Source organism: Heptranchias perlo, chromosome 8, assembly GCF_035084215.1.
Source record: "Heptranchias perlo isolate sHepPer1 chromosome 8, sHepPer1.hap1, whole genome shotgun sequence".
Classification (NCBI taxonomy): domain Eukaryota; kingdom Metazoa; phylum Chordata; class Chondrichthyes; order Hexanchiformes; family Hexanchidae; genus Heptranchias; species Heptranchias perlo.
The window spans coordinates 38,993,247-39,065,335 of record NC_090332.1 but is presented as its reverse complement, the minus strand read 5'-3'; positions in this window follow the sequence as shown (position 1 = coordinate 39,065,335).

Sequence of the window (72,089 nt, the reverse complement as noted above, 5' to 3'; positions counted from 1 at the left end):
TGCCACCCGCTCCTGCAAGAAAGCGAGAAGTGTGTCTGGATGATGTACCTGTCATGGTTGAATAGCTGCCAGTGTGTGTGGCCTGTGAGTTGTGGATGTGCGGTTTGCAACAATGGTAATGTGTGAGGGTGAGAGGAAGCATCTGTTTGGAAGAAATGAGTGCTGATTGAAAGAGATTGTTGGTAGGTGGGTGATGGGTTGGGGTGGGGTGTAGTGTGTGGAGCAGTGGATGTGACTAGTGGTGCAGTTGGTAGAAGATGCCACTTGACAGTTGACCTCACCCACCTTGAACCACTAGTGTCAAAGCACTGAACTTCTTCCTGCACTGCATCCATGTTTGTGGTGCTACGCGCCTGGCATTGACTGTGTCTCCTACTGCCTTTTGAGCATATGTCTGGAGGGCCTCTTGCACCCCCCCCCCCCACCCCCGCGGATATAGAATGGCCCTCCTTCTGTCCATCTCTTGCAACAAGGCCTCTAGTGCATCGGCAGAGAACCTTGGTGCATGCACTCTCGAGGACTGATGCCAACTCGGAACTGCAGATTGATGAGGTCTGGCGTGCAGATTGGAGGGTGTGAGATTTAGTGGTGCGCAACCTTTATTCAATGTTTTACCATAACTCAACAGTTTGTAAACATAGGGACAGGATCTGCATCTGTGTTTTACGTGTGTGATGTCTGACCTCGGTTCAGACTCCATGCAGACCCGCATCTTATTTTTAGGTACCAGCTACCTTTAAGAGATGCAGGCTGCCTGTCAGAGATAAAGCCTACCTTTAAGAGATTCGGGCTCCCACTGCTGATGGAAAGTGCGAATGTCATGGAATGCTCACGTGAAGGCCTGGTTTTATCGCATGCACAAAGTACATTCTCCGGTAGCACGTATGCGATGCTCGCGCCCATTTCTGGAGGTATCCAAACTACCCCCAATGTAGTTTGGATTCTGGAGAAAGAGACCACATGGGGAATATCTGGTGTTTACAGGCAGTAGTCCACAAATTGGTAAATGAGTGGGCTGAGAAACACACATCAACACACCCCATCTGACTATGCACACAATGTACATAAGAACAGCAAGTCCTCATTAGACACAAGAGACTCCAATCAACATTGTTTTAACTCAGCTGGCAAAGTGTCCTGAGCATATCATTAGTCAAGATGAACCCTTAGGACATCACTTGCTGTGAACCACAAAACAAAAGACATTAAAATAAGAATAATAATTTTATTTACTTTCTTAATGGTTGAAAGCCAAACCGTATTAGCTTCAACATTTGCAAGCAAACCAAGGAAGTAGAGACAGCATCTACGTTTTATTTTAAAAAGTAGACAATTGGATTTATTGCACATTAGTGAAGACAATAAATTAGACAATTTATTGCATTCACTGGTGTCTAACCTGGTAGAGTTCATCAAGTAGGACTGTCAATATTTGGAGTTCTCCTGAGCCAACAACTTCAACAATGGCAGAAATAGACCATAATTGTGAATAATTCTGGTTACTTATCACAGAAAAGTATTTATTCTTGAACCATTTTGGTCTATAAGCTACAGTTTAAACTAAAAACAATGAAAATTTAACACTGCTTTACACTGCCAAAACCAGCCCAGTGATCATGTAATAACAGACCCCTCCAACCTCACTTTCCAGGCAGTGAGAGAGTTACAGAGAATAACATGCTGATCCATTATAAGGATCTTACTGAACAAACATAAATGGCTGACCAGTAGGAAGCAATGGCCCAGAATTTGCTCAAAAAATAACATTGTATGAACGACGTATGTTGCTATTAACATGTAAATTGCCCAGCAACTTGTGGCAAGGAGGAGATACCATGTGAATTGCGAATCGCCACAAGTTGCTGGCCGATTTGCCGTTAACTTCACGAAAACATCATCTCGCCCTTATCCTCCCTATGATTTTCATGAAGTTGCTGCATTTGCACATTAATTGTCCATTAAACTCGCCACAGAAAGTTAAGTCTAGTAATTAACAGCAAAAGTACCCTTTTAATGATGTGATAATTATTAATAACTGCCTATCAACCTTTTGCCCAGAAAGTGAACAATTAAAAGTGTGGAATCTCATTCTTTCAGGTAGTGAATTGTTTTTGGAGATCTCAAAAAGGTCAAAGTTTAAAATTTAATGTTTTTGTTTCTTACTTTTCCTTTCTGTCTCTTTTTTCTCTCTCTCTTAATCCCAATCTTTCTTTCCCTCTGTATATTTCTCTTTCTGTACCTGATTTGACATTGAATTCCCCCACTCTAATTCACCCTCTTTCTCAGTCCATCCTCTGTTTATTTCTCAATCCTTAAATCTCATTGTTTAAGCAGATGCACTGTTTGTCCCGCTGTTCACCAAGGTCTCAGGTACCCTATTGCCCTTGCTGCGCCGTTATCAGTTCACACTTCCAGCGAACTTGTGGGCAAAAATTTTTTGAGCTGAAGGGTGCAGGAACAAGTCTAACTATCAGGGCACACAGGTGAGATGCCCCGCTCCAGCAAATTCTGGGCCGATATATTTTAACTGGCTTATCACCATTCCCTATCTACAAGAATACAAAGCAAAACTTTTTGCCATATTTTTAAACATTTCTAAACTTCATAATTTGAAAATTATGAAGTTTTTGTATGTCCAAAAACTTCATAATTTGGACATACAAACTCAGCAAAAAACAATAATCGCAATTTGGAATAATCTTAAATCGGCAGGTGGAAACAGGACTAAGAGTTACAGCTAAGAAAGATTGCAGGAATATTCCAGTAACACCGTCATGAACCTTACAATATCGTTATCAAACATCATGCTTAAGAAATCCTCAAGGGAATACTTTTGTACCATTCATCACTTTTCCTATACAGAATGCTCTATGTTGAGTTATCTGGGCAAAAATAAATGATCAATAGATCTGGAAAACATAAATCTAAAGCCATTTGTCTCCTTTTAGTGTGGCCAGTTTCAAGTGCTTCATTTTGAGATCTGAAGATAAATTTTACTTCAATTAGTTATTTTCAATAGATTGCTTTACACTCCTCACATTGGCTACAAAGAGATGGTTTAAAATAAACAATTTGCTTTATCCCGTCAATGATTATATCAATCCAAAGGTTAGACAAGTATCAAGGAGTTTCAAGCACTTGTTAACTGTTTTCTTGCATAATGCATAAAATAGATTCCTTACACCACAAAAAAAAATCCTTTCATCAAATCTTTAAATATTGAACTGGAGTCTAAAGCCATTATATTATAATTTGCTGCTAGTATGAGATCCAGATCCACAGTACACAAGCCAAATATAGAAATTAGATTAAACTGAAATGTGTTCAAGCCACATAAATTAAACAGGTAGGGATTAAGCAAATTTTTTGGAACACTTCAAATGTCTCACTTTAAAAGCATTTTAAAGCACAGAAAAAAACTTTCTCTATCTTTGATTTCAGGCAGTCTGTTGGTGAGGGTAATTCAATTGTGGGAGAATGTAACTCATTGGTGGGAACGTAGTTGACTGGTGGGAGAGTGTAATACACTGGTAGAATAGTGCCTTGATGGTCCAATAGAGAGGGGTGTCATTGACTTTGGGGTATAGATGCGTCCCTTTAATCGCTGTAGTGGAGAATAAAATTTGGTATTGATGATGCATCCAACTGAGCCACGGTATGGAAGTCACAATTATGCAATCTTACTCTTGTTACTTAGCATATACAAAACCACTGTATAACCCTATAGGATAATTCGACTTATGGTGAGCATTATGAATACGAACTGCCATCAATTTGACTTGTGTAATGTTGAATTTTGGAATTTAGTTTAAAAGAAAAGAACTCTGCCCATTCAGTGGTAAACCCAGTGGACTGAACTCCAATTGAGCCAATTATTAGAGGGTGGATCCAATCTACTTACATCACAAAATAAATTTCAAATCACTATGTATCGGACTCTACGAACATTATAAGTAACATTAGGACCACGCTTTAATCTATGGCAGCATACTAAACTCAAGTCATTTTTAATATCTGTCAGAATGTGTCTGTTGAAATGAGAATGCCTAACATTCTGACATATGTAGAAGCAGTAAGGACTAATAAGGTAGGTCACATTGGTGTGCACTTTAACATGTGGATAAGACCTCTTTGCATGATATTATATTAGAGTCATTGTATTATATTATATTAGAGCAGTGTTCAGACTGCGTATTTTGAACATGAATGAAAATGCAACACTTACGTGTACGAATAATTCATTCATTCCAACAGGTAGAAGCGAAGTCACTAAAACAAGAGTTCACAATCATTGCGAAAGTAGATTTGAATAATTTAATTAACGTCCGGATTAATTAACTGTTGAATACAAAAGGGTATTTAAACTGTAAATTTTGGCTTCAGGCTATTTTTTTCTCTTTCTTTCAGCAACCTAAATTCTGAATAAGATGCAATAGCAACAGAAGAACACTTTGTGCTGAACCACCTGCATTTTCCTGACAGACAGCAGCAGACACCTGAAACATCAACTTGTCTGTTCTCTCCACAGATGCTGCCTGACCCATTGGTGATCTCTAGCATTTTCTCTTTTTGTAACAGATATGGTAGTAGACATGCACAAAGAATGAATAGTAGATTTATCAATGGATATTTCTTTTGCAGTGCCTGGCTTGTCTTTCAGGGCAGTATCTGATGATGGAGGAGTTTTTCATTTTGCTTTTGATCGAAAGAAGAAGCGTTGCTGACAGGAATTACATCTGAGTTCATGGGTAAAATAAAGATGAGTAATTAATGGTCATTAAAATGTGGAATTCTTGAATATTTATAAGGAAAGAAGATTTTAGGGAATGCATCCAAAAAATTAAGGTCAAAGTAGGGGCGCCTGTGGCTGAAGTTTTAAGCAGCTCATTAAATATGTGGGTAACATTAGAGGCATTGGAAAGTAGCTAATAACAGAAATATTATTCAAGGAAATGTAAACAATTTTTGCTTAGAATTTCAATTTATATCTATAGTAAGAAAAATATTGAATATTCATAAAAAAAGAAATACAAACTGTTGACCGGAGGTCACCGGTTACAATTATTGGCTTAGTACAAAGAGGAGAAGAGTCAATTCTCTCTTAACTCTCAATTTGTTTTATTCACGTCGTTAGATCATATACATATAACTTATACATCTGGTTAGATATAGACATGCAGTTTACACCAGGTTATACAGTTTTATACCCAAACTAGGATCTAAACGCACACCCACTAGGTTTCTCTGACACTCCCTGAGTGGTCACAGAATATAAACACTAATACCCGAAAAGGAGAGCTGACGCTGGCCAGGCGTTCCGTTCTCTCTTTCTTTCGACGTCGTCTCTACGTCCCTGACGTAGGTTCTTCCACTTCCGCGATGGTTGGTCTCCGGAGTCTTCGATCTGGCTCCACGCCCCAGATTCTTCATTCTTATTCCGAATCTTTTCTCTTCAAGCTATGCTGTCTCTCTCTCCCTTTGGTTTAGGCTTGCTCGCCTAGTCTGTGTCTTCTCCTCATTGGCTCTGTCCCAAGGACTTAGGTAGCATTACCTCATTACTCCTTTTCTAAATAAGGACTTGTGTCTTATCAAATCTCCTTTGTCTTTCACAAAACTTAGCTAATTCAAACCGGTTCCAGCCAGCTCAGGCCAGCAACTGAACTCAGGTTACTTCAGTTCAAAAGTTGCTTTTGCCTGTGTGTCAGCAGTTCGGAATAAACTCAGTAGTTTCTGCAGTCCCTGGCCAACAAAACATATTTAACAAGTGTATGAACAGTAAATCCAAACAACAATGGGTGGAACTTCTGATTGATAAGGTTCATATACGACCTCTTAGTGTATTTGTACTACATTTCTGCATGTGCTATTTTAATTTCAAACATGCTAATTCCTGCATAAAAATAACACACACAGGCCAGGCATTTGCTGGAAAGTTTCAGCGTGACTACGGCATGAGAATGGAGTTGCACTGCTTTCTTTCCGAAGGAATTCGCACATATCTGATTTGTGCCAATTTTACAGCGCAACAATGCTGCGCACGAATTTCCTCGATCATTTGTGGCGCTCCCTCGTTACCGCCACCACAACTCCACTTGGCTCATTAACAAAGCTCTGCTTCCCCATGCAAAAGACCAGTTCTGAACAGGCGTAAATTTATGGCCAAAATATTAGGCACTATTTCTGGTGTTTAATGCGTTCTTTGTTAGCGATTTTTTTTTATCCTTACTGAGACCTGCACTTTATTTTCTATATCTTTGAATGCATTTGTCTAGTATTAGCACCTGGTACATTAAATAAAGGAAATTTTCCATAATTGCATTTTCTTACTCATGCTGTGCTTAATGTTCATAAATTATGTTTTGATGGCTTCAAACTTTAATTTTCATAACATCAATAAGATAAAGAGGGACTTAAAGAAGCTAGATGGCCTATGTTTCACACTTTCCTCAGGCTTTGCTCTTATCCCTACTTTGGTCAACTTTTATTTTTCACAGTGAATTCATTATAGCCACAACACATTATTGCATAATAACTACCGGATTGTCGTAAAAACCCATCTGGTTCACTAATGTCCTTTAGGGAAGGAAGCCTGCCGCCCTTACCCGGTCTGGCCTATATGTGACTCCAGACCCACAGCAATGTGGTTGATTCTTAATTGCCCTCTGAAATGGCCTAGCAAGCCACTCAGTTGTAAAATCTCGCGACGAAAAGTCATAATAAGAATAAAACTGGACGGACCACCCGGCATCGGACCACTAGGCACCGGACACGACAACGGCAAAACACCAAGCCCAGTCGACCCTGCAAGGTCCTCCTTACTAACATCTGGGGACTTGTGCCAAAATTGGGAGAGCTGTCCCACAGACGAGTCAAGCAACAGCCTGACATAGCCATACTCACAGAATCATATCTTTCAGCCAACGTCCCAGACTCTTCCATCACCATCCCTGGGTATGTCCTGTCCCACCGGCAGGACAGACCCACCAGAGGTGGCGGTACAGTGATATACAGTCAGGAGGGAGTAGCCCTGGGAGTCCTCAACATTGACTCTGGACCCCATGAAATCTCATGGCATCAGGTCAAACATGGGCAAGGAAACCTCCTGCTGATTACCACCTACCGTCCTCCCTCAGCTGATGAATCAGTCCTCCTCCATGTTGAACACCACTTGGAGGAAGCACTGAGGGTAGCAAGGGCACAAAATGTACTCTGGGTGGGGGACTTCAATGTCCATCACCAAGAGTGGCTCGGTAGCACCACTACTGACCGAGCTGGCCAAGTCCTGAAGGACATAACTGCTAGACTGGGCCTGCGGCAGGTGGTGAGCGAACCAACACGAGGGAAAAACATACTTGACCTCGTCCTCACCAATCTACCTGTCGCAAATGCATCTGTCCATGACAGTATTGGTAGGAGTGACCACCGCACAGTCCTCGTAGAGATTAAATCCCGTCTTCGCACTGAGGACACCATCCAACGTGTTGTGTGGCACTACCACCGTGCTAAATGGGATAGATTCAGAACAGATCTAGCAGCTCAAAACTGGGCATCCATGAAGCGCTGTGGGCCATCAGCAGCAGCAGAATTGTATTCCAGCACAATCTGTAACCTCATGGCCCGGCATATTCCTCACTCTACCATTACCAACAAGCCATGGGATCAACCCTGGTTCAATGAGGAGTGTAGAAGAGCATGCCAGGAGCAGCACCAGGTGTACCTAAAAATGAGGTGCCAACCTGGTGAAGCTACAACTCAGGACTACATGCATGCTAAACAGCGGAAGCAACATGCTATAGACAGAGCTAAGCGATTCCACAACCAACGGATCAGATCAAAGCTCTGCAGTCCTGCCACATCCAGTCGTGAATGGTGGTGGACAATTAAACAACTAACGGGAGGAGGAGGCTCTGCAAACATCCCCATTCTCAATGATGGCGGAGTCCAGCACGTGAGTGCAAAAGACAAGGCTGAAGCGTTTGCAACCATCTTCAGCCAGAAGTGCCGAGTGGATAATCCATCTCAGCCTCCTTCCGATATCCCCACCATCACGGAAGCCAGTCTTCGGCCAATTCGATTCACTCCACGTGATATCAAGAAACGGCTGAGTGCACTGGATACAGCAAAGGCTATGGGCCCTGACAACATCCCAGCTGTAGTGCTGAAGACTTGTGCTCCAGAACTAGCTGCGCCTCTAGCCAAGCTGTTCCAGTACAGCTACAACACTGGCATCCACCCGACAATGTGGAAAATTGCCCAGGTATGTCCTGTCCACAAAAAGCAGGACAAATCCAATCCGGCCAATTACCGCCCCATCAGTCTACTCTCAATCATCAGCAAAGTGGTGGAAGGTGTCGTCGACAGCGCTATCAAGCGGCACTTACTCACCAATAACCTGCTCACCGATGCTCAGTTTGGGTTCCGCCAGGACCACTCGGCTCCAGACCTCATTACAGCCTTGGTCCAAACATGGACAAAAGAGCTGAATTCCAGAGGTGAGGTGAGAGTGACTGCCCTTGACATCAAGGCAGCATTTGACCGAGTGTGGCACCAAGGAGCCCTAGTAAAATTGAAGTCAATGGGAATCAGGGGGAAAACTCTCCAGTGGCTGGAGTCATACCTAGCACAAAGGAAGATGGTAGTGGTTGTTGGAGGCCAATCATCTCAGCCCCAGGGCATTGCTGCAGGAGTTCCTCAGGGCAGTGTCCTAGGCCCAACCATCTTCAGCTGCTTCATCAATGACCTTCCCTCCATCATAAGGTCAGAAATGGGGATGTTCGCTGATGACTGCACAGTGTTCAGTTCCATTCGCAACCCCTCAGATAATGAAGCAGTCCGAGCCTGCAAGCAGCAAGACCTGGACATTCGCGCCAGATAAGTGCCAGGCAATGACCATCTCCAACAAGAGAGAGTCTAACCACCTCCCCTTGACATTCAACGGCATTACCATCGCCGAATCCCCCACCATCAACATCCTGGGGGTCACCATTGACCAGAAACTTAACTGGACCAGCCATATAAATACTGTGGCTACGAGAGCAGGTCAGAGGCTGGGTATTCTGCGGCGAGTGACTCACCTCCTGACTCCCCAAAGCCTTTCCACCATCTACAAGGCACAAGTCAGGAGTGTGATGGAATACTCTCCACTTGCCTGGATGAGTGCAGCTCCAACAACACTCAAGAAGCTCGACACCATCCAAGATAAAGCAGCCCGCTTGATTGGCACCCCATCCACCACCCTAAACATTCACTCCCTTCACCACCGGCGCACTGTGGCTGCAGTTTGCACCATCCACAGGATGCACTGCAGCAACTCGCCAAGGCTTCTTCAACAGCACCTCCCAAACCCGCGACCTCTACCACCTAAAAGGACAAGGGCAGCAGGCGCATGGGAACAACACCACCTGCACGTTCCCCTCCAAGTCACACACCATCCCGACTTGGAAATATATCGCCGTTCCTTCATTGTCGCTGGGTCAAAATCCTGGAACTCCCTTCCTAACAGCACTGTGGGAGAACCGTCACCACACGGACTGCAGCGGTTCAAGAAGGCGGCTCACCACTACCTTCTCGAGGGCAATTAGGGATGGGCAATAAATGCCGGCCTTGCCAGCGACGCCCACATCCCGTGAACGAATAAAAAAAAACTAATCATAGCCAGAGCTTGGCCAAAGTAAGCCAACATACAATTTCCAGATCAAACACCAAATAAATTACGTGTTCTGCAAGGCACAATTGAAGTAGTTTTAAATACCAATGGTGCACACTTTGCCACATGAATACGTACATAGGAACGTAGGAAGAAATGAACTAGGCTGATCTGCACCTCAACTCCATTTATCCGCCAATGCTCCATATCCCTTGATACACTCACCTAACTAAAATCTATTGATCTTAGTCTTGAAAATTTCATTTGGCCCAGAATCCGCAGCCTCTTGAAGGAGAGAGTTCTAGTTCACCACTACCCTTTGTTTTAAAAAGTGCTTCCTGATTTCATGTTTAGCTGTAATTTTAAGATTATGCCCCTTTATCTGGATTCTCCCACCAGAGGAAATAGTTTCTCTCTATCTTTCCTATCAAATCCCTTTATCATTCTAAAGACCTTGATTAGAGCACCCCTCAACCTTCTAAACTCAGGGAATGTGCAACCTGTCCTCATTATTTAACTCTTTAGGCCCATTCTGGTGAATCTGTGTTGTACCCCTTCCAATACCAAAATATCCTTCCTGAAGTTCAGTGCCAAAAACTGAACGCAATACTGCAGAAGGGGTCTGTACATCTGAAGCATCACTTCCTCACTTTTGTATTGCAATCCCCTCGAAATAAAAAACAACATTGTACCTCTGCTCTAGCTTTTAGCGATTTGTGTACATACCCTTTGTTCCTTCACAGCTGCTAGTCTCTCACTATTAAGAAAATATTCTAATTTCTCTTTCTCAGATACAAGGTGGGAAACCTCACATTTTCCCACATTGAACTCCATCTGCCATAGTTTTGCCCATTCACTTAGTCTATTTTTTGTCACTTTGTAACTTCCTGCTCCCACCTACACAACTTACTGTGCCTCCTAACTTAGTGTCATCCGCAAACTTGGATATACAACTCTCTATTCCTACACCCAAGTCATTAATAAATGGTGAAAAGTTGAGGGCCCAGTATAGATCCCTGGGGAACATCACTTGTCACATCCTGCAAATCAGAGAACATTCCCTTTATCTATAATCTCTGTCTCCTACCTCCCAACCAATTACCAACCCATCAATAGTCCTATTTTCATCAGTTAGGTCCCCTTTGTTATATTATAGGTGATACATTTCAGTAGGAAGAATGAGGAGAGGCAATATAAACTAAAGGGCACAATTCTAAAAGGGGAACAGGAAGAGAGAGATCTGGGACTATATGTATTCTAATCATTGAAGGTGGCAGGGAAGGTTGAGAAAGCAGTTAAAAAAGCAAACGGGATCCTGGGCTTTATAAATAGAGGCATAGAGTACAAAAGTATGGAAGTCATGATGAACCTTTATAAAACACTGATTCGGCCACAATTGGAGTATTGTGTCCAGTTCTGGGCATGGCACTTCAGGAAAGATGTGAAGTCCTTAGAGAGGGTGCAGAAAATATTTACTAGAATAATTCCAGGGATGAGGGACTTTAGTTACATGGATAGACTGGAGAAGCTGGGGTTGTTCTCCTTGGAACAGAGATGGTTGCGAGGAGATTTGATAGAGGTATTCAAAATCATAAAGGGTCTAGACAGAGTAGATAGAGAGAAACTGTTCCCATTGGCGGAAAGGTCAAGAACCAGAGGACGTAGGTTTAAGGTGATTGGCAAAAGAACCAAAGGTGACATGAGGAAAAACTTTTTTGCACAGTGAGTGGTTAGGATCCGGAATGCACTGCCCGAGGGGATGATGGAAGCAGATTCAATCATGGCCTTCAAAAGGGAATTGGATAAATACTTGAAAGGAAAAAATTTGCAGGGCTACGGGGAGTGGGACTAGCTGGATTGCTCTTGCATAGAGCTGGCATGGACTCGAGGGCTGAATGGCCTCCTTCCATGCTGTAACCTTTCTATGATTCTCTGATTCTATGACTGGCCCTCAAATACCATAATATAACAATGGCTCACTGGACTTGATACCATTCTAGAGGAAGAAAGTCAGGACTGCCACAATGGGGGTAACGTTGGTCTTGGATGATAGTGCAAAGTGGGCAATAACAAATCAGCAGCCCGAGTTACACCCCGCCCAATTTTCTTTTCCACTGAAGTGAATGAAAAATAAAATCGTGCGGGGTGTAAAATGGGCGGAGTGTAAAATGGGCGGCTGATTCTCTATTCCCCATTTTGCATTTCCATCCAAGACCAATTTCACCTCCTATGGGTTTGACCATATGCAGAGCCTTGTTGGAAATCTGGATTTTCTGGAATTGCAATTGAGCTATTTCTTACAAAAAATTGTGTACTTCTCAGTTCCATTAATGAACTTTGGAACATCTATGCTAGTTAAGTGGTTCATTTGCTGATTTGGAAATGTTAGTTTGGCTCGGTGGTAGCAGCCTCACCTATGATTCAGAATGTCGTTGGCTAAAGCCCCACTCTGGCACTTGAGCATTTAATCTAGGCTGACACTTCACTGAGAGAATACCATCATTCAGACAGGATGTTCCATCTAGCTGTTTTGCGAGATGTAAAAGATATATTTGAAGGAGAGGAAGGAGTTCTCCCAGTATCCTTGCCAACATTTCTCCCTCAATGAAAATCAGATTATCCGGTCATTCATTCATTCATTTGCTCTTTGTGAGACCTTATGCAAATTGGCTGCTACATTTACCTACATAACAACGGTGACTACACTCCAAAAATAATTCATTGGCTCTGCAGCATTTCGGCATGTCCTGAGGCTGTGAAAGGCGCTATATAATGCAAGTGGTTTCTTTTCCTTAAAAGATCATTATCACACGCATAAACAAAATGCAAAATACTGCAGATGCTGGAAATCTGAAAACAAAAACAGAAAAAAGCTGGTAATACTCCACGGGTTAGGCCGCATCAATGCACAAACAGAAGTCAGTGGACGTTTCAGATCTGAGTATTTCCAGCTTTCTCTGTTTTTAATATCACGGGCATGTTGTGATCAGCTGCTGATTTGTAGTATGTCACAGGTGGTCACATCTTGGGAGGGATTAGTTTAAAAACCACACATTCCCATAATTTCATCATCCACTACAATTCAAAAAAGACATTTCATCCATTTATTTGAGAAAAGAGGAAAATCTAACCTATTGTCTCATGTGAAAAGAGTTTTAATTAAAGTTGCTTTATATTACAGCTGCAGGGGAAGAAAGAACACAGGACACGGAATAGAAAAAACATTATCCCTTCAGAAGAATTAGCTAATCAAGAGAGATAACTATCAGTTATTGACAGAACAACAATGTCTGTATCATTCTTGCCCCAGCTCACTGACATTCGCAATCAGATTCAAACATACCTCGGATCACCCTCTTTGATTGGCAGAATGTTACATTTGGCTGTGAAGGTCATTGAAATCCTCTGGGTTAGAAATTGGTCCTCATTGTCCGTTTTACAGGTATAAAATGGGCGCAAAAAGGATCAATTTTGGGGCTCAATCTCCTGCGCTCCAAGAATGCCTGTAAAACGTCCAACTCGAAATTGGGGTGGGCTGTTTTTCGGGTGACTGAGGCGGTCACCTAAAACAGCCGTTAGGACCTTAGCATATGCTAATTAAGGGCCTAACACCTGTTTAAGGACCTTTCCCAGGGATTGGGCTGCCTCGCTCAGGTTTTCTGGATGTGGATGCAGCTAAGCCAGTGGCCAGCGGAAAGGGAAGTGAAAAATGTTTCTTTTAATTGCTGTGAAGCCAGGAGAAGTGGCTTCAAAGTGCTCCCAGCCGCTGCTGTCCTCCCTCCCCCTACCCCGGGACTTACCTCAGGGCTGCTGCCAGCGAGGCGGGTGGTCCAAAATTGCATTCTTCCGTCGGGCAAGCTGCCTGTGGAGGCTTGGCAGGTGCCGGCAGCTCACCCTGAATATTTAGATTAGGCCTGAGGACCAATTTCTTGTGATCCTCGGGCCTCCTTCTCACGATCCCCGCGCCCAGTTAGCATTTTAAAAATGGCCTAAAAAAATGTTCTAGGCCTCTGTTTCTATGCTACTTGCTCTTTCCAGGATCCAGGGTCTGACTATGTGGAGATCTCTCTGTGCATGATGTCCAGTTGCATCCAAGAGATCATAGGTTTTTAGGTAATGAGAGCCTCACAGTATTTTTATTTCCCTAAGGTGAAGGGCAGTTGCAAAGCAAGCAACAGTCATTTTACTCTGTACCCAGCTTTACAAAATTTCTGGTTTAGTGCGCCGTACATATGTAGAGGTGTGTGAACTAATAATTGAATAATTTTCCAAAACGAATTGAGTATTCTCCTACATTTTTTCAATAGACATTTTGCCATTAGTCATTAGCTTTATGACTTTCAGGGGGTGAAATTGTAGTGCCCGTTTTGTAGGCACCATGCGGACTCCTAAGCCCCGAAAATGGCGTCCGAGATGCGCACGCACACTTCCGGTGTGAAGTGCGCAGGACGCCACCTTGGTAAAGGTAGTTGCGCACGTGCATCTAACGAACGCCGGCAGCATGTAGAGTAGGGAGATTATGATGTTTATCAGTGTGCAACGCTGATTTGAAGCAGCTGGTGGCATTTTGGAACCCCAAGCTCCAGCCAACGCACTGCCCTAACATTGCACAGCTGATCAGGAGTTAAAGGGCATGAATGAGCCCACCACTGCTATTTAAAGGGATCATGCAGCAGTTACAGGTTAGTTGCTGGGTTAGTTATTTTGGCTGCTGGTGCAATTGTGTGTGTTTGCAGAAGTTTTCTATGCTTGGAGAAAGTTGCAATATTCAATAGAGAATGGTCTGGATGGTCGTGCATTACTGTTAGTGGCATTTAAAATAGTGTGCTGAACAAAGTTGCTTCCAGATATGGGTGGCCTGCTAAGACTTCCTCTGGGAATTGAACATGACTGGAAGCATGCAGAGAGGCCATGCAGAGCAGGACAAGCTGCCAGAAGAGGGAGGAGGAGGAGGAGGAATTGGAGCAAGAGGCAGGGAGGCAACAAGGTAGACAGGCCCTGTCTGCTAGGGCTCTGCGTGAACAAATGATTAATGAGCGATATCAGTAACCTCAACAACACCTCCCCATTCACCAACAGTCCCACACTCTTTACCTTTCCTCTCCCACATGACCATCAAATCATCCTCCTTATGATTACATGTTGCTTCCCTCCTTAGCTTATCGCAGAAATTAAAAGCAACACCAAATACAAATTCATAACCATCTTTATAGATTGACACATCAAATGATTTAAACAAACTAATACTATTCACCCTTGTGCATTCTCTTAGTGCCTGTCATCGTGTGCCTTTACCTTTCCTAGTGCTCCTACGCGGTGCATCTCTGGTGGCTGGAACATGGGTGGTGGGAGGCTGCTGACCTTCAATGGAGGAGACTGCAGATGGCCTTAGGGGACAACCTCGGGCAGCTCCAAGCCGGCAGGGCCCGGCTTCAGACTGCACCATCTCGGCCTGGGCTGCAGTAGTCTGGGCTGGCTGGCTGACAGGCAACAGTAAGGGCAATGGTGGAGTAGCAGGGGTGGGAGCAGGAATGCTGTCACCTTGAGAGAGGATAACAGGTTCGTTTTCCATGGCGCCGCTGCCATTTTCCTGAGGCGGCGCCTCAGCAATCCTGGTGATTTGCTGGAGAACAGATTGCTGGACTTCCGTGTTGCCCTGGGAGCCCCATCCCACAGTGGTACCCACAAGAGCCACAATAGCAGCAGTCTGAGCTTCCAAAGCAGCAGTCAGGCGTTGGATGGCAGATATTTGTGCTGTGACATCGATCATCAGACGCTGCATCATGATGGGTTCCACAGGTGTGTTGACGGAGGTGACCACTCCTTCCATGTGGAAAGGATGGGCTCCAAGCTCTGCGCAAAGCCCTGTGCCAAGTTGAAGCTGGACTCCTCCATGCCCCTTGACATTGTGCACAGGCTTTCTGGCAGGCTTTCCAGTGCACCAAACATTTGGCTGTGTATGTCCATCAGCTGTCTTCTGTATCCTGGCCCATCAAAGTCATCATCTGACTCCCCTGCAACAGAACTAGTGTGAGACCTCACCCTCTGGCGATCTGGCACCTGCGGAATCCTGTCTCCCCACCCCGGCTCCTGCATACCTATGCCCGGCGTCTCACCACATGCAGATCCCTCCTCTATCCTAGCCTCTAAAGTACACACAGTTTTAATATCTGAGCTGGTGGCTACTAGTGTAAGATTGAGTGACCGTGTGTCTTCATCATCACTGTCTGTCGTCTGCCTCTGCCTCCGCTGACTGTGCAGGTTCCAGTCTTGGGAATCTGAAATGACAAAGGACACGGGTTGAGTTGTGATGTGGGGAGAGGAGAAAGTAAGATGGCGCCCTGACACCATCTGCACGTGTGTCAGAAAAGATTGTGGGCTGAAGGGGAAGTGGGACGCGAGAGAGAGGATTAGGTATAAAGAGACCCTTGTCGTCGTTACCTCCAGCACTGCCAGTGGCCATGACCTCAGCGACGGCCTATCCAATGATGGACAGGACTGTCTCCTCCATGGGGGTGAGGACATGTAGGCGTGCCTGTCCTCCCCCAGTTCTTTTGTGCTGCCTAGTGTTGTGAGCCACCTTCTCCTGCAAGAAAGAGGGAAGTGTGTCAGTGAGTGTCCTGCAAGATGTCTGGGTGATGTGGTTGTCATGGTTGAGTAGCTGCCAGTGTGACCTGTGAGTTGTGGGTGTGCGGCTTGCCAGAGTGGTAATGTGTGAGGGTGAGATGCAGCATCTGATTTGCAGAGTTGCGACTGGTTGAAAGAGTTTGTTGGTAGGTGGGTGACGGTGGGTGCAGTGCGGGGAGCAGTGGATGAAGCTAGCAGTGCAGTTAGTAGGATATGCCACGTGACAGTTGAACTCACTCAGGGGGAAAACTCTCCAGTGGCTGGAGTCATACCTAGCACAAAGGAAGATGGTAGTGGTTGTTGGAGGCCAATCATCTCAGCCCCAGGGCAATGCTGCAGGAGTTCCTCAGGGCAGTGTCCTAGGCCCAACCATCTTCAGCTGCTTCATCAATGACCTTCCCTCCATCATAAGGTCAGAAATGGGGATGTTCGCTGATGACTGCACAGTGTTCAGTTCCATTCGCAACCCCTCAGATAATGAAGCAGTCCGAGCCTGCATGCAGCAAGACCTGGACAACATCCAGGCTTGGGCTGATAAGTGGCAAGTAACATTCGCGCCAGATAAGTGCCAGGCAATGACCATCTCCAACAAGAGAGAGTCTAACCACCTCCCCTTGACATTCAACGGCATTACCATCGCCGAATCCCCCACCATCAACATCCTGGGGGTCACCATTGACCAGAAACTTAACTGGACCAGCCATATAAATACTGTGGCTACGAGAGCAGGTCAGAGGCTGGGTATTCTGCGGCGAGTGACTCACCTCCTGACTCCCCAAAGCCTTTCCACCATCTACAAGGCACAAGTCAGGAGTGTGATGGAATACTCTCCACTTGCCTGGATGAGTGCAGCTCCAACAACACTCAAGAAGCTCGACACCATCCAAGATAAAGCAGCCCGCTTGATGGGCAACCCATCCACCACCCTAAACATTCACTCCCTTCACCACCGGCGCACTGTGGCTGCAGTGTGCACCATCCACAGGATGCACTGCAGCAACTCGCCAAGGCTTCTTCAACAGCACCTCCCAAACCCGCGACCTCTACCACCTAGAAGGACAAGGGCAGCAGGCGCATGGGAACAACACCACCTGCACGTTCCCCTCCAAGTCACACACCATCCCGACTTGGAAATATATCGCCGTTCCTTCATTGTCGCTGGGTCAAAATCCTGGAACTCCCTTCCTAACAGCACAGTGGGAGAACCGTCACCATACGGACTGCAGCGGTTCAAGAAGGCGGCTCACCACCACCTTCTCGAGGGCAATTAGGGATGGGCAATAAATGCCGGCCTTGCCAGCGACGCCCACATCCCGTGAACGAATAAAAGAAAAAAAAACTCACCTTGACCACTCGTGTCAAATCATTGAATTTTTTCCTGCATTACATCCATGTGTGTGGTGCGATGCTCCTGGCATTTACCTTGTCTGCCACAGCCTCCCACTGCCTCTTCAGCACTTATCTGGAGGGCCTCCTGCCCACTCTGTGATATAGGATAGCCCTCTGTCTATCCACTTCTTTGCCCAAGGCCTCTAGTGCACCGTCCGAGGACCTTGGAGCACGTTTTCTCCCAGGTGCAGCCATTCTTCGATATCTTCCAGCACTTCCCAAAGGACTTCCTGCAGCCACAGTGCACCTCCCCTTTAAGAGGTGCAGGCTGCCTTTAAGTAGTGCTAGCCACTCCCGATATTGGGGCCCCCTGCTGGTGCGTGGAACCAATCAACAGCGCGGGTAGTGCTGGCTGCACGCAGCAATCATGTAGATCATCAGGCAGCACAAATGTTACGTGCTGGCTGCATCACAACCAACGAAAGCGGGTTAATCCCACACTTCGTTCTCAGTTCCCATTTTCGGGGGTTATCCAATATAACCCCCTGAGTGTTTTAGTTACGTGCACTGTCATGAAAACCCCTAGTCACTCTTGTGATATGACAAAAGCAGAAGTAACTCATAATGTCCAAAAGCAGACTTATGAAATAAAACAAAAAAATATTTAAAAAAAGAAAATATTATAAAAATTATTTTCAAACAAAAGCTAGTTGCACACATAGTGGGAGATTTTCCTGGGTCTGCACTCATGCATCGGAAAATCGGGCAGTCGGAGTGCATGCCTGTAAGGGAATCTACCCAATTTTCCTACCAATTAAATTAATGGAAGGAAAATCAGTCATCTTCCTTTACAGGTGTGCGCTCTCAGCAACACCCCCCGCCCCTCGAATTTCCGATATTGGCTGCACCCAGGTGATCCAATGTGCCTGCGCGCAGAGCCAAGAAAATTCTCTTTTAATATACTTAGGCCCCGAAATTCCTTGCCACTTTTAGCATTTCTGGGGTGCAGAACTGGCGTAACACAACTTTCTGGCTGCAAATTGGGGTGGAAGATGTTTTTTCACCCCAAAATTGGTGCGCCCAAATTTCTGGTCATGGTTGTGGCATCCCCACAGTACACCCACTGATTTAAACTTAAATAGAATGAAGGACAATGGGTGTACTGAAATCCCAGGAGTTACACTCACAATGCACCAGACGTAACTTAGAACGGATATAATGTGGTGTATCTGTTGCCAGTAACAGGTGTGATGAGCAGAAGTGAGAAACTTTTAAATCTGATGAGTGCAGAAACTTTGATCACAGATTACAGGAGGTGGAAAAGAGCTTTTGGAACTTTTTACCTAGACAGCGTTGGAATAGTCTCTGACTGCCTGGTGCTCTGTGAGATCATTGGGATATTTTTGTTCTCACCCACAGTGAGAGGTTCTCAAAGGTATGGGATTCCCAATGGGCATTCCTTTGTTTGCCATTATTATGGAGGATGAGGACCAACAGGAGAAGATGAAGGAAAGGGTGTGAGGCAGCTTATGAGGAGGATATTACCCCACCCCCAAAGGATGTATAGGTTATACCTGTAAAATACAAGTTTCCCACATAGATGGGAACACTGTAGTGAAGAGGTATGTGAGTCACCACATAAAAGACAGATCTTATTGATGTGGCCTTTCCACTAGCTTTCTGTGCTTACATTAATGAATTAACTGTCCCTTCCATAGCTGTGGAAGAGAACTAGTAGTTAGGGACACAAAAATGTTGTGCTGTGCAATGCAGATAGTGATTTAAAAAAAATCAACATCTGTGGTTGTTGAGGCAGATAATTCAAGGTTTTGACCTATCCCTGCAGTGTCTTTCCATCTCCAAGATGCATTAGTTTCTTCTAAATGTGTCCTGTGGTAAATGGACAATTCCCCACTAATCAGATCACAGGGTGAGCAAGTCATAGATCTCACTGATACCCACACAGCCACTTATAATATGCATTCACTCTTGAATTGGAGCTGCAATAGCTTCAGATGCAAAATAAGCCGATAAACCAAAAACACTAGAACCAGGAAAATAGAGATCTGTTTGTCTCGTGATATACACTAAGATATTAAAGAGTGTACAAAGAAAATAAAAGTTTAATTCTCGTTGCTCGATCATATCACATACTGATAAGATTGGTATGAGACATTAATCTCTTGTTGCCTCAGAGATGTTACGCTAAGATAGAAGTAAGCAACAATTGTAATAGAAATTGGTTCGTGCTGGAAAGCCGCAGGGTACGATCCTGCTGGGCCTCCCCAGACAGCTCGCTGATGAATCGGCATTGGATTTTGGACCACTGTGTCACTGGCAACGTTCCTCAGGTGAGTGCAAGGAGGGGAGGGGACGATCGGGAGAGGGGGACGATCGAGAGGGAAGGAAGCGAATGACGGGGGGAGCGGGATCCTGCAACGGTCTTCGGCATTGCAGTGGAGCCAGGAGGACCATGCCTGCTCCTCCCGGCTACACATTCATGTAAGTATCTTTTAACAAATTTACCTTTTTGGTGGTGGTCTCCAGTGGTCCCTTTAAGGACCGCGAGTCAGGCTGCATGCAGACCACATTTTCTTAAACGCAGCCGGCCAGATAGGTTTAGGGCAGGCCAATTTATCAGAGGGGGCCTCACATACGTGTTTGGCCCCTTATTTGTACAAGTAAGGGGCCTAACGCCTGTTTCAGGGGCAGAGTTTTGTAAATACAGGAACTATACATGAAGCTAGCAAATGTTATGATATTCAAAAAAGAATTGGTGTATGAACCTAAAGTTAACTTAATATGGATAAATGTTATGGTTGCTATCAATGTTTATCTAAAGAGTGGCAGAGTTAATATGGAATAGACATCTCAGTCCCAGAAATTCTGGGGCTCCTGCTCCACTGCCGGAAGTGTGGGGTGATTTAAATGGTCAGGGCAGATGGCAGTCACTTGTAGAGACGCTGCCGAGGCACCTGTACCAATGATGCCCCCCGGCACTCCAATGGAGGCCCTTAACGGGCTAAAGGTCAAAGTGTGTCGAAATGATTTATTCCCAGCAGGGGAACAAAGTTGGCCATCATCTCACAATTGACCCCTCACGGCTCAATCACCTCTCCTCTTCCCATGTTTAGGGCCTTCTTCAGGTTCAATATCGAACCCACTTCCCCGAGACGTGCCATCAAATCCTTGCCTAGATTTGCTGCTTTTTCATTACTACAAAGAACATCTCATTCTCTGACAGTGCATGCTTCAAAACAGGTGGTCCTGCTATTTCATTTATCTCACAAGATCATCTCATGGGACTGGAATTCCTATTTTTTTGAAGAAAAATTGACAAAGTGTCTGTACTTTGTCAATTTTTCTTAAATAAATTAGGAATTCCAGTCCCATGAGATACTGCAGGAAAGGTATCTATTTGGATTTGTGGCAGTTGGTTGTGTGAAGCTTGATTCTGATTGTATATCAATTGCATCACCTATGGATCCCTCTCCATGCAAGTCATGGTTAATAAACTCCTTTCAGTATATGTTGTTTTTCGTAAGAACCTTTTGAGAGATAATTTTATTCAGCAGCTCACTCACCAAGCAGCTGTTGTCGCTGGTTTCTGAACATTATTTAATACCTTAGTACTTCATGGTAATGATGTGATTAAAGCAGAAGAGTTAACGAGAGTAAAAGTTTCAAAGTTGTTTAAGGATTATATTATCCTTGCATTATAAAAGTTTTCAGATGAGCTGGACTTATGTGTTCATAAGCTGTTTGTGCTAGCAACATTTTCCAAGTGGAAATTCAGGGCCACAGACGCCTTCAGAGACACAGGCAATAAAGTGAGTGACCTGGTGCTGGGCTGGTGGTGGTGCTGCAACAGGTGACATAGCTCTGTAACAGCCTCCCTGGTGAGGCGGAGCATTTGGACACACTCCTCCTCACTTAACTGGAGCTATCCTGCGCCCTCGCCTCTTTTGCCCCCTTCTCCCAGCAACTGCAGGTCTCCACTCTGACTTGCTGCTCTTCCTTCTCCTTCTCATCCTCCAGCCACAAATGGCGGACTAAGCAGCACACCCAGGTTGCTAGAGATAGTTTCAGGAGGGTGCCCTGAACAACTAAAATGTGCCCAACTCAATATGGTGTCAGGCACACTTCCGGTTGACATTGGGCATGAGACATCACCACGCAAAATTCGGAGGCGTAACTCCCACTTTACCAGTGCTAAACTGGAGGACATGGGTTGATTTTCTTCTCCATTGCCTAAGGGTGGAGTCTTTGATGGGCACTGGAGCATAGATTTCAAGACAATTTCTCAATGATGGAGGAGGGGGACCAGGAACAGCTGGAAACCATGCTCCAGGAATTTAAAAGGTACAGGCTGACTTACAGGATTCACTGCTACTCAAGGGGGCATGAGAAGCACCAATGTGTCCCCAACCTGGACCCCAGCAAGGAATGATAAGGTACATAAGAACAAAGCAAAATCTGGGCCAATATATTTACTCCACCTATATCCATCAGATAAAGACTAATCTCATCAAAACAACATAAGAATATAAGAAATAGGAGCAGGAGTAGGCCATATGGCCCCTTGAGCCTGCTCTGCCATTCAATAAGATCATGGCTGATCTTCAACCTCAACTCCACTTTCCTGACGATCACCATATCCCTTGATTCCCCGAGTGTCCAAAAATCTATCTATCTCAGGCTTCAATATATTCAATGAATCAGCATCCACAGACCTCTGGGGTAGAGAATTCCAAAGATTCACAACCCCCTGAGTGAAGAAATTCCTCCTCATCTCAGTGGCCAATCCCTTATCCTGTGATTATGTCCTCTAGTTCTAGAGGGTAAATTTGGCACAGTACTGCTGGTGGCACAGAGCAGCACTGCCCCAGACATTTGTGTAAAAATTCATTTTGCTGTGTATACCTGATATTTTGCATTACAAATCTTTTCCTACAACAGTTTTGTTCACAGCTGCAATTTCACTTGCAGCAAACAAAGGTCTCAGGATGGGAATTCCTTTGGGGTTCCAGTAGGGCTACACGATTTGGAGAAGGATGATGAATTTGTGAGGCAACAAGACATTCAGATGCAATTATACCTCAAGAATTATGTATGCACCATTCCTGAACCCAGGACCTGCATTTACGGACTTAGACAGTCGCATCTGAGCATCTGAAAAGGGACCTGGATTTGCCACCTCTGCTTCACAAAAGAGGCTGTTGCTGAGGCTGTGCCATCTCCTCAAGGCCAGCCTTGAACTCTGGCAGTCTGGACAACATTTTGATAGGTGTGAAGTTCATCACTGCATTATGCTTTTATGCAACTGGAGCCTTCCAAGCAACTGCAGAGAGCATTTGCCAAAGCTACCAAGCTGTTGTCCATTGATGCATTCAGTAATTGACAGACTCCATTCCCTAAAAATGTCAGAGTCTCTATCAGTTTCTTGCCGTAACTCTAGTAGGAAATGGGTAGATCTCCCATGGAATTTCAGGCCCCATGTTTTCAAGGGGAAACACCTTTATCACTTTTCCTGCAGAAAGGGGGCACAGTTCATTGAGGAGCAGAACATTTATAAGGTGGCAAAGTTTCCAAGAGTGCAGGGCATTATAGACAGCACCCTTATCACGATGCAGGCATCTCAGTCTGCTGACAATTCCTAGTGCAGTAGCTGAATGGAAGCAAAACTAGGTACAAGCCTTAACTAGAATACCATGGTATTTTCAAGCAAAGATTTAGTTGCTTGGATCAAACAGGGGTAGTTCTACAAAGGTCTCAAAAATTATTGATATTTGCTGCATTGCATAAAGAGGAGTAACCATGCAGCAGGATGAAGAGGAGGCCCAGGTTAAATCATTTCCAGAGGAGGATAATGAGGAAGGGGAAAGAGAATTAAAAGAGGAGATGTGCAACCAGAAAGAATGGTGTACCGTCACACAATTTATGAACATAGTGGCCCAATAAACATTATATCATCCATTTAGTACCTTCAATACTATGGTTGCCCAACTTTCCATCTGCTGCTAACTCATTATGGGCCTTCTCAAATAAATTGTCTAGACGAAGATGAAATAAAGTACGCCAAATTTATTGTCCTGCAAACAAAATATGAATGTTAAATTAATGATAGCCACAGTGCTTCCCTTGGTGACCCTATAAGACGTGAGACTAATGGATTCTAACCTTGAGTTATTTCTAAGTTCAATAGCAAGTTTGCTGGCAGGTTGCTGTTATTCTGTTGAGGAATCATGGGATGGAGATGGCCAAGATTTTGATGCTGAATCATGAAATGGCTCTGCAACAGCTATTGGCAAATCTGATAATGGATTGGCTTCCTGTGCATGCCTGCTACCTGGCATATCAGTTCTTTGAGGGGGGGGGCGGTGCCTATGTTTGATGGATGTGCTATCACTCTGAGAGGAAGCTGCTTCATCTGTCCCTCTTCCTGCCTTGCTCCAGCCGCTAAGCACTCCTTCAGGATGACCGGAGATCTGCAAGATAACAGACCACAGGGAACCATTGATGACTGTGAAGCCTGCCTTCAAGATTCTCTCAAGCCAACAAGACAAGCAGACCAGTGAAAAGAGAATACTTGTTTTGTGCTGACATCATCTGCCAAACTCTCCTTTCCCCATTCCTTCAAATGATTGCGGCCAGAAATTTTGAGGGCACTCTATTTGAAATGGGATGTAGTCCAAGGTTAGGAAGTCCTTCTCCAGTCTGAGTTCTCTCCTGATGGTTATGTGCTGGCTTCTCCTGAAAGCATCCCGATGTTAGACTTTGGAAGAGCCATTAGACCCCTGTTCCCAGCCTGTATCCCTCCTTGTGTGAGTCCATTATAATTCAACATACATGTAGGGGTCGATATTAACCCCCACACGACGGGCAAGTTAAAAATTAAAAATCGCAAAACGTGACCCCAGCCCTCTCCGTACACACCTGCTGCCATTTTTACAGCGGTAGGTTGCGTGCGAGCCTGTGTCCCGGGTTGGAGAGGCGGGACACTTCATTATAATATTTAAATCACATTGTAGTTGGGAGCCTGATATAAATTTAACACTGGCTGAATGGGTTTGCCAGGGCTTGGGAAACCTGTCAGCTAAATGTAGATGGGAGCAGCCAGCTGCAGAAGATAAGTGCTTTTTATAGCACTCCTTGTGAGCCAGGAGGAACAGGAGTGCTCCCCCCAGCCCCTCGAGCAAACCTTCTGCTGATCATGGCCTCTCCTGGGTTGCCACAATCGGCCGACTTCTCTCCAAACCCCGATCTTTGGCCTCCTGCCTCGTGATCTGCCATCTGCCCTGTCCAAGCCCCGATCTTTCCCTCCCTTCCTCCCTCCCGATTGCCGGCCACCGACTCCTCCCACACCAAGCTCCGATCTTTCCCGACTACCGGGGACCATCCCCAACGGTCCCCGGCTCTGCCTTCCTGACAAAATTGATGTGTGACAGTACAAGCTATTTCAGTGCTGCACACTTCATGCCCCAAACAAAATGTGCCCTGCAGCTTTCTTGACATGAAAACATCTGTGAAAAAGGTTGAGGGTTGTCTCCATGCTTCACATGTTGCTTCCCTTTGGGTGAACCAGGTTGAAAGTAATATTTGTTTCTTGCATGCTATGGACCAGTAGTAACCCATCAAACTTGCACTTCTCCTAGTACCTGAAAACTTGTCCATTTGCTCCCAGGCTATCTGGATATCAAAGATTCACTCTCTCCATGAGTTCTATCCAGGTATTTTGTTCTTCTGTCTTTGCAGGAGGATGTCATTCTACACCAAAGATGGGCACCATTCTTTGCTGCAACTCCTGCAGCAGGACCTCCAAAGCCTCAATGTCGTACGGGGGATTTCCCCCCACATTTCTCCTCACATCCATATCTTGACTTGATTTATTATCTTGGCATAGCAAATTATCAGTCCTTTTAATGACAAGTAACATCCCTTTAAAAACTACTGCAGTTCCAGATTTCCCACCCCTCAGTCAATCACCGTACTTCTTGTAACAACAATGTGGGAGTAATTTTAACCTAACCCGACAGGCGGGAAAATGATGGATCGGCCACCCGTTTTACATCTCGTCCAATTTTACTGTCCACTGAAGTCAACGGAAAGTAAAATCATGTGGGATATTAAACAGGTGGACAATCCGATCTCATCAGTTTCCCACATGGCAGGTTAGGTTAAAATTACCCCTTACAGGGGCTGACCTTGTAAGGCCCAGTGAGGCAGCCTTCTTTGTTACTGTCTCAAATCTGTTTGTGTTCTCAGTGGTACTGGCATTGATTTTGGCGAGATTGCAAAACCAGTCCTAATGTGTAAAGAGGCTGCATCTGGACAGGTGTACGATAGTGTGTACCATCTACAGGATGCAGTGCAGCAACTCGCCAAGGCTTCTTTGACAGCACCTCTCAAACCCATGATCTCTACCACCTAGAAGGACAAGGGCAGTAGGTACATGGGAACAACACCACAAGCATGTTCCCCTCCAAGTCACACACCATCCCGACTTGGAAATATATCGTCATTCCTTCATTGTCGCTGGGTCAAAATTCTGGAACCCCCTACCAAACAGCACAGTGGGAGTACCTTCATCACACGGACTGCAGTGGTTCAAGAAGGCGGCTCATCACCAACTTCTCAAGGGCAATTAGGGATGGGCAATAAATGCTAGCCTTGCCAGTGATGCCCACATCCCATGAACGAATAATAAAAAAATATTAAAACCCTGTCAGCTCCTGGGATCAGAACTGCAGTGATGGTAAAACATCAAGACAGAAATCTCAGTGGAAATGAAAATGACCTCCACACACAACTATGCCACTGGGCGCTTCCAGGCACCAAAAATAACGTATCACTCAGCTCAGCTAGTACGCAGTCCACTGCAGCAACACTGAGGTAACAGGTATAACAGATGCCCTCTTTGCCACGCTTTGACATGCACCATGTTCAACAACAGCGCGCAGGACTAACAGGAGAAGCAGACACAATTTTTCCAGCTGTGTGGCTCCCCCGAAAACAAGGAACTTTTGATTATATGCATGTCGCCATTTGTAAACCTGCAGGTAGTTCTTTCCCATAAAATAGCAGAAGGGCTACTGCTCCCTCAATGTTCAGATGGTACGAGACCACCAGCAACAAAAGGATGCAAGTTATTGCTCACATTCTAGGAAGTGGTTAGGGTGCGCACATCTTGAAGCAGTCAACAGCTCTGCAGCTGTTCAACAGGAAGACAGGATACAAAGCAAGTGTTTCCCACTCTAAACTCACAAGAATGAACCTGTGACCCACAGTTGCAAGTCAGAAATACAATATAGCAGACCTCGGTCTCCTAAAATGTTTCTGATGACTTGCAGCATGAGCCTGAGTAAGTTGGCAAAATAATCTTGATTTGTTATTTGCTGCAAAATAATACCATTGAAAGAGGCATATATATAGTTCAGGATAAACAGCTACAGAAAGGCAGGCCCAGGAAAAGAATGAGGGGGAACATAAATCCCCTTTAGCAGACTAGTCAGTGCCTCAAATGGTACAGGTGCAGTGATTTTCTTTTTTCTTAAAGAGATACACACTACCCTTCCTGTAAACAGAACAGAAGGCAGAACTTGATACACATAATCTAGATAATATTGGTTACTGTTGTTTATGTCAGTATTGAAGTGTAGTTTATCTTTTTACTGAGCATTTATCTACTCTCGCATTAAACCTCGTATACATTTCTTTCTCCCCTGTGAATTTATCCCTTTTTGCTAAAGCCTTCAGTTTTCTAAGCAACACTTTCCTGAAGTCTTGGCTATTGCTGCTGCAGTACAAGTTGCAACTAACAATGAGCAAAAATTTTACCTGGGGCATTTTGCACTGCTGGTGGACAGACAGGACTTCTTCGGGTTTTCTGCTATTCCCTCGTTATATTGCACCTCAGTTATATTATCATTCTCTGCGCCTTCTGTATCACGCACTGGGAGTATAGAGATCAGGATTTCCTAGGCAGGAGCAGGAATGGACAGCTGCACTTTCTGTTGGCAGCAAAGTTTGAAATTGGGTATTTTCGGCCTTCTTTTGAGCTGAGATGAAGCAAGAGACTGCAAATGTCCAGGAGGCAGGCAGGATAGCCTACGTCAGGCAAAGTGTTTTGAACGATGGGGATCAGCAGTAAAATTGCAACCAAACAAAAGGAAACAAATACACATCCAATCCAAAGAAACAAGAAAAGATACAATGACAAAAAAACAAAAATCATTAAAAAAAATAGCGCTAATCTTAGGATAAATTCATTTGGGACAGCTTTACTGATTGCTGTGAGCCTGCTGGAGTACGCTTTGCTCCAAATTTTAAAGGCCCACAGCAGTGGTCTAGCGCTCAAGATGTAACTCATTGGAATTCACAGGGTAACAAAGAAATGGCAACAACATGCACTAATAAGGCTTGCACCATGGAGCCTTACAACCTGCAGCAGCACAGGTGTCCTGCATCCCCAATGCAAGCCCATCAGAAACACCAGGCTCAAAACCTCAGATGATGCGTTTGCTCCGGTCAATACTCCAGGATTCATTTTCATTATTTCTACCTGACTATGCCACAGGATACCTTTTTTCACCACTTCTGTTTCATCTCAGATGCAATGACTGAGCTATGAGATTTACTGCAGGCTGATTTACAAATAACCTTAAGGATTGGGATGACTCTTTCCATTGGCTGTGAGGGTGCAGGAGAGAAACATTTACACTGGGGCCACCCCTTCTATGAACAAAGAGTAAGCATATATACAAAAATGGGAACACTTACCTTGGCTCTTCCCCTGACACCACTACACTTCTTACACAGTTACTCCCAGATGCAACAGATCTGGGACACTGCATTCACTTGTTCTGCTAACCTCCATCTATCCAGCTTGCAGTGTTATTTTTAAATCATTCTCGTCATATGGCTGTCGCTAGCAAGGCCGGCATTTATTGACCATCCCTAGTTGCCCTTGAGAATATGTTGGTGAGCCGCCTTCTTGAACCGTTGCAGTCTGTGTGGTGAAGCTACTCCTACAATGCTGTTGGGTAGGGAGTTCCAGGATTTTGACCCAGCAATGATGAAGGAACGGCGATATATGTCCAAGTTGGGATGGTGTGTGACTTGGATAGGAACTTGGAGGTGATGGGTGTTCCCATTCACTTGCTGTCCTTGCCCTTCTAGGCAGTGGAGGTCCAGGGTTTAGGAGGTGCTGCTGAAGAAGCCTTGGCGAGCTGTTGCAGAGTGCTTTAACTAGTGGGTGCTACCATCTGTTGTTGTATGTCTTGTAGCAAAACCTCCAAGAAGTTATTACTAAATGAGGGAATGTTAAATGCACCCCTCGTTGTGCACGTATCTCCAACTCAATACAATACTTTCACACCGCCCTTCAATGTAAGGCAGAAAAATAGAGAACTTCCCTTTTATGAAGAGCAGCAGCCCACTAAGAGCTGCTGGCTTGCCCAATTTTATGAATCCCAGGCAACCAACGTGTAGGTCTGGCTCCCTGTTCATTTATCTCATTTGCAAAGAATGTAAGGAAGTGAAGAGGAGAAGCTTACATTGTCAAATTTGGCAAGGTTAGCCCTTCCCACTGATAGCGAATGCAACCCTGGTTTTACCATTCTCGTGAAATAAAAACAGAAATCTCCGATTCACTCACTCCCGGTCAGAAAGCTAAAATAATCACGGAATTTCTAACGGTAAACATTAGAACCTGTGGTATTCATTTCAAGTAGCCTGCTGATGTAGGTTCGAATCTGTATAATTCATGTACAGTTGAGACTGGCATTTAGTTTTCACAGTGGACAGCTGGTATTATAACTACAGCTTTTGCTATGCATAATATGTCCACAAGAAGACTGCCACAGACCCAGAGGCTAAAAATGAGACAATGTAAGCAGCAGATGTGTATTACTTATTAGGTAAGGAGTTTAGAGCCAGTGAAGTCTCTTAGTATGTTGGATTAGCAGAAATCATTAGGGATTAGGGTCTATTACTGTTGCATGTCTTGCAGCAGATGCCTAAGTAATGAGCACAACAAATGTTTTGTAAATATATTCAAACACAACTGAAATAATTGTGTCTGAATACTTAAGTCTAATGTTTATCTTGCACTTGTGTTGTAGTGATATTATAAAAATGCAGAAATATTTATCTGTTAGTATACAAACTCTTCCATTTTAATTAAATTTTTATTCAATAAAGCAGATTTCTGACACTTGACTCTGGTTACTGGAGGGAAATAACCTTCCATTTGTATCTCTCTCTCACTCCAATTATGTATAATTGTGTCTATAACAGCTTCAGATAACTTGAGTGCAGCTGTCAAAAAAGAAATCCAAGTAGAAGCAATGCACGTTCAAATACTGGTTCGATTTTTTGTTGTTCTCAGTTATTTCCAACTTAATTAAAATAAAGGTTAATGTTTAAAATCTACGACATTTCAAAGAATCAGTGTGGACAACAGTGGGGGTGATTGTCATGTTGCTAACACCCCAAAAGAACAAGGCAGCAGGTGCATTGACATCCATCCTAATTTTAAGGGGGACCATAGTCCGGGCAGACAGAGTTTCCGTCAGAAACAGACGGGAGACTCATACATATATGCATATAGTCAAACGACACAGATAAGACCGCAACATGATATGAATCTCTGCCTGTGTTGCTACAATAACAACAACAACTTGAATTTATATTGGGAAACATCCCAAAGCACTTCACAGGAGCGTAATCAGACAAAAATTGACACCAAGCCAAAAAAGGAGACATTAGGACAGGTGACCAAAAGCATGGTCAAAGAGGTAGGTTTTAATGAGTGTCTTAAAGGACGAGAGAGAGGCAGAGAGATTTAGAGAGGGATCCAGCCAATGGTAGGGCGAAGGGAGTGGGGGATGTACAAGAAACCAGAGTTGGAGAAACGCAGAGTTCTCAGAGGGTTGTTGGACTGGAAGAGGTTAAAGAGATAGGGAGGGGTGAGACCAGGGAGGGATTTGAACACAAGGATAAGAATTTTAAAACCGAGGCATTCCCAGAACAGGAGCTAATGTAGGTCAGCGAGCACAGTAAGTGATGGGAAAATGGGACTTGGTGCTAGTTAGGCTATGGGCAGCAGAGTTTTGGATGAGCTCAAGTTTATGGAGGGTGGAAGCTGGAAGACCGGTCAGGAGAGCATTAGAATAGTCAATTCTGGAAGTAACTAAAGTGTTTCAGCAGCAGATAGGCTGAGGCAGTGGCGGAGATGTGTAATATTCCGGCAGTGGATGTAGGCAGTCTTGGTGATGGAGAGGATATGGCTGCATGCTCCATAACTTTGCTCTGCAACTGGGCCAACATATGAAGCCAACATTGGTGGAGGACTTTCAGCATGATTAGGGAGAGGATACTTGACGTCGAGGGTGGTGAAGATGCAGGAGGGGTCCAACAGTTCCCTGCAGCGAGAGCTCTTCAGCAGCAATTCACTGAAGATGCTTCAGCTTAAATCCCCGCTTCTCTGCATTAACAGTTCTGTCCAGTATCTCTCAAATACACTACATCTGCCCAAATACCAATATTGATAGTCACATAAACTGACATTTTAGGGTCACCAGCTACTACAGGGACACTGCACACAAATGCCAGAACTTTCACTTTCAGCGAGGGGTGTTAAACGAGTTATAGGTTCGGCTGCCTGTTATATGCCTCATCCCTTAAAAGTTCAGACAAAGTCTTCAAAAAGCACATTGATTTTACTGGCTTACAGAAATGCCGACACATTAATTATCACTGTGGTATGAGTCCGCAGTGCCTGTTGCACGTGCTCTCTTACATAGTCTGGTGCTCCCAATTATCACCCTGGTGTGAACTCATAGTGCCATTTCTTAAGTGATTTCTTACCTACTCTATGCGCCTATGATGTGCTCCCTCAGTGGCTACAGCATGGAAGGGGAAAAGCTGCTGTGGCTCAGATGAGGGCACTTGAGCTGCTTGTGGTTAGCAACCTCTAGGGGCTCGGGCCTGAGAGGGCCTGGTTGCAGACTGCAGCAACTCAGCATCTGCTGAGACAGTCTGGCCCAGCCAGCTTCCTAGCACCAGGGTGGCCATTGGTTTAAGGGTCAGCAGGGTCCAGACATGTTGTTGTTGTTGTTGTTGTTGTTGTTGTTGTTGTTGTTGTTTGATGGTAAAAACAACTACTTCTACTACTACTACTACTACGACTACAACTACTACTACTAGCATTTATATAGCGCCTTTAACATAGTAAAACGCTCCAAGATGCTTCTCAGGAGTGTTATCAAACAAAATTTGACACCAAGCCACATAAGCAGATATTAGCACAAGTGACCAAAAGCTTGGTCAAAGAGGCAGGTTTTAAGGAGCATCTTAAAGGAGGAGAGGCAGCGAGGCGGTTAGGTTTAGAGAGGAAATTCCAGAGCTTCGGGCCTAGACAGCTGAAGGCACAGCCGCCAATGGCAGAGCGAATAAAATCGGGACTGCGCAATAGGCAAGATAGAGAGGGGCGAGGTCACGGAGGGATTTGAAAACAAGGATGAGAATTTTAAAGTTGAGGTGTTCCTGGACCGGGAGTCAACATAAGTCAGCGAGCACAGGGGTAATGGGGGAACGGGACTTGGTGTAAGTTAGGACACGGGCAGCAGAGTTTTGGTTGAGCTCAAGTTTATGGAAGCTGGAAGATGGGAAGCCATAAGGGATCCCATCATCATAAGGGATGATGTTCCATTCCCATTGCACAATTGCCCCTGCTGTGGTATGAATCCACATTGGCCTGCACATGTGCTCTGTTACTCACTCTAGTGCTCCTAATTATCACCCTACTGTGAACTCGTAGTGCCATTTCTTAAGTGATCTCTTATCTAATCTACACGCCTATGATGTGCCCTCTCGGTGGCTTCAGCATGGGAGGAGAAAGGTTACTGTGGCTCAGCATCACTATTGATCTGCAGGAGAGCAGACTGTAGGACATCCACGGAGAGGTAAACCTGGGGGTCGTCAGTTTACATGTGAAAGCTGACCCCATGTCTGGGGATGATGACGTCGGAGGGCTAAGGCGGGGAAGAGCATTGGGGCGAGGTTTGGCTTGGTGGGCAAGGGGAAAGGGGGAGGCAGCAGTGGGATCTTAATAAATAGTCTCTATATTGGTGACAAAGAAGTATATGAGTTCCTCACACTTGTTCATAGTACAGTATCATAGTAGGTACAGCACAGGAGTAGGCCATTTGACCCATCGTGCATGTGCCGGCTCTTTGAAAGAGCTATCCAATTAGTCCCATTCCCCTGCTCTTTTCCTGCAGCCCTGCAATTTTTTTCCTTCAAATATTTATCCAATTCCCTTTTGAAAGTTACGATTGAATCTGCTTCCACCACCCTTTCAGGCAGTACATTCCAGATCATTACAACTCGCTGCATAAAAAATATTTCCTCATGTCGCCTCTTGCTCTTTTGCTGATCACCTTAAATCTGTCACCTTTGGTTACTGACTCTTCGGCCATTGGAAACAGTTCCTCCTTATTTACTCTGTCACAACCGTTCATGATTTTGAACACCTCTATCATAACAGCACAAGAACATAAGACATAGGAGCAGGAGTAGGCCATCTGGCCCCTCGAACCTGCTCCGCCATTCAACAAGATCACGGCTGATCTACCTCAATGCCATTTTCCTGCACTATCCCCATATCCCTTGATGTTTTTAATATCTAGAAATCTATCGATCTCTGTTTTGAATGTACTCAATAACTGAGCCTCTACAGCTCTGGGGTAGAGCATTCCAAAGATTCATCACCCACTGTGTGAAGAAATTTCTCCTCATCTCAGTCCTAATTCTGAGACTGTGACCCCTGGTTCGAGATTCCCCAGCCAGGGGAAACATGCTCCTTGCATCTACCCTGTCGAGCCCTGTAAGAATTTTGTATGTTTCAATGAGATCACCTCTCATTCTTCTAAACTCCAGAGAATACAGGCCTACTCTACTCAATCTCTCCTCATATGACAATCCCCGCCATCCCAGAAATCGGTCTGGTGAACCTTCGTTGCACTCCCTCTATGGCAGGAATATCCTTTCTTGGGTAAGGAGACCAAAATTGTAGACAATACTCCAGATGCAATCTCACCAAGGCCCTATATAATTGCAGTGAGGCATTTTTACTCCTGTACTCAAATCCTCTTGTAATAAAGACCATTTGCTTTCCTAAGTTCTTGCTGCACCTGCATGTTAGCTTTCAGTGACTCATGTACAAGGACACCCAGGTCCCTTTGAACATCAACATTTCCCAATCTCTCACCATTTAAAAAATACTCTGCATTTTTGTTTTTCCTACCAAATTGGATAACTTCACATTTTTCCACATTATATTCCATCTGACATGTTCTTGCCCACTCACTTAGCCTGTTTACATCCCCTTGAAGCCTCTTTGTATCCTCCTCACAACTCACATTTCCACCCAGTTTTGTGTCATCAGAAAACTTGGAAATATTACATTTGGTTCCCTCATCCAAATCATTGATATAGATTGTGAATAGCTGGAGCCCAAGCACCGATCCCTGCGGTACCCCACTAGTCACAGTCTACCAACCTGAAACAGACTCATTTATTCCTACTCTCTGTTTTCTGTCTGTTAACCAATTCTCAATCCATGCCAATATATTACCCCCAAATCCATGTGCTCTAACTTTGTTCACTGAAAGCTAACACGCAGGTGCAGCATGCAATTAGGAGGAGCAGTGCATACGGAGGCTCAGAGTCAGTCGCCAGGTAGTCGCAGATATCTGCAGCCTCCTTCTTGCCGAGCTGCTCCCGGCTGGGCCGAGTAGCATCTCCTTACCTGTCGCTGTCAAAGTCACCACTGCCCTCAACTTCTTTGCCTCTGGTTCATTCCAGGTGCCACCAGGGATATCGCCGGGGTCTCTCAGTCGTCTGCACACAAGTGCTTAAGGCAGGTCACCGACGGCTTGTTTCGCAGGGCCTCGCACCATGTCAACTTCCCCATGGATGACCTCAGCCAGACGGAGAGGGCAGTGGGATTCCACACTGTTGCTGGCTTCCTATGGGTGCAGGGTGTAATCAATTGCACCCATATAGCAATACGAGCACCTCCACACGAGCCAGGACTGTTCATCAACAGGAAGGGCTATCACGCCATCAACCCTCAGCTCATCTGTGACCACCGCAAGAGATTCCTTCACATGTGCGCCTGATACCCTGGCAGCTGCCACGATTCCTTCATCCTCCGGGAGTCCAACATCCCGCCCTTCTTCCATGCACCGAACACCCGCAAGGGTTGGCTCCTCGGGGACAAGGGATACCCCCTGCACTCGTGGCTCATGACACCTCTGAGGAACCCCACCACCGAGCAACAGTGTTGATATAACGACAGCCACATCGCTAACAGGTCTACAGTTGAGTATGCTATAGGGCTGCTCAAGATGCACTTCAAGTGCCTTGATCATTCTGGGGGAGCGCTTCAATACGCACCAGAGAGAGTGGGATGCATTATAGTCGTGTGTTGTGTCCTGCACAACATGGCACAACAGCCAGGGGTGCCGCTTGAGGAGGCCCCATCCACATCTGCCACCCACATTGAGGAGGAGGAGGAGGCAGAGGAGGGGGAGGAGGACGAGGAGAAGGAGGAGGAGCTGGAGCAACCCATTGGCAGAACAGTGGCTCACCTGGCTGCTTGTGAGGCCAGGGAGTCACTGATATGTGAACGGTTCTCTTAACATCAGACAGTGTGAAAGGTCCAGTCCTCACCACCTGGATAGGGCAGTGGCCACACCAGCAATCCCCCTGCACAAAACTGTCCTGCAACTACACATACGCCCGCCGTAGAGTGACCCAATGGGTGGCATCAAGTGCGGGCGTTCATGGTGAACCTCATGAATGGGCCTTTTTCCAGAAGCCAGTCAAGCATGGCCATGGCGTGGCAGTAGTGGTGACAATAATAATATTTAATGTATGTTTAACAAGAAGCAAATATAAATAAAAAACATGACCAACTGTCAAACACCCTTGTGCATCCCCTTTGTGCTTACAAAACCTTTGCCTTTCACTTCTGACTACTTCTAAATGGTGTATCACCTGCGGCTGCAGCAGAGGTAGTGGCAGGTTGCTCTTGTTCATGCCCTGACCGATGAGATGCTTTGGGCCTATGCCCTCTGCGTTTCGGTGCCCGTGAGGGCCCCTCCAAAGACTGCTCCACCTGCACCTGTGCAGGGGCAGACTCGGCCACCTGGAGAGGAGGCAGCATTGCGGGTACTGGTTGGGGGGGGGGGGCGGAGGCAAGCGGTGAGATGTGTGGGTGCTTTGAGTGGCGTCCCCACTTTCATGTCCCCTTTTGTCATCATCCTTCCCCGGGGCCCGGCCCACACCACTCCTACCAGTCTGCTGGACAACAGTTTGGAGAACATGTGTGAAGCCTTGTAAGGCCAGTGCTAGTGTATCTGCCCGCCTGTTTAAGGCAGCAGAATGTTGTTCACCGAGTCTGAAGAGCCGTTATCAGGGCCTGAATGGACTCATTTCTGAGCCATGCTTGAAGCTCCATGGAGGCTGACCTTCCCTCCATCGCAGACATTCCCACACTTACCCGTGACACTATCTCAGAGATGCCCTCACGTCCCTGTGACAGTATCTCAGAGATTCCCTCCTGTACCTGTGCCACCATTCCACTCATGCAGGAGTTGGACTCCTCCATCCTCTGCGCGATTGTGGAGAGTGCGTATGGCACCTGTTCCAGTACCTCGCAAATGTGCTGTTGCCCCTCGATCATTCTCCTTTAAAAGGATGGCCCCCAGGTTTCAGCATCTGTGTCCAGCTGAGCAGACCCTGGAGAAGAGTGTTCCCACTGACACGGACTCTCCACAGCTGCCCCTGTCACCAGTGTCTGCTCGTGCTCACGTGTGTGGTGACTCACCATGTGCAACCCCAACTAACTGCAGACTGGAACCCACCGAGGTGTATGTAACTGCGCTAGTGGATGGCTCGCTCAGATGTGACAGTACCCCCTCAGAGGCCGGCAGTTCCTCTGAGGAATCACCCTCCGCCGTCGCGGCGGTCGCTGAAGGCCCTGTGAGAGAACAGAAGGCAATATTAAGCATGATCACAGATGCTGAGGTGCTGAAGATGGCAAGGCACGTTAACATCAATTCATATTGTGTGTGCTGAATGTTAAAGTTATGTCACCAGACGTTTGTCGGGTGTCAGTCTGGGCGTCCCCGACGGACAAGCACTCGAGGGTTTGGTTGAGCTCCAGCGCCTCCTCCTCCGCATCTGTGAGGACGACTATCTGTTGAAGACCCCCTCCGGTCCGCGCCCTCTCCCGTGCATTCTGGGCTCTCTTCTCCTATAAGGGGAGAAAGTACAGACGCGTGAGTGAGTGATGGTGACGTGGCCAACTGATGAATGCATTGGTTTGGGTGCGGCTGACCATGAAAGAGATGCATCAGAGGGTGAGTATGAGACGGAGCCATGACATTGTATGAGGATTGGATTGAATGGAAATGGTGGGGTGAGTACTGGGGAGGTGAGGAAGTGCTGAGGAAGTGCAGGTAAGTTGAGGATGAGCTTTGAGTGGGTGTGAGGAGTGATGTGAGTAGTGTGGGCAGTGCAGAATGAGTTGGGGAGTGGGGGCTGTGATGTGGAAGACGGAATGTAGGAGAATCAGTAAGTGAACTCACTTTGGCTGACCTAGTTAGGTCATTGAAGCGCTTCCTGCATTGGATCCAGGTGCGGGAGATGCTGCTGCTGCTGGTGACATCCTCTGTCACCTCGAGCCAGGCCTTCTTGGTGGCAGAGGCAGGGCACCTCCTCCCGTCCATCGGGTAGGACACATCCCTCCTCCTCCTCACCCTATCCAGTAGCACCTGGAGTGAGGCATCATTGAATGTAGGAGCAGCCTTTCCCCTGTGCTGCTCCATTGTGCTGTTGGGCTTTTGATCCAGGAGCAGCCATTGGAGAGCTGACCCTTTAAATAGAGCTCCTCCAGCTGACAGCCTGTGATGCGGGTGCGCAGTCCGCCCGATGCACAGCTTTCCGATGGCAAACCTGTAAGCCACATTAAGTGGCTCCAATTTACCTGCGATTGCGTGGGGAATGGACAGATTTTATTGGACGGTTTACCCATGCGCCCAATCACCCCCCCGGCTGCCATCCCGCCTCCCTGTTAATATCGGGGCCAAAGTATTTGTTTAATTTCTCTGCCATTTCCTTATTCCCCATTATAAATTCTCCCATCTCTGTAAGGGACCCACGTTTGCTTTCGCCAGTCTTTTCCTTTTTACATACCTATAGAAGCTTTTACAGTCCATTTTTATGTTTTTCGCTCGTTTACTCTCATATTTTATTTTCCCTTTCTTTATCAATTTCTTGGTCCTCCTTTGCTGAATTCTAAAATGTTCCCAATCCTCAGGCTTTCTGCTTTTACTGGCAACTTTATATGCCTCTTCCTTTGATTTAGTACTATCTTTAATTTCCCTTGTTAGCCACGGTTGGACCACTTTTCCTGTTGGGTTTTTGTGCCTTAAAGGAATATATATTTGTTGCAAATTATGTATTAATTCTTTCAATGCTAGCCATTGCCTGTCTACCGTCATATCTTTTAATGTAGTTCCCCAATCAACCGTAGCCAACTTGTGCCTCATACCTTTGTAGTTTCCTTTGTTTAGATTTAAGACCCTAGTTTCGATTGAACGACATCACTTTCAAACTTAATGAAGAATTCTATCATATTATGGTCACTCTTCCCTAAGGGCTCCTTTACAACAAGATTATTAATTAACCTTTTCTCATTGCACAATACTAGATCTAAAATAGCCTATTCCCTGGTTGGTTCCTCAACATACTGATTTAGAAAACCATCTCGTATACATTCCAGGAATTCGTCCTCCACAGTATCAGTGCTAATTTGATTTGCCCAATCCATATGTAGATTAAGATCCCCCATGATTTCTCTATTATCCTTGTTACATGCGCTTTTAATTTCCTGCTTTATACCGTGCGTTACATTACCACTACTGCTTGGTGGCCTATAAACAACTCCCACCAATGTTTTCTGCCCCTTGTTGTTTCTTAGCTCCACCCAAACTGATTCTACATCTTGATCTTTTGAGCCAAGATGCTTTCTCACTATTGTACTGATCTCATCCTTTATTAACACCTCCTTTTCCTTTTTGCCTGTTCCTTCCTAAATGTCGAATATCCTTGAATATTCAGTTCCCAGCCTTGGTCACCCTGCAGCCACGTCTCTGTAACGGCAATTAGATCATACCCATTTACTTCTCCCCTTAACCTTCTCTGTTCTAAGGAGAACAACCTCAGCTTCTCCAATCTCTCCACATAACTGAAGTCCCTCAACCCCGGTACCCATTCTAGAAAATCTCTTCCGTACCCTCTCTAAGACCTTGACATCCTTCCTAAAGTGTGGTACCCAAAATTGAACACACTGCTCCATTTGAGGCCTAACCAGTGTTTTATAAAGGTTTAGCATGACGTCCTTGCTTTTGTACTCTAGGCCTCTATTAATAAAGCCAAGGATCCCATATGCTTTTTTAACAGATTTCCCAACTTGTTCTGCCCATCTTCAAAGACTTATGTACATACACCCCCAGGTGTCTTTGTTCTTGTACTCCTTTGAAAATTGTACCATTTAGTTTATATTGCCTCTCCTCATTCTTCCTACCAAAGGGCATCACTTCACACTTCTCTGTGTTAAATTTCATCTGCCATGTGTCTGCCCATTTCACCAGCCTGTCTACGTCCTCCTGAAGTTTGTTACAATCCTCCACATTGTTTACTACATTTCTGACTTTCATGTAATCTGCAAACATTGAAATTATACCATCTATACTCAAGACCAGGTCGTTAATATATATCGAAAAGAGCAGTGGTCCTAAGATGGGAGAATTTATAATGGGGAATAAGAAATGGCAGAGAAATTAAACAAATACTTTGTGTCTGTTTTCACGGAAGAAGACACATAAAACCTCCCAGAAATATTAGAGAACCAAGGGTCTGGCGAGAATGAGGAACCGAAAGAAATTAGTATTAGTAAAAAAAAAGTACTAGACAAATTAATGGGACTGAAAGTCAATAAACCCCAAGGACCCGATGATCTACATCCCAGGATTTTGAAAGAGATGGCTATACAGATAGTGGATGCATTGGTTGTCATCTTCCAAAATTCTATAGATTCTGGAATGGTTCCTGCAGATTGGAGGGTTGCAAATGTAACCCCACTATTTAAGAAAGGAGGGGGAGAAAAAAACAGGGAACTACAGACCTGTTAGACTGACATCAGTAGTAGCGAGAATGCTAGAATCTATTATAAAGGATGTAATTCCAGGACACTTAGAAAATAATAATAGGATTTGGCAGAGTCAACATGGATTTATGAAAGGGAAATCATGTTTGCCAAACCTATTGGAGTTCTTTGAGATGTAACTAGTAGAATAGATAAGGGGGAACTAGTGGATGTGGTGTATTTGGTTTTTCAGAAGGCTTTCCTTAAGGTCCCACACAGGAGGTTGGTGAACAAAGTTAGAGCACATGGAATTGGGGATAATATACTGGCATGGATTGAGAATTGGTTATCAGATAGAAAACAGAGTGTAGGAATAAATGGGTCTGTTTCAGGTTGGCAGACTGTGACTAGTGGGGTATTGCAGGGATCGGTGCTTGGGCCCCAGCTATTCACAATCTATATCAATGATTTGGATGAGGGGACCAAATGTAATATTTCCAAGTTTGCTGATGACACAAAACTGGGTGGGATTGTGAGTTGTGAGGAGGATACAAAGAGGCTTCAAGGGGATGTAAACAGGCTAAGTGAGTGGGCAAGAACATGTCAGATGGAATATAATGTGGAAAAATGTGAGGTTATCCACTTTGGTAGGAAAAACAGAAATGAAAAGTATTTTTTAAATGGTGAGAGATTGGGAAATTTTGATGTTTAAAGGGACCTGGGTGTCCTTGTACATGAATCACTGAAAGCTAACATGCAGGTGCAGCAAGCAATTAGGAAGGCAAATGGTATGTCGGCCTTTATTACAAGAGGATTAGTGTACAGGAGTAAAGATGTCTCACTGCAATTATATAGGACCTAGGTGAGGCCGCACCTGGAGTACTGTGTACAATTTTGGTCTCCTTACCTAAGAAAGGATATTCTTGCCATAGAGGGAGTGCAACAAAGGTTCACCAGACTGATTCCTGGGATGGCGGGATTGTTGTATGAGGAGAGATTGAATAGACTAGGCCTGTACTCTCTAGAGTTTAGAAGAATGAGAGGTGATCTCATTGAAACATACAAAATTCTTACAGGGCTCGACAGGGTCGATGCAAGGAGGATGTTTCCCCTGGCTGGGGAGTCTAGAACCAGGGGTCACAGTCTCAGAATAAGGGGTAGGCCATTTAGGACTGAGATGAGGAGAAATTACTTCACTCAGAAGGTGGTGAATCTTTGGAATTCTCTACCCCAGAGGGCTGTAGAGGCTTAGTCATTGAGTACATTCAAAACAGAGATCGATAGATTTCTAGATATTAAAGGCATCAAGGGATATGGGGATGGTGCAGGAAAATGGCGTTGAGGTAGAAGATCAGCTGTGATCTTGTTGAATGGCAGAGCAGGCTCGAGGGGTCGGATGGCCTACTCCTGCTCCCTCGCCATCTCATTTAGATGTGACCAGTCATATAATAGTGTACGAGCCTCCCTCGCCATCTCATTTAGATGTGACCAGTCATGTAGTAGTGTACAGGTGTCCCTCTCCATCTCATTGAGCTGCAACACTAGAGCATTTTTGGCTAATTTCCAGCCGGTTTGGACACGATGGCCTCCTTCTGTGCCGTAAATTTTCTATGATTCTGATACTGACCCCTGGTGAACTCCCCAGTATACTTCCCTCCAGTCTGAAAAACAACCGTTCACCACTACTCTCCTAAAGTGTGGTGCCCAGAATTGAACACAATACTCCAGCTGAGGCCTAACCAGTGTTTTATAAAGGTGTGGCTTTTGTGCACTTGTTGTTAGAGGTGAAATTGGAGAGGTAGGGGAGAGGAGTTTAAGGAGACAGTGGATTGTGCAGAAAAGGAGCCTAGAGTGATCGTTGATCTCCAGGATGGTCCTAGAGTGCTGGGTGGTTTTGGCAGAGGAGACTGAGGCCCCTTAGATGTGATCAACCAGGTCTGGTGTGGATGGCTAAACCAGTTGTATGCCAACTACATTCAAGTCTGTGCCCCTTGGACTTGAGTGCATGAAAATGGGAGCCAGACCAGGGGGAATGATTATTATGGGAGACAGTGAAGCTTTTGCTTGGGCCAAGGACATCAAAGGTGGAGGTGAGGGAGAGGTTCAGGAAATTGACGGCTACAGAGGTATCATGGGAAATGGAGAGCCAATGGCTCAGCAGATGGCAGTTTGAAAGTGCAGTTGTAAGTGATATAGAAGCATGGAATCATAGAATGATACAGCATAGAAGGAGACCATTCAGTCCATCGTGCCTGTACAGGCACTTTGAAAGAGCTATCCAATTAGTCCCATTCTCCTACCCTTCCCCCTAGCCCTGTAATTTGGGGGAGAGTTTTTTCCAGAGGCGGACACAGAAGGAAGTGGGTTTGGGGAGGAGTAGAAGGTTGTGGGTAGTGAAATGGCCTTGTCTGGACTTGAGACAACGGGGGTGGAGAGAAATCATGGGAGATAACACGATTGAGGGGATGACAATGAATATGGGTAGGAAAGTTTATATGGAGGGAGAAATTTAGGAATAGGTATCCATAAAATATATGTGTATTGTTTAATCAAGATAAGAGACTCCTTCTCTCTGAAACACGGCTTATATTTGGTTTCCTGTACCATTCTACATTGATTGCAAGCAGAAATTAAAGCATAATCATTAACAAAGCCAAATGCCTAATTTCAAGTTTTTAAGTAATTTAATTTCCATGACTTCATTAAGCTTTCTATTGAATGGTTTAATGCTCAAAAGGTGATTGTGGGAATTAGCAATTGCACTGTTTGACATTAGCTGTTTTTATTATTGAGAAACCTAGGGGACTTGCTAAGACCCATAGTTGGCAATATCATCAGAGATGAAAAGTGTGAGAAAGAACACAAAATAAATCAAGTAGTGAACAGTTGACACTGGACTTAGGTTTTAAATGATGTAGATTATTGAAGAAAAAGGACACTGAGGGCGGTAGGTAAGGTTCCACAGTTTTTATTATTGTGTGGTTCTAATTTTAATACCAAATTAGACTTTATGACCCCGATTTTAATCCTCCTCACCGAACGGGAGTGGTGCGTCGGAGGGGTTAAAATTTGAAAATTCTACCTCCCAGCTCCAACCCGCCATCTTCCCAGCCATCTAAGTTTTTATGACCCCAAATCAAGCCCCAAAGGCAGGTGGGGGCCTAGTTAACATTTAAAAGTCACGGCCCGATGACATCATTGCCGCCGCGACGTAAACTTACATCAATGAGGGAGTCCTGCGCTGTCCATTGCCCAGCAGCAGACCCAAGGCGGGACGTGCCGACTGGCCAAAGTGCTAATAATCTGCTCCTTTCAGAATTCCTTGTGGGCCAGGAGGAGCAGGAATGCTCCCCCCAAGACCTCTCAAGGAACCTTTGGGCTTCGCCAGCCACAGCCTCCCCCCCCGATCCCTGATCTCCTGCGAAGCCCTCCTTCCACCAACTGGTGGGATCTGTCCCCCCGGGTTCCAGGCTGTGGCATCCTGCCACTAAATTCCTATTCCTGCCCACCGGCCAGGCACTTAGTTTGGCCGGGTGTCGGGCGGGAGTCAGTGAAGAGTTATTTAAATGAGGCCCTGCCGTTAAAATCATCAGGGCCTCCACCTCTAGGCCTCCTTTTGCCGGGTTCGTCACCCGCTACCGGGCTCCCCCGCACACTTCCCACCCCCCTGTAAAAATCGAGGCCCATATAGTTGCACAGGATATGAATGCTGAAAACAGCGTTTAATCCACTGTAAGATCTACCCCTACTGATTGGAGAGTCTAAGCTGCAAATTGTTGGAACCAGTCCATTGGAAGACTTGATATAAGACGAGTGCCCCAGTTAGTATAGCACACAATCTTTCATCAGTGGTTGGAGATTCAATAAACAAATAGAAATGTTGTATCAGACACCATTCCACCACAGATGACTTTTCAAGTCCACATGCATGACTTACCCATCGATGGCCTCTTCCTGTTCTGACACATGTGCCTAAATGACCAGGTCAGTTATCATTTATTCCAGTATTTGATTGACTAAACTAAAAATGAAATCACTTTTGAAGTTATTTTTAGCTGGTAAAAACCCAGTTCTTTTAAATTTGCATTCACCTCCAAAATGATTGGTGGGAGCAAGTAAACAGAAGAAAACAGTGAAGAAAAGACTTTTAATATCAATCTTCTAGAAACATAAAGATACACGTTGCAATGTATCCTGCCTCCAGCGCAGCCTCACACGCGATCACATATTGGAGAATCATGAGCACCCTGCCAAAATTTTTCCATGTGACCAAACTGCATGTGAGGCCCTTGCACGTGGAATGGGCACTGCAAAATTTACCTTATATATTGTGGAGGAGACATTTTATCATAGATTTGTAAACAAAAATAAAATAAAAATTGCTGCGAAAATGGGAAAGGAGAATGTGAGAAAAAAGACAACACATTATGCAGAATTAAAGTGTGTCATTCTTTATTTTTAATTAAGATTGTTTGAATATTTATTTTTTAATTTATGGCTAATATTGCAATAAAACTACTCATCACAGTTTTATAGCATTATTACTGGAATATTACTGTTTAGTTCAGTGTCACATTGTGTCACATTAAAAACTTACAAGACCACTTAGCCCAGGAAAGCAGTGAATTTGCTAATATAACATTGGATTTTTCACCTGTATTGCCTGGAGAGGATATTTTTCTAATTTATTTTATGATATTGCTATAATGTTACATTCAACTCACAGGGGGTTAACTTCCAAGAAATGCAACATTTAATTCACTTTGACCAGCAGACATGAAATCCAGACGTTGCCATGGTAACTAAGAATATTATTTAGGAACCAATGTGGGTCATTGTGTAGAATTTTAAGCATTCCATGCCATTGTGGTGAAATGGTTTCTTTATGATACCTAAACGGCCAGGTATCAGTTCATTCAATGCACCCAGCAGGGGGTTAGTTAAACAAATATTCAGGTATCTTGGGCTCCCATATCAAAAGAGAGGTAGTTCAATCAGAGTAGTAACTTTGATTTGACAACTCAGCAAGCCAATCCCTTGAACACTCAGGGTTAAGGAAGAGGTCAGAGGACGCTCTTTTCTCTCGCTCTCTCTTTCTCTCCCTCAGACGCACCAGACTGAGCTTGTAAACCTATGTAGCTTGTAACCGTAATGTCAGAACCAGTCAACTTGGATTAGCTAGCTTGAAAGTGAGTTTTTACCCAGAAAGAAAAGAAAGGACCTGCTTTTATATAGCACTTATATATCTCACTGTGCAAACTGTATTCTGTTCATTCATGCATTTTAATAAACCAACTGGTTGGTTTACAATCGTGCCTCATCTTGCAAAAGTGCTTTTCAGAATACACATGGCAGCACTTGCAAGATTACAGTTGCCAAGCGTACAAGAGTTCTATGTTACAGTCACACTATCATTTACTACATATGTAAATGGTACACTCTGATTTGTCGGAGATGTGAGCTGAGGTACAACAGTGACCAGAGGTGCTGAACCCAAGAGAATATTTAGTCCCAAAAATTTGTAACAGTTAATACAAATTTCAGTTCATGTTTAAGTTTGGCTCAGGGGTAGCGCTCTTGTCTTTGAGTTAGGTCATGAGTTCAGGCCCTACTCCAGGTACTTGAGCATATAGTCTAAACTGGCATTTCAGTGCAGTACTGAAGAAGTGCTGCAATGTTGGAGGTGAGACATTAGACTGAGGTTCCAACTGTCTGTTCAGCTAGACATAAAAGATCCCATGGCACTATGTAAAGAAGAGTAAGGGAGTTCTCCCCATAGCCTGGCCAATATTTGTCCCTCAACTAACACCACCTAAACAGATTTATCTCATTGTTGCTTGTGGGATCTTGCTGTGCAAAATTGGATGCCGCATTTGCCTACAAAACAAGTGTGACAATTCTTCAAAAGTATTTAATTGGCTATGAAACACTTTGGGATGTTCTGAGGATGTGAAAGGCGCCATATAAATGGAAGTTCCTTCTTCATTTCATTTCATTTCTGCATATACAAAATAAACCAAGATACTGAACGTCCTGAATAATGCCAATGTCCAAAAGTAACAATATTGAACAAGTAAATATTTAATGATATGAATAGTTAAAATCATTCCCTAAACAAACCCATGCTAGACTCATACTTTGGAACTTTTACAGTGTGTGATAAATATTATTCTGCATTACTGCACAAAGTAACCTTCTAGACACTGGCATCAATGTGTGGTACAGTGGAGGTTATGAAAAAAATCATACTTGAGTCTAATATTATTACAAAAATTAATTTGCGCACATTTTTGAAATAGACTGACTCTGGATAAACAGAGCTATTAGATTAACCACTGCCATCATTAAGGTTTCTTTGGCCATTTTTTCTCTGAATAGGACAAAAACATGAGCTGTGTTCAAATATATTTTAAACAGAAGCTTGCCTAAAATTGATTCGCTGCTCCAGACAGTCCTATGCTGATCCAGTGTCTAATCCAGTGGCAGTTGAAAAGTGTTTTAAATGCAAGATGGGCCATTATTTTAAAGAGTTGCCAAAGAATGGCCCATTCGTTAGAAATGTTTAGTTATTAAGGAGACACCTAGCAGCTTGCTCTTGACAAATTTCTTTGACTTCTGCTAGTCTTTTAAGATTTAAAAACCTTTTTAAAAATCAACTGAGACAACGGGGCGGGGGGGGGGGGGTAATTCTCAGTTTGGGCCAGGCGGAAAACCGATACTTGCGGATTGGCTGTCCGTTATACACCCCACCTGATTTTCCAATTGGGCGGGGTGTATAAAATGCATCCGATCTGCAACCATCAGTTTTATGCCAACATCCAAAGGTCAGTGAGGACAGCAGAAATGCTATCGAGGAGAATCAACCTGTGCCCTGTTGTGAGGACAGGTAGCAGTGTGATAAGCTGTCCTTTTTACTTTAAGACAAGATTCCTCAAAGTCGGCTAGCAAAATGCGTATTCTTTATTTTTTTGGGAACAGTACGTTCACACAAATTGTCCTGATTCTGCCAAATGAATTTCAACGTACTCAATGTTCTGTATGTTTTGTCTACTGTGGAATTAAACAGCTTACAAACCAAGCCAAACAATGCCTCACCTGGTTCTAACTTGGTCCACCGATGGAGAGAATAAAGGAGTGCACATGCTTAAGACATGGAGATCCAGTCCTGGTCACATGGGGGTTTCAATGTTACACTCCTGGATCCCACTACTGCACTAGGAACACAGAGCAGTGGAAGTCAATTTCTGTAAAAAAGCAGGCAACCAGAATGCTTGACGATGTAGCTGACACCACAGCATCCAAATGGATACCTATGGCAGACCCAAGTTCATAATAAATGGAGTCGGTTATGGGATACTGAGCTACACTGGCGATTCAAAAGGTTTAAAATTTAAAAGTGTACAGATCAGAAAGAGTAAGATGTGAAAATGTCAACCGGTTCAAAAGAGGTAGTCACGCATTCACAACACTCACATCAGAGCGAGCCAAAAACATGTTCCTGTGTTGGAGATATGGAAGGATTGCTTGATCCCTTCTTCAAATCCTTCGAGAATTCCTTGTTGTTAATTTCTAATCGCAATTAGAATATTATTGACGGCTCTAGCAATTGGAGAGGGGGAGTTTATTTATGTTAAATGATTAATCCCACCATAAAATCAGTTTAATTCTGGGATTTAGACTATTAGCATAAAAGACTGTGCAGTGGCACTCGCAAATTCTACTTTGTGGAAAATAGCGCAGGAATTGTTGTTTTCATTTCATGTTTGCCAGAATAAGAGGGATATTTGAGGTTTATGACAAAGTCTGTTGTCACCTGTGAAAGTAATGTTTATTCAACTCTTTCATTTTATGGTTGGTTGTTCCACATAATCGCCTATAAATGGGAACCCCTGAGTGGAATTAATTGGATTATGCAGATATATCATGAATTGAATTGTAAGTATGGCTGTTTTTTTCTCCTTTCAGTGTTAATTCTACTCATCGTACAATTCTGTTTTTCTCTCATCTTTAAGAATGGACAACCCCAGACTGCTGTATCTCTCTCCATAGTCTATCTCACTTGCACACACACCGGGCTGGAATTTCCTGTAAAAGGTGAATAAGCAGCTGGGGGTGGGACTTCTGCCCACCCAGGTAACCCCACTGTTAACCCACTGAAGATTCATGAAGTGATCCTCATTAGTAATGCAGGGCAGATTTATAGTAATGAACCTGGGAGGGAAATTAAGAGGTGATGCAGTGTTTAAAGCTGTTTAGTCGACTAAAGGAGGCACACATTTTTTGGCTGGGAGTAACAGAACAGTGCAAGAATGAGTTAGGAAGGAGCTACATTGGGGGAGGGAGGTCAGCAACAGGAATGGCTTTGTCAAGTAAATGCCAGTGTTGTAGTTGTACTGGAACAGCTTAGCTAAAGGCACGGTTAGTTCTGGGGCACAGGTCCTCAGCAATACGCCTGGGATATTGTTGGGGCCCATAGCCTTTGCTGTGACCAGAGCACTCAGCGTTTCTTGATGGCTGAAGACTGGCATCTGTGATGGTGGGACCTCAGGAGGGGGCCTAGAAGGATCATCTACTTGGCACAATTGTGATGGTGAGACCTCAGGAGGAGGCCTAGAAGGATCATCTACGTGGCACTTCTGGCTGAAGATGGCTTTTTTTTTATTCGTTCATGGGATGTGGGCGTCGCTGGCAAGGCTGGCATTTATTGCCCATCCCTAATTGCCCTTGAGAAGGTGGTGGTGAGCCGCCTTCTTGAACCGCTGCAGTCCATGTGGTGAAGGTTCTCCCACAGTGCTGTTAGGTAGGAAGTTCCAGGATTTTGACCCAGCGGCGATGAAGGAACGGCGATATATTTCCAAGTCGGGATGGTGTGTGACTTGGAGAGGAACGTGCTGGTGGTGTTGTTCCCATGTACCTGCTGCTCTTGTCCTTCTAGGTGGTAGAGGTCGCGGGTTTGGGAGGTGCTGTCGAAGAAGCCTTGGCGAGTTGCTGCAGTGCATCCTGTGGATGGTACACACTGCGAGCACTTCAGCCTTGTCTTTTGCATGAAGTTCGGCAGAAGATAATTAAATGTAGAATGCCAAAGTGTTTAAGGGAATCCGTGGATTTCAGGAATCAGTCTAGATTAACAAATTAATTTTACAAACTCATACCTTTTTTTTTACTTTCAATGCACTTATACTGATTTAGTGGAATTGTAGCTGTCGGTTTTAGAGATTAAGTTTAGTGGTGAAATCCACTGATGTTGCCAACAATCATTAAAGCTAAGTAACCACCTACTTACTAAAATCTGATCAAGAAGCATTGGCAGGCTTTGTAACAATAGTGATCACAAGCTCCACTGTTACCAGGTTGCTGGGAGTTACTATTTTAAGATGTTAACGATTAGAAGCCACTTGGCTGATGGACTGGTACAGATTATCAATCAGTGTTCCTTATTCTCTCAGAGCATAAATATGACCAGCAAAATTGCCATAGCTGTCAATTGTTTGGATTGATTCCAAGAGGACTTATGCATTTAAGGGGAAGCTAGATAAGTACATGAGGAAGAAAGAAACAGAAGGATATGCTGATAAAGTGAGATGAAGTAGGGTGGGAGGAAGCTTGCATGGAGCATAAACTTCGGCACAGACCAATTGGGCCAAATGGCTTGTTTCGGTGCTGTAAATTTGAGGTAATTCTATAACAACACTTCCCTAGAAACATCAACTTCTACAGGAAAGTCCCACCTTCTGCCCTGCCCATGGTCTCACATTCTCTGATTTTCTTTGTCCCTCAGCTGTGAGTACCTGTCCTGTCCTGTTTTGTCTTCAAGTCTCAACCCCTGAATCTTCCCTGTTTAGATATCACCCTTGCCTGCTTCTTTTTGATAACAAAATTGCAGATTGAAATTCTAGCCCATTTTTTCCCCATTTTCTCCCAACCTTTTATGAAATTGATGACTTTTTCTGGCTCTGGTGTCTTGATGGCCATTCTTGATATATGATTTGGACTGGTGAGTGTTTGGAACAAACTGCACGCAGACAACATGACTTATTTCTTTACACACCTGGAATGGGTTGCAAGGAAGATTGGCTGAGGCAAGGACACTGGTCTCATTTAACAAACATTACCAAAGATACTGTAATAGCAACATATTGAATTTGTTATTTTGAAAGGATGAGATCAAACGTGAAGGGCCTTCTTTATGCAAATCTATCTTGCGATCTTGTTGATTGGCTATTTCAATGTGGAGAGCATCAAACCTAACCTGTCCTCACTTAATGCCCAGATATGCACACTTTTCCAGCAGGGTCCCTGGAAAGCAATCAGAAGCCCTGGCTAATTTTCCCTTCCTACCCCAGGATTGCAGTATCACCCCAATTATTACTCCAGCTAAGGTCAACTCACCTCAGAGACCTTGTAGTCTGTACACGGCATATTTATCCATTAGCAAGTAATTGGGGATCTCCTCAATCAAATTTCATCAAAAGAACAATTATATTAGTAAATATTGAATATGGAATATGAAATTCCCCTTTTTCTTCAGTATAATGAACCAGCTGAATTATAGGGATAGAAATTAGTACGCATTGTTCCCATTTTTTTGAGCACAAAACGGACGCAAAGCATTTCAATGTAGCAGTGGTAAGGCCCACGCCCAACATGCGCAGATGTTAGTCCCACAGCTAAACTTGTAGGGCTCTTTTTTTTGGCAGATGCTTAAAAGAAGAATTAGGCCCCTTAAATATGTAAATTAAGTAAGTTAAAATTACCCCCATTGGGTGAAATGAGACCATGGAGGGATTGGTAAATGAGGACAAAGATTTTAAAGCCTACTACTGTAACACACTATTTAAGATGAATGGTATTGATTCTGAGTAATTTTCTGTGCAAGTTTTAAATTAATTCAACATAAGATTCAGGTCCTTAAAAGCTTCAGGGCACACAGGATTACTACACTGTTCTTTTCAAATGTAAATTAATTGTTTTGTGGCCTATAAACTGCAAATACCAAGTCAACCATTTTTTTCCTATTTCCTTCTAATTTTCCTTTTAAATTTGAATTAGCATAAGTGAATAATTCTGACTTACTGAGCAAACAGGTGCAAAGCAGGATGATTAAAATTCAGAGCTATACAGCATCGAAGGCATTCTATCAAAATAATCTGATACAATTATTCATTTCAGGATGAATTCAGGCAGGATTTGCTTTAAAAAATGTTCCCTTTGGTTGCAAACTATTAAAATTAATGTGACAATTTAAATCGATCTGTCTTGTCAATTAAATACAGGTGTTTTCCTTAAATCAAACATGTACAGTATATAGAAAGTATTAATCATCTTTATCCAATTGTGCACCAGAATCATAAGCGTGTTATTTTTGAATGCATTTACAACATTCCTACAAACAGCAACCAAAGCAATTTTTCTCTCAGTATCAAAACTTAAAATTTTCTGGGGGAATCATGCCCCAGATACTGTTGGTGGCAAATTGGATTTTTCCTGTGTTGTGTTGCTTAAGTTGAATTTTTTAACTAATGATATACTCGTTCTGTATTGATAGAAGTATCTCCAATGCATGTGGTAAAGCTCCTCCCCTACATTCAGTAACTCCCCAGTGATGATGAACTCACCAAGTGGAGTGTCTTGGGCACCATTGGCTCTGAAATTACTCAATGAGGCAGAATTTAGTTTCTTTTAACTTTCTAAAATGGTCTCCTTTCTAAGTGGGCCGTGGGGTAGCCAGATTATTCTGGCAGGGATAAGCTGGCACACCTCCCGGACCAGCGAGCTTCACCAGTGCTTTCAGGGTCTTCGGCTGAGGTGAAGTAACAGAAATGTGCATCCAAACCACTGAAGACCCACTCCTGGAGGCCCTTCTACCTGATCTTGCAAATTTTGGCAGAGTTGGGAGCAGAGCTCCACTGTTGTTATGACCCCTGTGTAATTGTCGGGATCGACTCCACGGATTTCCTGGGCCAATATCTTTAATTGAGTCTTAATTTTGTTTATATCATTAATTTTCAAATGAAAAGTCAAAATGCAGCAGTTTCATTTTGCCAAATTCAATGGTTTGCTGCTAAGGGAATTGGTCAAAACATTACATTGCTGCAAATTAAAGTTGCATTGTCAATGTAATAGCTAAGGGCGTCAACCAATTATGAAAATCAAATGGAGACATGCCACGGAGTGTAAGAGAAATGTGATTAGAAATAAAGCCTGCTCTATTTTCTGAAACAGTGTCGCTGTCTACACAGAACACAATTTTTCACCGTCATTTAAAGCGTGCAATGCTATGTGTCATTGTTTCAATTTGTAATTTTTTTTCAGTCTTTAAAGCATTTTTGTGCATCTGTACACTTTGCACATATCTGAATGAGCCGTAATTCCATCCACGCTGTCATTGTTTGATCTACCCTGCAGTGAAGTAACTGATGGCAAAGAATATAAACGGCTGCTGTTTGTACATTGTTTTGTCAATTTTGTGGTGACGGATAGGTATTGGTAGCAGGCGAGCTCGTATTGCAGGAAGGCATGCATCCCTCAGGATTCATAGATGTCACAATAGTTTTATCAATTAATCTGACAAACTGAATTTTGGAGATTTAGATGGACTAGGCAAATGCTATTTGATCTGTGATGAGATAAAGATTATATGGAATACAAACCTCACATAACATATGTCTTACCCAGTGAAAGAAAAATAAAGATTTGCATTTATATAGCGCCTTAGGATGTCCCACAGCCAATGAAGTGCTTTGAAGCGCAGTCACTGTTGTAAGTGCTACTGAAGTTTTACTACTTTTGTGCCTACTTAAAAACAAATTAGTGGCAATTTTATGTTTGAGGTCCAGTATGAATTGGGTCGAGACTGCTCAAACTCATTTCACTTGGGATCTTTACAATTAGCAAAGAGAGGACACCTTCGTCCCCCAACAGTTTGGGCTGGATCAAACCTTGGTCCCAGATGAAAGGGAAGTGTACTAATCTATTGTGGAATTTGTACTCCACCCTTAGTTTCATTGTATGCATCAGTACCACATAGATTAGTTTATTTCCACCATGTGTGTCTCTCAAACATAATTCGCAGATATGTGTAGTAAAGCAGTGTAAACTGGTCAAGTCAATAAAATAACAAAATGCATTCTGACACACATGCAATTCTATTAATGCATAAGTAGCAGATGTGCTGATTAAAGTAAAATAATCAAACTTGATCCAAAATGGTAATAGGACCTGAAACATTGAGATTTGTCTCTTGAGCACATAATCTAGGTTGACACTTGAGAGCAGCAATAACAGGGTGCTACACTCCCCTACACTCCGTCTGCCACATCACCGCCCCCACCCCACATCTCCTTCTGCACTGCCAACACTACTCTATCACATCACTCCTCACACCCACTCAAAGCTCATCCTCATCTTACCTGCACTTACTCACCTCGCCAGTACTCATCCCACCACTACCACTCAACCCAATCCTCATACAATGTCATGACTCTGTCTCATACTCACCCTCTGATGCATCTCTTTCACGGTCAGCCTCACCCAAACCAATGCATTCAGCGGTTGGCCACGTCACCATCTCTCACTCACGCCTTTCTACTTTCTCCCCTTATAGAAGAAAGCCCAGAATGCACGAGAGAGGGCGAAGAACGGAGGGGGGCTGCAACATCAGGTCATCCTCACGGACACGGAGTAGGAGGCTCTGGAACTAAGCCATACCCTCGAGTGCCTATCCGTCGGGGATGCCAAGACTGCCACCCGACAAACGGCTGGTGACAGAACTTTAACATTCAGTGCTCACAACAGCAAATGATGTTAACATGCCTTGCCATCTTCAGCACCTCAATATCTGTCATCATGCTTAATATTACCTTCTGTTCACTTACAGGGCCTTCAGCGACTGCTGTGACACTATATTGGTAAAGGAGGTACCCTAACGAATGCCGGAAGCATGTAGAATAGGGAGATTATGGCCCCGGTATTACCAGGGAGGCGGGATGGCAGCAGAGGGGTGACTGGGTAACTCGCCCAGTGAAATCGGTCCATTGCACATGCGATCGCAGGTAAATTGAAGCCATTTACCGTGGCTTCCGGGTTTCCCATCATCAACCTGCGCAGCGGGCGGACTGCGCACCCGCATCACAGGCGGAGGGCGATTCCTCAGAGGACCTGCCGGCCTCTGAGGGGACACCGTCACATCTGAGCGAGCCATCCACCAGCACAGATACACACACCTTGGTGGGTCCCTGTCCTCAGTTAGTTGGGATCGCACATGGTGAGTTACCACACACGTGAGCACGAGCAGACAGTGGCTGGGGCAGCTGTGGAGAGTCTAGGTCGGTGGGAGCACTCTTTTCCAGGCTTTGCTCAGCTGGACACAGATGCTGAACCCTGGGGGCCGTCCTTTAAAAGGAGAATGATCGAGGGGCAGCAGCACATTTGCGAGGTGCTGGAACAGGTGCCACGCGCACTCTCCTCAATCGCGCAGAGGATGGAGGTGTCCAACTCCTGCATGAGTGGAATGGTGGCAGAGGTACAGGAGGGAATCTCTGAGATACTGTCACAGGGATGTGAAGGCATCTCTGAGATAGTGTCGCGGGTAAGTGCTGGAATGTCTGCGATGGAGGGAAGGCTAGCCTCCATCGAGCTTCAAGCACGGCTCACAAATGAGTCCATTGAGGCCCTGACAACGGCCCTTCAGACTCAGGGTGAGCAACTTTCTGCCGCCTCAAACAGGCAGGCAGACAATCTGGCACTGGCCCTAAAAGGCTTCACACATGTCCTCCACACTGTCGTCCAGCAGGGTGGTAGGAGTGATGTGGGCCTGGCCCAGGAGAGGGATGATGGCAAAAGAGGACATGGAAGTGGGGACGCCACTCATAGCGCTCCCATGTCTCACCCTTTGCCCCCCTCTCAACCAGTACCCACAATGCTGCCTCCTCTCCAGGTGGCCGAGTCTGCCCCTGCACAGATGCAGGTGGAGCAGTCTTTGGAGGGGCCCTCACAGGCATCGAAACCCAGAGGGTGTAGGCCCGAAGCATCTAATTGGTCAGGGTATGAACAAGAGCAACCTGCCACTACCTCTGCTGCAGCCAAAGGGGAAGCACCACGTAGGAGTACTTGTAAGCGTAAGGTGAAGGTTTTGTGAGCACAAAGGGGAGCACAAGTGTGTTTGATGGTTTGTTATGTTTTTTATTTATATTTGTTTTTTGTTAATGGCACATTCAATATTATTATTGTCACCACTACTGCCACGTCTTGGCCATTCTTGACTGGCTTGTGTAATAAGTCCCTTTCATGAGGTTCACCATGAACACCCACACTTGATGTCACCCATTGGGTCACCCTACAGTGGGTGTACGTGTAGTTGCACGACTATTTTGTGCCGCAGCACTGTGTTGTGGAGCTTAATGTGGCAGAGGTGGACGGTGTGCCTGGCGAGGCTGGTGATGTTGCTCGTCCTCGGATGAAGCGATGAATGCAGCTATGGTGCCCCCCATCCTGACGGTGTGAATTTGAGGGGGTCCGCAAAGTAGGTAAATGTGTTTGCACAGCAGAGTTTTGGGTAAAAATTAATAATTTTGAGTTGAAAGACAAAGGTGTTGCAGCCAAAACTTTGTCTGAAGTGACAGAGTGTACTGCTGCAATAAATGAGGTTTTCCCCGCACCTGTCAAACAATCCTTTGCATCTCCCACTGGCTGCTGGCTGAAACACGTCTGCTCCAACAGGGAGTGTTTCCCACAGCATGGGAAACACGCTGAGGATCCTTCAAAATTGCATCCCTGCCAAAATCTCCATTCAATGAAGTCTGTCAAGTACCTCAAGTATCTAAATAACAATTTTAAAGCAGCATCCTGCTGGCTTTAATTGATGGTGAGAGTCCCGCATGCGGGAGCTGCGTGCGCACTCAAACTCGTCACTGGGGAACCCAGAAGTCAGGGGGTTGGAGCCGGGCTCCGGGATTCCGCCCCCAATGCACCCGCTCGGCCATCTGAAAATCGGCCTCTATGATGTTAATCAGTGTGCAACACTGATTTGAAGCAGTCGGTGGCATTTTCAAACTCCCCTCTCCAACCAACGCACCATCCTAACCTCGCACAGCTGAACAGGAGTTAAAGGGCATGAAGGATCCCCCACGAGCCCTATTTAAAGGGATCATGCAGCAGTTACAGGTTAGTTGCTGGATTATTTATTCTGGCTGCTGATACAATTGTGGCTGTTTGTGGAAGTTTCCTATACTTGGAGAAAGTTGCAATATGATATAGAGAGTGGTCTGGATGGTCGTGCAGTAATGTTAGTGGCATTTAAAATAGCGGGCTGACCAAAGTTGCTTCCAGATATGGGTGGCCTGCTAGGGCTTCCTCTGGGAATTGAACATAAATGGGAGCATGCAGAGAGGCCATGCAGAGCAGGACAAACTGCCAGAAGAGGGAGGAGGAGGAGGAAGTGGAGGAGGAGGAAATGGAGGAAGAGGCAGGGAGGCTACACGGTAGACAGGCCCTGTTTGCCAGGGCTCGACGTGACCAGATGATTAATGAGCGCTATCAGTAACCTGAACGACACCTCCCCATTCACCAACAGCCCCACACTCCCTACCTTTCCTCTCCCCCATGAGCATTAAATCGTCCCCCTTACAATTACACATTAGAGTCATAGAGTCATAGAGTTATACAGCACGGATAGAGGCCCTTCGGCCCATCGTGTCCGCGCCGGCCATCAGCCCTGTCTACTCTAATCCCATATTCCAGCATTTGGTCCGTAGCCTTGTATGCTATGGCATTTCAAGTGCTCATCCAAATGCTTCTTGAATGTTGTGAGGGTTCCTGCCTCCACAACCCTTTCAGGCAGTGAGTTCCAGACTCCAACCACCCTCTGGGTGAAAAAGTTCTTTCTCAAATCCCCTCTAAACCTCCCGCCTTTTACCTTGAATCTATGTCCCCTTGTTATAGTACCCTCAACGAAGGGAAAAAGCTCCTTAGTATCCATCCTATCTGTGCCTCTCATTGTTTCCTCCCTCAGCTCAATGCAGAAATTAAAACCAATACTAAATACAAATTCATAACCACATCTACAGATTGACACATTAAATGATTCAAACAAACTGATAATATTCACTCTTGTGCATTCCCTTAGTGCCTGTCATTCGTGTGCTTTTCCCTTTCTTAGTGCTCCCACGAAGTGTATCTCCAGTGGCTGGAGTATGGGTGGTGGAAGGCTGCTGACCTTCAATTGAGGAGCGTGCAGATGACCGTGGAGGACAACCTTGAACAGCTCTGAGCCGGGAGGGACCGGCGTCAGACTGCACTATCTCGGCATGGGCTGCAGCATTCTCGTCTGGCTGGCTGACAGGCAAGAGAAAGGGCACTGGCAGAGTGGCAGGGGTGGGAGCAGGAATGCTGTCATCCTGAGAAAGGACAGCAAGTACAGATTGCTGGACTGCTGTGATGCCCTGAAAGCCCCATTCCACAGTGGAACCCAGAGCCATGGTAGCATCAGTCTGAATTTCCAAGGCAGCAATCAGACCTTGGATGGAAGATGTTTGTGCTCTATTGGAAGCTGTGACATTGGTCATCAGAGTTGCATCAAGGTGGGTTCCACAGGTGTGGTGATGGAGGTGACCACCCGTTCCATGTGGAAAAGGATAGGCTCCAAGCTCTGCGCAAAACACTCTGCCAAGTCCCATGTCTGAGTACGATCTCGCTACAAAAAGTCATAATAAAAATAAAACCGGATGGACCACCCGGCATCGGACCACTAGGCACCGGACACGACACGACAAAGGCAAAACCAGCCCAGTCGACCCTGCAAAGTCCTCCTCACTAACATCTGGGGGTCACCATTGACCAGAAACTTAACTGCACCAGCCACATAAATACTGTGGCTACAAGAGCAGGTCAGAGGCTAGGTATTCTGCAGCGAGTGACTCACCTCTTGACTCCCCAAAGCCTTTCCACCATCTACAAGGCAAAGTCAGGAATACTCTCCACTTGCCTGGTTGAATGTAGCTCCAACAACATTCAAGAAGCTCGACTTCATCCAGGACAAAGCAGCCCGCTTGATTGGCACCCCATCCACCACCCTAAACATTCACTCCCTTCACCACCGGTGCACCGTGGCTGCAGTGTGTACCATCTACAGGATGCACTGCAGCAACTCGCGAAGGTTTCTTCGACAGCACCTCCTAAACCCGCGACCTCTACCACTTAGAAGGAAAAGGGCAGCAGGTACATGGGAACAAAACCACCTGCATGTTTCCCTCCAAGTCATACACCATCCCGACTTGGAAATATATCGCCGTTCCTTTGTCGTCGCAGGTCAAAATCCTGGAACTCCCTACCTTACGGCACTGTGGGAGAACCTTCACCACAGTAGTGCAGCGGTTCAAGAAGGCGGCTCATCACCACCTACTCAAGGGCAATTAGGGATGGGCAATAAATGATGGCCTTGCCAGTGACTCCCACATCCCATGAACGAATAAAAAAAAAAGTTGGAACTGAACTCCTCCATGCCCCTTCTCATTGTGCGCATGCTTTCTGGCAGGCTTTCCAGTGCACTACGATTTGGCTGTGTACGTCCATCAGCCGTCTTCTATAACCTGGCCCATCAATTCATCATCTGACTCCTCTGCAGCAGAACTAGTGAGCGACCTCGCCCTCCGGTGAGCTGGCGCCTGCCGTGTCCATTCCCCTGGCCCCGGCTCCTGTGTTCTTGTGCCCGGTGTCTCACCATGTGCAGATCCCTCCTCTATCCTAGCCTGTAAAGTACGCACAGTTCCAATATCTGAGCTATCTTACACTTACGAGTGTAAGATAGAGTGATGATGTGTCTTTATCATCTCAGTCCCCTTTTTCTGTCTCCTCTGACTGTACAGGTTCCAGTCTTGGGTATCTGAAATGACAAAGGGGCACGGGTTGAGTTGTGCTGCGGGGAGAGGAGAAAGTAAGACATGTGTGCTGACACCATCTGCAGCACGCGAGTCAGAAACAATTGTGGGATGAGGGAGACGTGGAAAGCGAGAAGGAGGAATAGGTATGCAGAGACCCTCATCACCGATATCTCCTGCACCGGCAGTCGCCACGGCCTCAGCCATAACCCATCCAATGATGGACAGCACTGTCTCCTCCACGGAGGTGAGGATGTGTAGGCGTGCCTGTCCTCGGTCTGTTCTTTCCTGCTGCCTCCTGATGTGTGCCCCCTTCTCCTGCAAGAAAGAGGGAAGTGTGTCAGTGAGTATCCTGCAAGATGTTTGGGTGATGTGCCTGTCATGGTTGAGTAGCTGCCAGTATGTGTGACCTGTGAGTTGTGGGTGCGCAGCTTGCCAGAGTGGTAATGTGTCAGGTGGAGATGCAGCATCTGATTTGAAAGGTTGATTAGTGATTGAAAGAGTTTGTTGGTAGGTGGGTGACAGTGGGTGTAGTGCATGGAGCAGTGGATGAGGATAGTGGTGCAGTTGGTAGAATATGCAAATCATTGAACTTCTTTCTACACTGCATCCATGTGTGTGGTGCGATGCTGCTGGCATTGACCTCGTCCGCTGCAGCCTCCTACTGCCTCTTCAGCACTTGTCTGGAGGGCCTCCTGCCCCCCCTGCGGATATAGGATGGCCCTCCGTCTGTCCACCTCTTCCACCAAGGCCTCTAGTGCACCGTCTGAGAACCTTGGTGCACGCTCTCTTGTCAGTGCAGCCATTCTTCGGTATATTCCACCACAGATTCACTTCCCAAAGCACTTCCTGCAGCCACAGTGCACCTCCCCTTTAAGAGGTGCAGGCTGCCTTTAAGTAGTGCTGGTCACTCCTGATATCGGGGCCCCCTGCTGGTGTGTATAGCCAATTAACAACGCAGGTAGCGCTGGCTGCACGCAGCTTTCATCAAAATCATCAGGCAGCACGAATGTTATGTGCTGCCTGTTTCGCAACCAATGGGCATGGGTTAATTGTGCACAGCGATCCAAGCATCCATTTTCGGAGGTTAACCAATTTAACCCCCACCGTCTTTCAGATGAGTGTTAAACCAAGGCCTCAACTGCCTGCTTAAGTGGACAGAAAAAAGTCACATGGCACAATTAAAAGAGGAGCGGGGAGTTCTCTTGGTGTCCTGGCCAACATTCCTCCCTCAACCAACATCGCCAAAAATAGATTATATGGTCATTCATCTATTTGCTGCTTGTGGGACCTGGCCGTGTAGAAATTAGTTGCTGCACTTGTCTATGTAACAATAGTGACTACACTTCAAAAGTAATCTTCTAGCTGTAAAGTGCTTTTGAACACGCCAAGGACGTGATGAGATGCTACATAAATGCCAGTTCTTTTTTCTTAGCTTTAAGGCTTTACTGTGGTTCTTTGGGCATCTCCAAAGAGTAAGAAGAAGGTGCCTTTTCTTCATTAGGCATCATTAGCCCAATTGCTCATATTTTACGTTTTGAATCTAAAAACCAGTTGGATGTCATTCATCGTGATTTAATTGAAGCTGCAATTATGTCAAATTCACAAAGGTTTGAGTTTAAGTGACTAGTACTAAGAAATAGCGTAGAGAATCTAGCGTATTTTTGTGTACACGTCGTATTGTCTGAGAGCTGGGGAGGATGGGGTCAACTTTAACCCTACTCGCCCAGCAGAAACCAGGTCGTTAGGCAGTTAAAATTGACCAGGTGCCAATGTCCCACCTGGATCCTGCCATCTATGATCTTAGCCTGCTCTTCTGAGCAGGCGACAAAGGCACTTGTCTGTAGCCGATGGGGTCCTTCTTTAAATATGCAAATCGGGATCTAATGACATCATCAACAAGAACAACAACTTGCATTTATATCACACTTCAACATAGTAAAATGTCCCAAGGCGCTTCACAGGAACATTATCAAACAAAATTTGACACCGAGCCACATAAGGAGGTATTAGGACAGGTAACCAGCTTGGTCAAAGAGGTAGGTTTTAAGGAGCGTCTTAAAGGAGGAGAGAGAGGTAGAGATGCGAAGAGGTTTAGGAAGGGAATTCCATAGCTTAGGGCCTAGGCAGCTGATAGTACGGCTGCTAATGGTGAAGGTATTAAAATCCGGGATGCGCAAGAGGCAAGAATTGGAGGAGCGCAGAGATCTCGGAGGGTTGTAGGGCTGGAGGAGGTTACAGAGATAGAGAGGGGCAAGGCCATGGAAGGATGGATGAGAATTTTAAAATCGAGGCGTTCCCGGACCGAGAGCAAATGTAGGTCACAAGCACAGGGGTGATGGGAGAATGGGACTTGGTGCGAGTTAGGATACGGGCAGCAGAGTTTTGGATAAGCTCAAATTTATGGAGGGTGGAACATGGGAGGCCAGCCAGGAGAGCATTGGAATAGTCCAGTCTGGAGGTAACAAAGGCATGGATGAGGGTTTCAGCAGCTGAGCTGAGGTGGGGCGGAGACGGGCGATGTTACGGAGGTGGAAGTAGGCGGTCTTGGTGATGGAGCGGACATGTGGTCGGAAGCTCATCTCAGGGTCAAATAGAATGCCAAGATTGCGAACGGTCTGGTTCAGCCTCAGACAATGAGCAGGGAGAGGGATGGAGTCGGTGGCTAGGGAACGGAGTTTGCGCCGGGGACCAAAGACAATGGCTTCGGTTTTCCCGATATTTAGTTGGAGGAAATTTTCGCTCATCCAGTACTGGATGTCAGAAAAGCAATGTGACAAATGAGAGACAGTGGAGGGGTCGAGAGAGGTGGTTGTGAGGTAGAACTGGGTGTCGTCAGCGTAAATGTGGATTCTGTTGTGTTTTCAGATGATGTCGCCTAGGGGCAGCATGTATTTGAGAAATAGGAGGGGACCAAGGATAGATCCTTGGGGGACTCCAGAGGTAACGGTGCGGGAGCGGGAAGAGAAGCCATTGCAGGAGATTCTCTGGCTACGACTGGATGGATAAGAATGGAACCAGGCGAGTGCAGTCCCACCCAGCTAAACGACAGAAGAGAGGCGTTGGAGGAGGATGGTGTGGTCAACCGAGTCAAAGGCTGCAGACAGGTCGAGAAGGAAGGGGAGGTTTAGTTTACCATGATCACAGTCACATAGGATGTCATTTGTGACTTTGATAAGGGCCATTTCAGTACTGTGGCAGGGGCGGAAACCTGATTGGAGGGATTCAAACATGGAGTTGCGGGAAAAATGGGCACGGATTTGGGAGGCGACAACACGTTCAAGGACTTTGGAGAGGAAAGAACGTTGGAGATGAGGCGGTTGTTCCATCAGAACCCAACCACTATTTTAACTCCCTGGGATTGCATTGTGACTTTTCCGCCAGCCAGAGGAGGATTAGAAACAGAAGAGGCTATTCAAGGTAATTTTTAAACTTTCCTTTGTGGGGCATGAAGGAGAAAGAGTGCTCCTCTGGCCCCTCCCCCCACCCCGCCCTATCCCTGCTGTCTTGGTCTCCACACTTGCCTGAGTGCCGGCAGGTGGCTGATGGCCACCTGATTTCCACAGGCCGGCACCGCTTCCTGCCCATGTCCTGCCCATTCCGCACGGAACGTTGGCCAGAGGCATGTTAATGAGGCCTTGTAAATAATATTGCCATGGCCTCATACTGCTGTGGGCAGGAATATAACTGAAACCAGAAGGAAACCCACTGGCAGTTAAAATCTTGCCCCAGAGATTTTCTCTCTACACTAGGTGTGCTTTATTGGTTTATGATTCCACTGTACTTACCGCAAAGATAAAATCTTTATCCTATTTGTTTATAAGTCCTCTCAACATAGGCAAGGAGGACACAGCACATCTACAAAATCTGTTCTGACATTTCTCACTTGTGCTAATAAAGTGTATTTAAGGTCAATCTGATTTGAACCTTTAATAATTAACAAGTCTGTCGTACCGTCTCCTGATCTGAGGATGTACTGTTAATATTATTGTCTGCCATTGTAATAAGGTGTCTGCATAGTAAAGAAAAGCAACTGTAAGATTCTCTAACCACATTATCATGGTACAACAATACCATATTGGCAGATTATGTAATGAAGATGGAGTTCTCATGTCTGAAACTGATATAGATTTATAATTGATCATTTCTATTCTCATTGGTCATGAAAATATAGCAACAGCACAACAAGTTCAGACAGTGCAACTGATCTGACAGCACATTCCCTTGAGTGACAAAATCTATAAAATTACAATGGAGAAATTTTCATGTTACAACTGACATTTAATTATCAATGCAAAATCAATTTAGCAAACTGGGCAAATTAATTCCGATCTATTTAAATCATATTACTTAATGTTTTCAATTACATTTTGAAGCTGTTAAAAATGAGTATCTTTGCAATAACACACATTGCCCTTCACATAAGTATTCCAACCATATGCTATGTAATACTAAGAGAGACATACATTTTTTTAAAGTAAAATACAGTAACACCAGCCTAAACAGCCACTGTAACATCAGACCACAATTAACACATAGAAGTCTAGATCAGTGTTATTTTAATGTGACCATAAACCCATTTAAAATAGGATAACATTGGTGTTAAGATAATGCTAATCAGAAAATCTAGGTTAGATACTCCAACATCACACCACTGCTCACACACAGATATTCCATCAGACCACGATTAACTCACAGACAGTCTAACATCACATTACAATTCACACACAGACAGTCTAACATCACACTACAATTCACACACAGTCTAACATCACACTACAATTAACACACAGTCTAACATCACACTACAATTAACACACAGACAGTCTAACATCACACCACAATTAAAACACACAGTCTAACATCACACTACAATTCACACACAGACAGTCTAACATCACACTACAATTAACACACAGACAGTCTAACATCACACTACAATTAACTCATAGTATAACATCACACTACAATTAACACACAGACAGTCTAACATCACACTACAATTAACACACAGACAGTCTAACATCACACTACAATTCACACACAGTCGAACATCACACTACAATTCACACACAGACAGTCTAACATCACACTACAATTAACACACAGACAGTCTAACATCACACTACAATTCACACACAGTCTAACATCACACTACAATTAACACACAGACAGTCTAACATCACACCACAATTAAAACACACAGTCTAACATCACACTACAATTCACACACAGACAGTCTAACATCACACTACAATTAACACACAGACAGTCTAACATCACACTACAATTAACTCATAGTATAACATCACACCATCACATCATTATTAATTCATATACAGTCTAACATCACACCATTATTATTTCATATACAGTCTAACATCACACCATTATTAATTCATGTACAGTCTAACATCACACCATTATTATTTCATGTACAGTCTAACATCACACCATTATTTCATATACAGTCTAACATCACACCACTATTAATTCATATACAGTCTAACATCACACCATTATTATTTCATATACAGTCTAACATCACACCATTATTAATTCATATACAGTCTAACATCACACCATTATTAATTCATGTACAGTCTAACATCACACCATTATTTCATATACAGTCTAACATCACACCATTATTATTTCATGTACAGTCTAACATCACACCATTATTAATTCATGTACAGTCTAACATCACACCATTATTAATGCATGTACAGTCTAACATCACACCATTATTTCATATACAGTCTAACATCACACCATTATTAATTCATATACAGTCTAACATCACACCATTATTATTTCATGTACAGTCTAACATCACACCATTATTAATTCATATACAGTCTAACATCACACCATTATTATTTCATGTACAGTCTAACATCACACCATTATTTCATATACAGTCTAACATCACACCATTATTAATTCATATACAGTCTAACATCACACCATTATTAATTCATATACAGTCTAACATCACACCATTATTATTTCATGTACAGTCTAACATCACACCACTATTAATTCATATACAGTCTAACATCACACCATTATTAATTCATATACAGTCTAACATCACACCATTATTAATTCATATACAGTCTAACATCACACCATTATTATTTTATGTACAGTCTAACATCACACCACTATTAATTCATATACAGTCTAACATCACACCACTATTAATTCATATACAGTCTAACATCACACCACTATTAATTCATATGCAGTCTAACATCACACCACTATTAATTCATATGCAGTCTAACACCACACCATTATTATTTCATATACAGTCTAACATCACACCATTATTATTTCATAGACAATCTAACATCACACCATTATTAATTCACATACAGTCTAACACCACACCATTATTAATTTATATGCAGTCTAACACCACACCATTATTAATTCATATGCAGTCTAACACCACACCATTATTATTTCATATACAGTCTAACATCACACCATTATTATTTCATAGACAATCTAACATCACACCATTATTAATTCACATACAGTCTAACACCACACCATTATTAACTTATATGCAGTCTAACACCACACCATTATTATTTCATATACAGTCTAACACCACACCATTATTAATTCATATGCAGTCTAACATCACACCACTATTAATTCATATACAATCTAACATCGCACCACTATTAATTCATATACAGTCTAACATCACACCACTATTAATTCATATACAGTCTAACATCACACCACTATTAATTCATATACAGTCTAACATCACACCACTATTAATTCATGTACAGTCTAACATCATACCACTATTAATTCATATACAGTCTAACATCACACCACTATTAATTCATATACAGTCTAATGTCACACCATTATTAACACAGAGGCCTGAATATTCCAATATTTCTGCATCCAATTATGGCAGTTTTGGGGTGACACATTTAAAATGGAGCAGGAATGTGTTTTGTCACCTCCTTATCTTCTTTATCCAATTGTGTATCAAAATCATAAGCATATCCTTTTTGAGTGCATTTACAACGTTACTACACACAGCAACCAGAGCAATTTCCCCATTTGGGTCAAAAATCTAATTTCTCTGGGGGAATCATCCCCCAGACATACTTGATGGCAAATTGGATTTTGCCTGTGTTGCTTAAGCTCAATGTTTTAACTTATGATACATTAGTTCTGTATTGATAGGATTATCGTCCCTCCCTGTGGAAAAGTTCCTACCCTGCATTCAGTTACTCCCAAATGACTTAAATAAGATGATGAACACCAAATAGAGAGCCTTGGTCACAAAGCTATGTGCATCCTCCGGCCTCACAAACCCCAACACTCGCTAACTATCATCTTGCTGATGATCTCCACTACAGCTTCCTCAAAGAAACTGAGGATTGAGCTCATGTCGATTGACCATCATCTTCTCCTCCAAAGAGAAGAATGATATCGATTGAGAATGAACTGTGCAAGGACTGTGCATTATCTGTCGGACATCATGACTGCTACAATACAACTTTTTGTTACCTGCACTTCTAAGTCATTGCTGCCTCAATCCACAATGTCCATTCTCGGAGTATGCAGAGATATTTAGGCATATATCTTTGTCACCAAGAATTTCCTATCATGTCCACAAATGCCCTATTCTAATAAGAAAGAAAGAACTTGCAATTAAAACAGCACATCAGAACCTTTAAAAATGTTTCATAGTCAATGTTTGAACTTTTTGAAGCGTAGTCACTGTTATAATGTAGGGGAACACGGTAACTAGTTTGTGCATGGCAGGGTCCCACAAACAGCAAATGAATTAATGACAAGATGAATAGTTTTTGGCGGTGCTGCTTGAGGGAGGGATGTGGAGCAAAGCACAAGGTTCTGGGCACCGCACCTTAGGAAGGATATATTGGCCTTGGAGGGAGTGCAGCGTAGATTTACTAGAATGATACCTGGATTCCAAGGGTTGAATTATGAGGAGAGATTACACAAACTAGGGTTGTATTCCCTGGAATTTAGAAGATTAAGGGGTGATTTGGTCAAAGCTTTCAAGATATTAAGGGGAACTGACAGAGTAGATAGAGAGAAACTATTTCTGCCAGTTGGGGAGTCTAGGACTAGGGGATATAGCTTAAAAATTAGAGCCAGGACTTTCAGGAGTGAAGTTAGGAAACATTTCTACACAAAGGGTGGTAGAAGTTTGGAACTCTCTTCCGCAAACAGCAGTTAATGTTAATTGTTAATTTTAAATCTGAGATTGATAGATTTTTGTTAACCAAAGGTATTAAGGGATATGGGGCTAAGGAGGATATATGGAGTTAGGTCACAGATCAGCCATGATCTCAATGAATGGCGGAACAGGCTCGAGGGGCTAAATGGCCTACTCCTGTTCCTGTATTCCTATGTTCCTAGAACTCCCTGCTCTTCTACCTGCCTTGGTTCAACATTTCCTCAGAAAGACCTAAAGCCGAGGAGAGCTCAGTCTATATTAGTAAGCTACAGTGATCCCACCTAAGATGATTTATGGCTTTTGAATTGATACGTTTAAAATAATTTTTATAATCAGGATTCTGGTTACATTTTTTAAATACCTAATTTTACCTACAGATGTCAGTTACCTAAAGATCTGTGTGTTTTGAATCTGAAATAGTAACATTAATTTTGTACCTACATTTGCTGTCTTATGGATTAATATTTGCCTATAATTAATTGTTGTTGCATTTGGCAGCTGCTCATTGTGAACCCATTTTAAATATAACTGCTTCAGAAAATAATAAGCCCCTCGCCATCAATGCCGCATTGGAGCTACAGTAACTTGACATAAGAATCAGCTTTATTATTTTGTGTAATTAAGGATAAGAACAGCAATACCTGAGCATGGGAAAAGATAATTAAACAAAGGGCCAAAATTAATTTCTGGGGGGCCAGGAATAGGATGATTAATGCTGCAACTGATTAACTTGTTTTGTGAGATGTTAAACTCCCTTTTAAGTCTCTGATCTTCTTGATGTTATGATTGATTCTCAATTGCCACCAATCTCTACCAGTATCTTCTTACACTTGCATCACCTGGGCTTTCATGTTTATTTAATTTCCCTGCAGTGTGTTTCACCTGCCTTGTCTGTGATTCTACTTTCTCCAAATTATTCTTAAACTTTCTCCATGAGTGTTGGAGTTACGTTTGGATTTCCTGTTTACAATGTTGAATTCTTTCCTTCAGCTGCTCTGTTTGCCGTCCCATTTGGTTTCCTAATACATCAAAATTTAATTGGAACCATCCACACAATTTGCTCTTGGCTTAGCTCTGTAGCTTTCCTACTGGGAAATTATTTCCTTCTCAGGTTCCATTGCCATCAAATGTTACATTGATTGGAATACAATATGCTAATACATAGGACCATAGAAATGTCGGAACAGGAGTAGGCCATTCAACCCCTTGAGCCTGTTCCGCCATTCTATTAGATCATGGCTGATCTGTACCTCAACTCCATTTACCTGCCTTAGCTCCATAATCCCTTGATACCCTTCCAAAAAAATCTATTGATCTCAGTCTTGAAAATTTCAATTTGCCCCCAGCATCCACAATCTTTTTAAGGGAAGAGAGTTCTGCATTTCCGTTACCCTCTGTGTGAAAAATTGCTTCCTGCTTTCACTCCTGAATGGCCTAGCTCTAATTTTAACACTTGTTCTGGATTCTTCCACCAGAGGAAATATTTTCTCTGTATTCTACTGAATCCCTTTACCATTTTAAATACCTTAATTAGTCTTTTTGATTACTTTTGTACCTGTCCGTTAGCTTTTAGTGATTTGCCTACATGGACACCTAATCCCTTTGCTTCTCCACAGTTCCTAGTCTCTCACCATGAAGAGAATATCCCGATTTGTCTTTCTTGGATCCAAAGTGGATGACCTCACACTTCCCCACATTGAACTCCATCTACCATAGTGTTGGCCAGTCGCTTAGTCTGTCTACGTCCCTTTGTAACTTCCTGCTCCCATCCACACATTTTTTCTTAAATTAGGAAAATAAAAGTCATTTTTCACTTAGTCAGCTAGTAAACCACTAAAATTTGGATGGTTCCACCAGATTCACAGAAATTAGACACTTCCCACCAGACTTCCAGCATTCAGGCAAGAATTTTTCTTATATGGTTAGACACTAATTTACCTTTGTCCTGTGTCACAACCAGAGATGACAGGCAATACCAGCCCTTACAGTAGAAGAAAATAAATGAAATTTGTGTACATTGGAATATTTTATCTGCACATGGACAACACCACAAGGGGCAACACAAGGGATGGGCAGATTTGAATCTTAACTTGGGTCACTCATGTGTTGGTTTTAGAGTTCATGCCTTTTGGAACCAAGAAGAAAGCTTGGGGTAAATTTTGACTTATGGGCGGCCAACCAGTGGAGTGAGTGAGAACGTCGGCTGGCAGCAGCTGTAGGTAGGCGCTTGGGGGAGGTGGGGGAGAGACTGACAGGGCGAGGCCCGAAGGAACGCTCCTGCTCCTCAAAGATAAACACAAATTATCTGTGGTATCTTCTTCAGCTGGACAGCTAGCTGATACCGGATGAAACAGGCACACTCAGCCCAGTACTCGTCAAAAATGGTAATCGGAGTTCTATGTACATCATAGGATCCCGATCTGAATTTTAAATGGGTCTACCGCCTGACCTAGGGGACGTTCAGGCCACCCAGCAGTAGACCCGGGGGAGGAGTTCCATGGCCACAAAAACAGCCAGAATGGGGAGGGGTGATAAGTCTTTTTCTGCGATTTCTAGGGCGCTACTGCTCTGTTTTCACTGGGCATGAGGTCTCAAAATTCAGTTCCTGTGATTTTCTTAAATGGTGAATTTTTTCTGCCTCTATTGTTTAGACAGGAAGACTACAATTTACTTTAATATTTTTATTGCCATCTAGATGTGTACTGTAATATGATATCCTTTTCTTATTTAGATATTGACAATACAGCTTCACTTCTTGGATCAGGATTTCAGCAGTTACTCTTCAGATCTGTTGCCTGTGGAGTTTCATGTTAGTTACTCAGCTAAGTTTTTCTTTACAATTTACTGGGCTCAACGTTACAACTAAGCAACAGAAAATCAACAGTAAATGTTGCTTTCACTATACATCTATGAGCTGTGCAAACATTGTGACAGTCTTCAGTCAGTCGATCAATGAAAGCAGAATTTTGCTACTGAGTTGTAGAATGAAGTATTTTCCATGCAGAACTAAAGAGAGATAATTTGCATAAATAGACACTTTTCAACGGCATTACTTACTCTTACATAACCTGTTGTTCCTCTAAGGATGTTAACGGTTTAGCACTCTGAATACATAAAGGAACATGAGAGTATATGTTGTAGCCACTATCACTGGTGGTACTGGAGCAGAACAGGTGCTGTGAGGTTATAAACTCAGGGTGGGGGGGAATTGAATTTACAGGATCAGTTCTGCGCCACATACAAATTCCTAGGATTCGTATCAGGAATGCACTAAGTACGCACATAGGGGTAGGTTTTAACTTTGGGTGGCTGACCAGCAGAGCACGCTACCCTCCCGTTCCAGTAGCAAAGACACCAGAGCCATTTTGAGGCCTAAACCTTATTTAAATAGAACAGGCAAGCTATAGGCGCCAAACAGACCAGATTTGGGTGCAATATCAGGCCGTCCGGAGGCCATCCGATCGGGAACAGAGGTAAGTTCTATGGGGGGTGGGGGAAACAGCAGTGGCTCAGATTATTTTTGTGGGGCCTGGAGAGGCATTCCTGCTCCTCCTAGTCACACAATAATTATTAAAACCGTACCTTTTTGGTGCCTCTTCGGCTGTTCCGCCAGTAAAACTGATTGGATGCTCTGATCAGTCCTATCCTAAAACGGCAATCAGGGTGCCATGCACTTCATAGGACCCCCATTTGCTTATTGTAAGGAGGCTACCACCTGAAACAGGTGGGTGCTTTGGCTGCCCAGCAGTAAGCCCCTGTAATTATGGCAATAGCCAGAGCATTGGTGATAATGGGGCAGTACGTCTATCAACCCCTTTTTAAGATCGTTATCACTCCATTGATGCTGATTCTTGAAAATTAAAGTTGCCCCCATTTGAAACATGCGACGGGAGCATGGCATATTGTGAACTGACAAGAAATTAACAGTTAGAGGGGGAGCCGCTGAGTCTTGAGAAGAATCTCAGAAAGTCAGATCATTCGTTAGAATTTTGCTAGGTGTTATTTTCATTGCTAATTTTTCTCTCTTTATTTTTAGCCAAGAGTTTTGATTGCCAGTTTTTTGGGTACCGTGTTTAGATTTGTGAAAATGGGTATTCTAATGGTAAATCCTCTCCTTTTGTGTTATTTGAAGAAGGATGAAGTGGATAAAAGGAAGGATGTGGGGCAGGTCATATTGTATCAGAGCTGGACTTCTGGGGGACCAGATGTGACAGTGCTCTGAGTGACAGCGGCCTATCCATGCCTACACCAGGCACACGCCTGCTATTGGGCACTATTTCAGCATGTTCAGCCATCGGCATGGGAGCAGTGAAGTCCTGTGGAATGGATGTCTCCATTTTATCCCTCAGGATGCTGGAACCAAACACCTTGGAGATTGGAGTCAAAATTCTGTACAGCACCAGCTTGGGATTCACAAGAGGTACTTTAACTGGGCAGAAGGCTTCTATCAGTGGGCACTCAGCTACAGATGGCCCTGGAGTTGTCATGCAGTCCATGTTGGACTGAAGTTCTGTTAAACTGTCATATATGCGAGTAGTGAACTCCTGCATCGTTCCCACCAGACATTGCAGGGTGCTTGGCAGACTCTATAACAATGGGATAAAACATTAGTGTGCAGGTAGAATCTCTCTTTTAAATTGAGGTCCCATGAGGTCAGGGCTCCACAGATCTTCCAGCCTGCTCCTCCTCTGTCTCTATGATCTGCTCTTGTTCATTTGTGCTTTGTGATGCACCCCTGGTGCCCACCTAAAACTATCTAGGACACCCTGTGCTGGGATCTGCAGTTTTTCTTCAAGAATGGCTAGAGAAACAAAAGGAGGCCATATTAGAATAGTGGCTGAAGTTCACCCCTGAAACAGCTTATTTGGCTAAAGTGCATCAGGGTAGTTTGCTGCAATGTGTGTGTGAGTGAGTGAATGAGTGAACAAAGTATAAAAAGAAAAGAATTATACTAGCCCTGAGCTTCAGAGTTGTCTCTAGCTTCACCATGACCCAGTTCTTCTATGCTCTCAGGCCTCATCATGACCAGCATGGTCTATTCGTACTGACTCAGATTTAAAATATGGAGGACCTTTCCCAATTCATAACCCGCTCCCTCCTGTTACGTGCCATTTTGCCTGCAGACAGAGAGGTTGGAGGTTTGAA